This window comes from Quercus robur, chromosome 4 (assembly GCF_932294415.1).
Source record: "Quercus robur chromosome 4, dhQueRobu3.1, whole genome shotgun sequence".
Classification (NCBI taxonomy): domain Eukaryota; kingdom Viridiplantae; phylum Streptophyta; class Magnoliopsida; order Fagales; family Fagaceae; genus Quercus; species Quercus robur.
This window is the reverse complement of record NC_065537.1, coordinates 55,251,717-55,323,805: the sequence shown is the minus strand read 5'-3', so window position 1 is coordinate 55,323,805 and position 72,089 is coordinate 55,251,717. Positions and strand designations below refer to the sequence as shown.

The 72,089-nt window shown below is 35.3% G+C and overlaps 1 protein-coding gene and 1 long non-coding RNA gene across 4 annotated transcripts; one reads left to right on the top strand and one right to left on the bottom strand.

Annotated features, from left to right (window-relative positions):
• The first annotated feature begins 23,966 nt into the window (after positions 1-23,966).
• Positions 23,967-26,569, top strand: LOC126723014 (uncharacterized). 2 transcript variants are annotated; one of them, XR_007654098.1, is made up of 4 exons: positions 23,967-24,232; positions 24,387-24,482; positions 24,856-24,922; positions 26,319-26,569. It is a non-coding gene; the product is annotated as an uncharacterized LOC126723014 (long non-coding RNA). The 2 variants fall into 2 exon arrangements; XR_007654099.1 differs by having other exon boundaries at positions 24,356-24,482.
• Positions 26,570-39,770: 13,201 nt separating this feature from the next.
• On the bottom strand, positions 39,771-51,567 carry LOC126723013 (putative wall-associated receptor kinase-like 11). Of its 2 annotated transcripts, XM_050426193.1 has the most exons (4): positions 50,577-51,567; positions 44,021-44,137; positions 40,404-41,246; positions 40,103-40,276 (listed from the first exon to the last, which is right to left on the bottom strand). In XM_050426193.1, exons 1-4 carry the CDS (start codon positions 51,451-51,453, stop codon positions 40,239-40,241), a joined length of 1,875 nt encoding a protein of 624 aa, XP_050282150.1. In that variant the 5' UTR covers positions 51,454-51,567; the 3' UTR covers positions 40,103-40,238. The 2 variants fall into 2 exon arrangements, with proteins under 2 accessions (XP_050282148.1, XP_050282150.1); XM_050426191.1 differs by having other exon boundaries at positions 39,771-41,246; positions 50,577-51,566.
• Positions 51,568-72,089: the final 20,522 nt, after the last annotated feature.

Genomic DNA, 72,089 nt, shown 5'->3' with positions numbered 1-72,089 from the left:
CCGAAGTCCTCAGCGAAAAACCTCTTCGCCGCCCTCCAAGCGGTAAACAATCCACTAGAAAATACAGTTGGGATACAAGGACAGCAATAGACCCTCCAAGCCTAATCTACCCAGTGCACCTAAGCCCTCCAAGCTTCTTGCTCCAATGAGGTTGCGCCGAACCTTTTTCTTTTCTAGCTTCCCGGATTCCGCTACTAGACCGTAGCATCAACCAATGAAGATTGGTTCCTTCCTAACTGCTTCCCAGAAATCCAAACAACTGTCTCACAGTGATGATGATGGTGAGAACCAGGTTTGGTATAATGCCTCTCAAGGATTTGACAATGGAGAGGAAGAGAGTTGAGGAATTTGAAGAGACTCTAAGGTAGAGATTGTGGGTGAAACAATCTTGTTTTTCTTTAGGGTTTCTCTCTCAAAATTCTCTCTGGAAGCTCTCTTTCAATCGTGAGTAAAAGGGGTATTTATACTGGAGTGGGAGAGGAATGTGAAACGTCAGGTTTTACAAAACAGGGGTGGCTCGCGGCTTGACCTGGCGGCTTGACTAAGACGCGAGATCCAGTCGCGAGTTAACCGTATGGCCAGTTGTCCTGTTTTGTTCTGTAGTGCTCCAGCTAGCATGACTGTTCATCTTCCAGCATGCTTGGCACGTGTGCTGCTTCTGGCGGCTTGCAGCCGCGAGTCACCCGCGAGTCCTAGCCGCGAGTCTCTGTTTTCTTGCACACTCTTGAGCAAACTTCACTCTATCTCACTCACTACCCTTACAACAAACCCACCTAAATACAGGGTTACTAAATGCTGAATTACAAGCAAATTTGGCACGGAATAAAGCCAATTAGATGGTTGAATAAATTCAACCTTACAATCTCCCCCTTTGGCTATTCCGTGACAAAACCCTAAAACAAACTCTAGACTTAACATGTGAGTAGGGAACAGTTGAACAAAACTCACTCACACCTAACTCTAGAAGCTGTGAAGCACTTGAATCATATGAACATAATACTCCTGAAACACAACAATACACCATGATCATTGTAAGCAGAAAATTATAAATGCATATGAAACAGGCAATATGTGATCAAGCAAAGATGGAGTTAATAAACAAACCATGGCTTGATCAACCAAGTGAACACCACAAGGTAATGATCACAGTGCTCATTCACACTTGGAATGAACACAAGGACATACAAGTTAACAAGCACAAGGCAAGACACTTGTATGCTCAACACTCAACCAATGCATAACACACAAGGCATATGCATCTAGGAACAATCCTACAAGGGCACAAGAGTGACAGTACATAAACCAAAATGCAGAACATTTAGATTAAAGTACTGATTTCAACATAGCATAAAGGCTACATTAAGCAAGGTACATACCATAAAGCCTACAAACTATGCATAAAACATTAACCCTAAAAGCTTACAAAAGCACATGGGTACAAACACAAAAACATCCTGAATAACATCATCAAAATATATTAAAGATTAAACCAAGAGTATAGGTTAAGAGTTAGAAACAGCTATACACCAAAACACAGTGTATCAAACCCATAAAAACATTAAATAGTACGCAACAAACATAAACCTAAAACCACAAGTTTAGAGGATAAGACTAAAAACAAAAGTATGACAAAAGTATGTGTGTACTCCCCCTATCACTATGCACACTTCCCTTTGAACTTTTCTCCCCCTTACTGAATGCTCTCCCCCTTTTTGTCACGAATAGCTAAAGGCTCTCGTCCAACTTTCGTTGAATATCATCTAGCTGATTCTCCATAGTCTAGAGACGCATTTGGACATGGTTGTTTGTGGAGTAGAGAAGTGCCACAAGCTCATCAACGCGTTTCTGAATATGTTCAAGTACACTGCCGACTCTATCAGTATGAGGAGCAGTCTGTGCTTGCGGAATACTAGCCGGTGAAGCTTCAGGAACAGCACGTGATGTAGATGTGGTATGTGCAGGTGTCTTTGAGTCAGGGGCAAATGGAGTAACCGGAGAGATGTAAGCACTTCTTGGTGATTTAGAGGAGTGACTTCTGCTAGCTTGAAGAGTGAACAAGGAAATGGGACGTTGACGAGTCAACATTTTTCCATCTGCAAGAGGAGTAATGCCTGCACGAAGAATGAGCTTCATGATGAGACTGCAAAATGGAATAACTCCTCGAGCTGCAGATCGACACGCGGTCTTCCTCAAGGTGTAGTAGATGTGAGCACATATATCAATGGAGGCTCCTGTAATAAGGTCACAAAGAAATAGAGCTCTCCCAAGATTGATGAATGTAGTGTTGGACAGTGGGTAGAGATTGGTGAACATGATCAACTTCAGTGTGGTCAGCTCAGGTGCAAACTTTGCGGTGCTGATGGATGTTCCTGCACTGGATACTTCATGATCGTATCCTAGGATTTGTAAAATTTCTCCAACTTCTGGATTTCGTTCATCATAAGGAGTTATATTCACTTTCTGAGGTCTGGTGATGCCGAGAAGATCTGCGATGGAGTCTGGGGTAACACTAAACTCTGTTCCTCTGACCCAGAAAATGAGTTCAAGTCCAAGATCAGTTGCATTGGAGAAGCATTCTTTGACCAGCTCATCCATTGGATCATCAAAGTTCCCGAACAGGTTTGCCCAATCTCATTTCTCAAAGATTCGAGGGATGAAAGTGGTCCCTAAGGTGTTGAACTCTACCACCCGTTCCACTATAGTGGTTGACTTGTCAAACACATTTGAGTAGGCGTGTGAGTTAAGCGGAAGTCTGAACCTATCCTCATTGGGATCTTGAGATGCCTGAGATGATAGACGAGTCCTTTTAGCAACTGGTGTTGCTGGTTTGTCAGCAACAATGTCTTTACCCCTGGAAGATCGATGAGACATTTGCAAGAGAATAGGCCCACAGCAAAGAACCAAACAACAATACCACACAAGATAATTGTCAACAAGATTCAGTGTAAACAAAATTTCAATATATAAACACAAACTGAAGATAGTGTAGACCCAACCAAACTTCCAACAATACAAAGAAGCACAAAATAACAGGTGCAGCAAAATGGTGATAGTGCACCAAGACATAGATAGACAACACAACTGACAAAACTGTCAATGAGACAGGTTATCATGACCATGATATGCAAACAGATACAGCATTCAAACATTTAGAGCAGATAACATAAATCACTCCACCAGAGATATGAACAAGGGGAAAATATTTCAACATGAAGAAACCAATCATCCACACTAGAGCACATGGTTGAGAGACATACATTATGTTATCATAAAAACTCAGTAACCAATACCGAACACCAACATCAATACTTAAGCAAGTGAAATGAGTAAGTCAAATAGACACCAAATCCATTTAAGAAAATATTTTCAGACTCAATAATAGGCAAAAATCAGAACAATGAAAAACACATTGTGACCGCTCAGCATGAAAACAGGTGAGAACAATATCAAACAAGACACTCCATACCCATTACACAAAGAGAGAAGTATTTCGAACACACTATCAGTCCAAACGGTAACAAAAATATGCAAGAAAAAGGAAAATGAGATTGAGAAAGCAAAACCCATACCTTTTCTTGATGATTTGGATAAGAAATGAAGCACCAATGAGGTTTGAAAATGAATTCACGAAGTGTTTGGAAGGAAGATAGTTTAGAGAGAAGATGAACAGTTACAAAAGTTCGAGGGAAAACTGAAAAGAGGTTTAAAAACTGCTCCTGTTTCTGCAAAACACGCGTTTTTCGTGACTTGATTAAGTCGCCACACAATCGCCAGCTCAAGCCACCAAAGCACTCAAGAACAAAAATTTGAAAAAATTTTCTAAGTGTTTTTCGCAACTGGAAGGTCTACCCGCGAGTGAGTCGCGAGCTGAGCCGCGAAAATCTCTGAGTGAACCTCGCGACTGGACCTTCCACTCGCGAACAAGTCGCCAAAAATGACCAGCGAAGATGCGACTGAGGCTCGCGACTTGACATACCCGCAACTGAGCCGCCAAAACAGGGCAAAACTGGATTTTTGAAATTTTCAGATTTTTTATACAAAATACTTTCCAAAAACACCTAAAACACTCAAAAATCTTTTTGTGCTTGAATTAACAAAGATTGAGCATGTGAAAACACATTTCATCAAGTACAATCACACAAATGAATATGGCATTTATTGAACATAAACTTGTGTGTTGTGTGTGGATATCAACAATGAGATAGTCCTTCGTCTAATGTGAAGCTTCAATGATCGATTCAACCAAGGCATACACCATTAGCACTAGATCATGTGACCTATCTCAATTATAGAAATATGTATATATGACCTCCCACAACACTTGATAACAAGACTTGGAGCTTTACATTTTACTCCACTTTTAGTCATAGCATTTGATCTTTTCGATCTTTTGAGGCAATCACCTCTCATTGTGAGAGTGATATTTGACATTTCACTTTAATGAACAAGCCTTTGGCTTTTTGAATAAACATTCACTTTAATATAAAGTCGCTTACCCTTTTTCCTAGTCGAATACTAGAATGTGCGACAGGCTTTTGCAGCTCAATATCTCTTTTCATTTGGAGATTTACATTTGGTGAGCTCTTTTTAGCAAAACAAAAATAAAGAGTGGGAAGATATATAGACACAAGTCTATGCATGTCTCAAGATCAACATAACCATTCACTAATCATTCATGACAAGTTTGAAGATCTATTTACAACAATCACATAGATTTCAAGATTTTTCCCACAGTGATATAAGTGCATGAAAACAAGCAATGCTCGAAAATGCACAAAGCCATTAGCACAAAGGTACAAGACAAAACAAGTTTTGAGACAAAACTCAACAAAGTCAATCAAGCTTTTTGATTTTCTAATTTTTTATGTGATTTTTGGATTTTTGACACAAGAAACAAAAAGATTGATAAAACAAATTAAAAAAAATTCACAAGTAGACAAGCAAACAACCAACATCAAAAACAGCAAGCAAACCGAACAACCATTGTCACAAAGCATATGAAGTATTAAAGCATGGACATGTTGTAATGCTTATGCATGAGTACCCTTTTTCACCCACACGTCACTTGCGTTTGGGGTGATTTCCTTATAGGATTGGGTACGGGAGTTAGGGCTTTCAAACCTTCGTGAGAAGCTTTCCAAGTAGTTAGTGAATGCACCAATCATCTTCATCACGTTCATCATTCCGGGATCTCCATTTTGATCTCTAGATTGATCACCTGCCCAAATTCTCCTATCATTTCTGGGTCCTCCTGACCTTTGAGGAGTTGCACTGTTCTTTGCTCTCAGCTTTTGGCAATTTGGTCGAGTATGCTCTTGAAGTCCGCAATAATGGCACACATAAGTTCCTCTAGGACCTCTTTGTGGTCGTGGACGTGACTTGGCACGAGATTCAGACCTGCCCACAGACTGATTACAGGGATTCAGTATCCGTTGGTTCACCACATTCTTCTTCTCCTCCACCTCGAGCTTCTCACCAGTAAGGTCAGCTACAACTGGATCTTTGGCCTTTACAAACTTCACTTCTTTAGTGACATTTCCAGATAAACTACTTCCTCCGGTATATCCCAATCCGGATTTGTCTGAAAAGCTCTTTTGAGATGATATAACATCATCTAGCTTCTTGGTGGTGACCCTCTCTATTTTAGCATTCGCTTGCACAATCTCATTCTCAAGAAATCTCACTTTTGTGTAAGCTTCAGACAACTCACCATTCAGTGTTTCTATCTCACATTTGGCCTCCCTATATCGAATTAGGAGACTTTTGTAGTCCTCCTCAGCCTTCTTCATTTTTCTCACAGCAGCCTTGGCCACCCTTATGTATCACCCGACTTCTCCAAGAGTGAGTTATAATTCTCTTGAAGATTTGCTGTGCTTTCATCTTCTTCAGCATCTGATTCTTCAACAATTCCTAGTGATTCATCATTACTATGTTCTCCAAGGTCTCGTACAAGCAGATTTAACTCATCCGAAGACTCAACATGAGCAATAGTCATAAAAGCTGAATAGTTCCCCTCTCCATCACAGCTCTCTTCAGATTCTGAGTCAAACGAATCCGAGTCACTCAAGGTCATGGCATACACTTTACCTTTCGATTTCAAATAATTTGGACATTCCTTATTAAAGTGTCCATGCCCGTTACATTTGAAACAAGTGACACCTTGTGTGGGTTGGGATTCTTTTCCATCTTTCTTTTTGAAATCCCTCTTCTCCCTTCCAAAACTTTGGAATTTTCTTTTATCATCAAATTTGCCATTATTTTTGAATTTCAAGAACTTTCTGAAATTTTTGACAAGGTAGGCTACATCTTTGTCAACCACATCTTCTCCCGATGAGTCTTGATCTTCCACCTTCTCATTAATGGTCTTTAGAGCAAGGGATTTACTCTTCCGTTGATTGGGCAGCGACATCTCATAAGTCTGTAGAGAACCAACCAGCTCCTGTACTTTGATGTCATCAAGATCCTTGCTCTCTTCAATTGCTGTCACTTTAGCACGAAAACTTTCCGGCAATGATCGAAGGATCTTCCTTACAATCTTTGAGTCCTCCGTTTTCTCCCCCAAGTTGAACTTACTGACAACCACCTCATTTAGCTTTCCATAGAAAGAGTCAAAAGACTCATCCTCACTCATTTTGAGCTCCTCAAACCGAGTGGTCAGCATTTGTAACTTGGTGTCTTTCACTTTCTTCGTGCCTTCATAAGTGGTTTCCAGAATCTCCCATGCTTCTTTGGCAATGGTAATGTGAGAAATCCTGTGAAATTCATCTGGAGACACACCACAGAAAATAGCATTGAGTGCTTTACTGTTAGCATTAGATGCAGCAAGTGCTGCCTTATCCCATGTGGATTTGGCTGCCTCAGGTTTGGTCCAACCAATCTCAACAGCATCCCAAACGGATTCATCAATAGAACACAGAAAAGCTCTCATGCGAACCTTCCAAAAAGCATAATTACTACCATCAAAATATGGAGGTGCATTTAGGGATTGAGACCTATCCATCTCAAAAGGGAGTCAAGGATCACACAATGGTAATGAAACCAATAGCAGTGTACCCGCTCTGATACCAATTGAAAGTTCAAAAACGTGTACAAAACACCTTTGAACGTTTAGACCCCCAAATTACAACTTAACCAATACAAGCAATATGTCAAACAACTAGTGTGCGGAAACTTAACACATGCTATAATACGAAATTGGTTAAAGACTATCTAAGCCATAACAAAATAAAACCACAGCAGATAATAAAAAGGCAAAGATAGAGAGGAAGGAAGATGCAAACACAAAGACAACACGCGATGTGTTATCGAAGAGGAAACCGAAGTCCTCGGCGAAAAACCTCTCCGCCGCCCTCCAAGCGGTAAACAATCCACTAGAAAATACAGTTGGGATACAAGGACAGCAATAGACCCTCCAAGCCTAATCTACCTAGTGCACCTAAGCCCTCCAAGCTTCTTGCTCCAACGAGGTTGCGCCGAACCTTTTTCTTTTCTAGCTTCCCGGATTCCGCTACTAGACCGTAGCATCAACCAATGAAGATTGGTTCCTTCCTAACTGCTTCCCAGAAATCCAAACAACTGTCTCACAGTGATGATGATGGTGAGAACCAGGTTTGGTATAATGTCTCTCAAGGATTTGACAATGGAGAGGAAGAGAGTTGAGGAATTTGAAGAGACTCTAAGGTAGAGATTGTGGGTGAAACAATCTTGTTTTTCTTTAGGGTTTCTCTCTCAAAATTCTCTCTGGAAGCTCTCTTTCAATCGTGGGTAAAAGGGGTATTTATACTGGAGTGGGAGAGGAATGTGAAACGTCAGGTTTTACAAAACAGGGGTGGCTCGCGGCTTGACCTTGCGGCTGGACTAAGTCGCGAGATCCAGTCGCGAGTTAACCGTATGGCCAGTTGTCCTGTTTTGTTCTGTAGTGCTCCAGCTAGCATGACTGTTCATCTTCCAGCATGCTTGGCACATGTGCTGCTTCTGGCGGCTTGCAGCCGCGAGTCACCCGCGAGTCCCAGCCGCGAGTCTCTGTTTTCTTGCACACTCTTGAGCAAACTTCACTTTATCTCACTCACTACCCTTACAACAAACCCACCAAAATACAGGGTTACTAAATGCTGAATTACAAGCAAATTTGGCACGGAATAAAGCCAATTAGATGGTTGAATAAATTCAACCTTACAAAGCACAAATTCCAAAAAACTCAAGTTTCTCTTTTCTTTTGATTCTCTTAAGAGCTTGAAACTTAGAGCAATGAGGTCTTAGATGACCAAAGGCACCACAATGGTTACAAGCAATGTATTTAGGTCCATTAGGCTTTTTGGGAAGGGATCTAACAACAAAGGTTTGTTCTCTTTTTAACTTGAGGCATTGGGGTCTTATGTGACCGATCACACTGCAATGGTGGCAAATAGGAACAAACTTAGATCCACTCAAATCCCTAGATTGAGACCTAAACAGAGGCTTAGGCTTAAGAGCCTTTCTCTCCACTTTTTGATTTCTTTTATGTGGAGGAATGTACACCGATTTGTCCTTTGAGGTAGAACATACAGTTGGCACAAAATCGAGTACCACAACATGATTGCAACATATATTATCTTCCATTTTAGCAACATGTTCAGCAATCAAACACTTGGCATGCATCTTAAGAGATTCATTTTCAGATTTAAAATCATCAACAAGTTTGTTAGACAAAACAAGTTTAGCATCCAAGTCCTTATTTAAACATTCAAACTCTTTTAGCTTTTCAAGAGAAATTTTAGCAAGATTCTTATATTTCTTAACCAATTTGTTGGATTCATTGAGTTTAGCAATCAAATCATCCTTTTCACAAACTAACTTGCTCAAATTCTTTTGAAACTTCTTAGCTCCTTTCTTCAAGAGTTTGTCAACAACACCCATAGATTCAAGTAACATGTCATCACAATTATGAGGATTAACACTCATAGAGGCATTTTCACAAACACATGGCATGTTACAATCAACAATATCCATAGAAGCATACAAAGCATTATCTATGGCAAAATACACAAGGGGTCAAGGATCACACTTAGGTAATAAAACCAAAACAAGTGTACCCGCTCTGATACCAATTGAAAGTTCAAATATGTATATAAACACCCTTGAACGTTTAGACCCCCAATATACAAATTACCAATACAAGCTTTAAATCAAACAATTAATGTGCGGAACATGAACAAAAGCTTAATACAGAATTGGTAAACAATCTAAGCCAATTAAAAACACATCCACAGCAGAAAATAAAAGGCAAAGATAAAGGGAAGAGAGATGCAAACACAAGGACAACACACGATGTGTTATCGAAGAGGAAACCGAAGCCCTCGGCGTAAAACCTCTCCGCCGCCCTCCAAGCGGTCAATAATCCACTAGAAAATGTAGTTGGGATACATGAACAGCAATAGACCCTCCAAGCCTAATCTACCTAAGCCCTCCAAGCTTCTTGCTCCAACGAGGTTGCGCCGAACCTTTTTCTTTTCTAGCTTACCGGATTCCGCTACTAGACCGTAGCATCCGCCATCCTTGGCATCTTCCAATGCTTCCCAAAGCTCCAAAAACACTCAACACTCTGAATGGGTGTGGGTAGTGTTTGGATAGAAATCTCCTCTCAATAGGTATGACAATGAGAGAGGGAATGAGAAGAGACTACAAAGATTTCTCTCTAAGAATGAGTAGCTCTCTCTAATTGGGTGGGTGTTTTGAAGAAACCTCTCTTAGGGTTTTTCTTTCTGAATAGCCACACATATTTTGTGGGAATGAGGGGTATTTATACTGGTGTGAGAATGGAATGCAAAGAGTCAGTTTTTCCAAAAATAGGGCTGGTTGGCGACTTCATCTCGCGACTTGATTGAGTCGCGAGTTCAAGTCGCGAGCTAACTTAATGGCCAGTTTGGATTTTTGTCGTGTAGTGCTCCAGGTGGCGTGACTATTCAGCTCCCCTGCATGCTCTGCACGTGAGCAACTTTTGGCGGCTTGCAAGCCGCGAGCCACCCGCGAGTCCTAGCCGCGAGTCTCTGCTTCACTGCACTGTCTTGAGCATTTCTTCACACTCTCTCACAAATCTCAACCCACAGCAGTTAATAAAAGGCAAAGATAAAAGGGAAAGAAGATGCAAACACAAAGACAACACGCGATGTGTTATCGAAGAGGAAATTGAAGCCCTCGGCATAAAACCTCTCCGCCGCCCTCCAAGCGGTAAACAATCCAATAGAAAATATAGTTGGGATATATGGACAGCAATAGACCCTCCAAGCCTAATCTACCCAGTGCACCTAAGCCCTCCAAGCTTCTTGCTCCAACGAGGTTGCGCCGAACCTTTTTCTTTTCTAGCTTCCCGGATTCCACTACTAGACCGTAGCATCAACCAATGAAGATTGGTTCCTTCCTAACTGCTTCCCAGAAATCCAAACAGCTCTCTCACAGTGATGAATATGGTGAGAACAAGGTTTGATAAAATGCCTCTCAAGGATTTGACAATGGAGAGGAAGAGAGTTGAGGAATTTGAAGAGACTCTAATGTATAGATTGTGGGTGAATCAATCTTGTTTTTCTTTAGGGTTTCTCTCTCAAAATTTCTCTAGAAGCTCTCTTACATTTGTGGATAAAAGGAGTATTTATACTGAAGTGAGAGAGGAATGTGAAACGTCAGGATTTACAAAACAGGGGTTGCTCGCGGCTTGACCTCGCGACTTGACTAAGTCGCGAGATCTAGTCGCGAGATAACCGTATGGCCAGTTATCCTATAGTGCTCCAACTAGCATGACTGTTCACCTTCCGGCATGCTTGGCACGTGTGCTGCGTCTGGCGGCTTGCAGCCGCGAGTCACCCGCGAGTCACCCGCGAGTCTCTGTTTTCTTGCACACTCTTGAGCAAACTTCACTCTATCTCACTCACTACCCTTACAACAAACCCACCTAAATACAGGGTTACTAAATGCTGAAATACAAGCAAATTTGGCACGGAATAAAGCCAATTAGATGGTTGAATAAATTCAACCTTACAACTCACAACCTACCACTTTAACTTGTTGGAGACAAAATGTTACTAGACTTATAGTATTTCAAATCAATGCATAATAAGAACACAGATCTCCCTCCATTTGTTGTGCTTAACCTTCAGTTAGTCATTCTTCTGATTTCGTCACTTGTTTCTCTATCACATTGGGAGTAAGCATGAGAGATCCATTGGATGCTTGGGAAGAATTTTGGGAAATTGATAGGGAATTGAATTTCTGTTCGAACCAGTTTGAAACTAATTGGATATTTTCTTGACAAGACTCAAAAATTTGTTGGAATTTCTGTTCGAACCAATTTAAAACTCGTAAGAGATTTTCTCAGCAAGACTCAAAAGTTTGTGGGAATTTCTATTTAAACTAGTTTGAAATTAATTGGAAATTTTCTCGATAGGACTTGAAAATTTGTTTGTACGAGGCATAAATGGGCTCTCGATAACTAGGCCACATCTTCAAACCAAAACTAATTATTTTCTTTTGATGCATATTGCATACGTTACAAATTTATCAATAATCACATAAATATTGTGCATTAGGATTCACTATAAAACATTAACACTTTGTTACATATTACTTTGTTACAAATACAGTTTATATTATAACTTATTTCACAACTTCTTATGACAACAAATTGTGAATTGTAGAAGGTCGCTTTCACATGGACCTAATACTAATACCATATCTTTTTTTCTCATCACTCACAACCTACCACTTCAACATGTTGTAGACAAAATGTTACTAGACTTATTGTATTCCAAATCAATGCATAATAAGAACACAATCTCCCTCCATTTGTTGTGCTTAACCTTCAGTCAAGCATTCTTCTGATTTCATCGCTTGTTTCACTGTCACATTGGGAGTAAGCATGAGAGATCCATTGGATGCTTGGGAAGAAGTTTGGGAAATTGATTGGGAATTGAATTTCTATTCAAACTAGTTTAAAACTGATTGGATATTTTCTCGGCAAAGCTCAAAAATTTGTTGGAATTTTTGTTCGAACCAATTTAAAACTGGTTGAAGATTTTCTTGGCAGGACTCGAAAATTTGTGGGAATTTTTGTTTGAGCCAGTTTGAAATTGATTGAAAATTTTCTTGATAGGACTCGAAGATTTTTTTGTAGGAGCCATAAAGTAAATGTACAAGAGTGGATGCACCTAACGCAAAAATAACCCACCCCAAGATTGGGTTAAGGATGAAGAAGAGTAAGTCACAAGCCAAAGCCCCCAAAATAAGATACGTGCTCTTGAAGAATAAGGGAGAATTTTTGTTGGAAGTGGCTAGTACCCACGCTGCCAATGCTGTAGTAAAAGTAACTACATCTATTATTAGGCCTAGCATGATTGCATTGTGTTCATGGAATAGAGCAGCAGCTGAGCCTTGATACATTAATCCGATGAGGATAAGCAGATTACTAAAGCTAAAGCCAACCACAGCAAGCCATGCGGTGAAGGAATGGATTTCTTGCTTAATTCCAGATAAAGAACATAAAATGTCTCAGATTATTTGCAACATATAGTTGAAGGGTGGAAATATAAGAAATTAAATGAATATCTTTTTTTAATTCTACAAAAAAAATGAATATCTTTTACATTTCAATAAAAATAAAAACAAAAATTCGAATTGTGCATAAGAAAAATCTCTGCATTTCAATAAAAATATAAATAAAAATTCAAAGACCCTTTAATAAAATATCAATATTCAAAAAAAAAAAAAAAAAGAACAATAACATACATATTAAGCAAAAAATAAAAATAAAAATAAAAATAAATTAAGAAATTTAAAGAACTTAATAATGCAAAATGCATGTAGTCCAGCGAATTTTCGATAAATGGTATGAGAATCTTCCTTTTACATTAAACATGGTATGGACCCCTGTCCCTGTGATTTTGTTGTATAATACAACTCAGTCATTCAGCCAAAAAGAAGAAAAAAAGAAAAAGAAAAAAAAGAATAGTACTACAATAGATGTTTTTACAAACTAAAGTTAATGTCTATTTGACAAAAACTTTTTCCTTTGTACAACTTTTTAAACTCTTATTGTTTTTTTTTTTTTTTTCCTAGTAACCATTTTTAACTAATTTTTAAAATAAACAAATAACTTTTTAATCAAAAGTTACATTTAGACCCACTAAAATTTAAAATCGTTTTTCATATATTTTCGTATCTATCAAATATATATATATATATAGAAAAGCACTATTAAAGAAGATGCGCATGAAAATTAAACAAATATATATACTTCTCAGGAAATTATTGTGTACTCCTGGAGTACCATAAATGCGTATTTCCTTATCTCACATGAATGGTGGGACCCACTAATTAAATTTATGGTAGGACCCACCATTCATGTGAGAGGGAGGAGTACTCATTTATGGTACTTCGGGAATACCTAATAATTTTCCATACTTCTCTTGTGTACTAATTTGAAATTAAAAAAAAAAAATTATAAGTTAGTAGGAGCAAATTCTAGGATAAAATCTAATATTTTTCGGATTGAGGATATGAAAAGTTCAGAAAATTAATTACATCTCAATAAAAAAAGGAAAACAAAACCATATCTAATACTCTGGCTTGAATCAGAAAGATTGCTCAATATCTAAAGGTGAGCTCTTTGGATCTTACCCTTATAAGATCCAAATATTTCCAATTTTGCAATTCCAATCTTCAACTTTATTGGCAGCCAATGACAAAATTCCACAGAGAGACAAAATTAATGAGCATGGAGACAATAAAAGCAGGGGAGAATAGAATCAAAAGAACCAAAAAGATAATGATATGAAGGGAAATGTAAATAAGGGCAGTTTATTTACAACAAAATATCATGCATCATGAATTGTAGTAGTTGCCTTAATTCATTCAAGAAAAAAAGAATTGTAGTTGCATTAGGCAGTTTGACACTCTGAAATCTGAATCAAAGCCATGAAATACACACACATACACAATGGAGAAGATTGATTCTAGCTTGTGCACCAGAGAGACTTCATGTACTTGGAATGTGGAAGTCACACTGCCTTTGAACAAAAAAATGAAGAAGCCACCTCTATCAATGAGTAATGTTTAATGAACATTAATTGAACACACATAATCAAATTCTTATTTAGTGAAACATTAAATGAAACTCATGAAAGCAAAACATGGCACAAAAACTGTGGCCTTGAACAGAACTCTACTAGAATCCATGACCAAACTGAAAAATGTAAAACCAAAACTAAATGAAAGAGCTTTGTGGTTTGAGCTAACCTTTCGGGAAGATTACTGGATTGGTTGTCGTCCAAAATCTCGGTGACTGTCTCTGACTCTGAGCAAGGAAATGAACTGGTTTCTATGATATCTCTGTGTTGTTTTTGTGTGTTTTGGTGTTGCTGGTGAGAAAGAAGTAGCAGGGGCATTTGATTTATAGAGACCTTTGATGGGTCACCACAAAGAATAGACAACATTAGAGACATCCGAATAATCCGGGGCGTACCAAACCGTATTGTTTGAATCATTCGGGAAGCAAACTTACCACTAGATCAATCCAAAGTCCCAATAAACTTAGGAGTGTTCATATTAGTACAGCAAGGATGGTCCATTTGTTTATGGCATACTTTATGTTCTGATTCAATTTTCTATTCTTTTGAAACTTTATAAAAGATCTCATATACAATATTACTCTCTCCAATAGTTAAAACTTTGTGCGATTTTTGTTAGTGATAATTTAATAGTTACAATAGAAGAATTCAATTCTAGATGCTTTAGTTAAAAATACGCAAAAATACTAATTGAAGTGTTAAACTATAAAGTTTTTTGTAGTTCACTAATTGTCTGTGTTTAAGTAAATTGTCACGGGTATTTTCTCACAATATGTGATTTTTTTTTTTTTTTTTTAAGACTATAACATAGAAACTTAATTTTGTATATCTATGCTGTGCCTGTAATACAATGATCTTAAATTCTGCTTTTAGAGCAGGTAGGTTAAGAATTTGTATTGGTTGTTAAAAGAAAAGGCAGTAGTCATTTTCAATCTGGTAAGTCAATTTTCAAGCAGGTGCACTTCTTTTTTTAAGTGGGTCTTTCCCTGAGGTTTCATCCATTGTGTTTGCACTTATCAAAATGTCCGTCTTTTTAAAGGAGGCGGATTATTCGGCTTCAAATTTTCGTTTTAGTTTGGAACACATCGTATTATTGAGGATTCTCTACAAAATAAATAATAGTAAACTGTGATTGACTTTTTGAGAAGAAACCCGTGTCATTTTTTTTTTTTTTTTTTTTTTTTTTTTTTTTTTTTTTTTTTTTTTTTTTTTTTTTTTTTTTTTTTTTTTTTTTTTTTTTTTTTTCGGTCCTCACGTATGCCTTACAATCAAGAATTACATTTCCTATAACTTATTATTTTGATCCATTTTGGCATTTTGGAATTATGTAGAAGATTTAGAAGGCTTTTTTATTATTATTTTGTTTATAGTTATTGTGTATGTATTATGTAAAATAATGTATAACTCTGTGTATATACACGGCTATAATTAAAAACAATCACAATTATATGATTTTTCTTTTGAAAGAGATTCAAATTATACATGGTATTAACTTACATTTTTTTTAATTAGTTTTAGACTTTTCGGTTTTTGCACTCAATAATTTATTTGCCACAAAAATTAAAAACTTAAATAGACATGTGACGGAAAATTGGACTCCAATTGAAATCCAATTTAGAATTTAATTGGATTTGGATTCTTCAATTTTTATACTCAATAATTCACTTGGCACAAAATTAAAAATTAAACGGGACACGTGACGCAAAATTGAGAATTCAATTAAAATTTAATTAGATTTTCTCTAAGTTTTGGCTATTACTATATATATATATAAATATTGTGGTTACACTTTTGTTGGGGTATACCAAAAGACTGAAAAATCCAATGGGTCTGGACTAATATTTAGGGACACGGATATTTAGTGAAATTGAAACTTGATGCACTTTGAGCAATTGATGTTTCTACGAAAGTTTTAGGCCAAAATAACTTGTGTTATTTTACGTTAAGCTTTTTCAATCCTATTTATGTTTCAATTGAGTAATTTTAGTCCTAGAGTTTAAAATTTTTTGTTTGTGTACGAGGCAAATGAAGTAATAATGTGGCCAATATCAAAGGACATGAAAGTGATTTTTTATTTAAAAAACTACACAACTTGTATTTAAGCCCTAATTTGCATTCCAAATGAATGTAATATTGGCCTTAATTTTTATTTTTTTAATGACAGTTCAACCATATTTGATGTAGTTCTAAACAGAAAGATACAAAATCACCAACAAAACTCATAACTGCCTGCAATGGGTTACAAGAATGTTAGGTTCTAAATATTTAGAAATATATGTTTAGGTTCTAATTTTATGTAAGTTGGAAAACTAAGAATTGAACCATATCTAGTTTAAGATTTTTAAGTCTTAAAACAATGTTAGACATTGCTCATGTTAGTTCAAGTCAAGATTTAAGAACAGTCAAGTTGCAGAAAGAAGAATTCAGAATCTGCAAGGCTCAACTGAACAAGATTCAAATTTTGCAGAATTTAAATCAAACCTAAAGCCCGTGAAACATTTAGGGTTTGTGTCCAACATGACTAGGTATAAAAGTGTAAAGTTGTGATTTCCAACTATATTGTGTTAGCTTTAATTCCGTATCAAATTTGTTTGTAATTTCTTCAATAATTTTCCCTATATGTATGTGGGTTTAATTGTAAGGGATGAGTGTGAGAGATCGGTGAATATTCAAGCTTCAAAGGATGAATAAGTGGATTTTGTGACTAGCTCGCAACTGTCTCGCGAGATGCAACCCACAAAAAGTGCCACATGTAGAGCATATGATTGGAAGATGAAGAGTCATGCCAGGTTGTCTTTTTCACGACTGTCTCGTGGGTAAGGCCAACCTGCGAAAGTCTCTGTTTGGCAAAAAGTTGTGTTTTGCTTTACCAAGTCTTTACCCACACTATATATACTCTCATTACCCATAAATTGCAAGGAGTGCTTTTCAGAGAGAAAACCTTAGAAATTTTATTTGAGAGTTAGAGATTGTTATACCCACAACCATCTACACATTTCCTTATGGTTTTCCTCAACTCCTACCTCTCCATCTCTATATCTTTGAGAAGTTGCTATCCTAAACATTCAACACACCCATACTTATACTCTCATTACCCATAAATTGCAAGGAGTGCTTTTCAGAGAGAAAACCTTAGAAAATATATTTGAGAGTTAGAGATTGTTATATCCACAATCATCTACACATTTTCTTGTAGTTTTCCTCAACTCCTACCTCTCCATCTCTATATCTTTGAGAAGTTGCTAGCCTAAATATTTAACACACCCATACTGAGTGTAAAGTGATATTTTGATACTGCTGGGAAGCATTGGAAGGTGCCATTCATTGGCAGATGCAATTGGGTTGAATTATGGGATTCGAAAAGCTAGAGAAGACAAGGCTCTAAGAACTTAGTTGGTAGTAGGAGCTTGGAGGGCTCAAGTGCATGGGGTAGACTAGGCTTGGAGGGTCTTTTGTTATTCGTGTACTCCAACTTTATTCTCTAGTGGATCAATTTTGACTTGGAGGGTCGCAGAGAGATTTTTCGCTGAGTTCTTCAGTTTTCACTTTGATAACATGTCTTCGTGTTATCTTGTGTTGGCATCTCTCTTCCCGACTCTTTAAGTTTTCATTTTATTGTTGATGATAGATGAATATGGCTTAGGGTAGAGTTATCGGTTCTTTACACTTTGTTACTCTTGTTCTGCACTAAGTATAAGTTAGAGTAAAAGCTATATAGCTATAACTTTTAATTAGGGGTCAGAACAAGCTCTTGGGTTTTAGCACAAACCCAAGCTTTCAAAAAGGAAAACCCTAAATTATATTTTAGGAGTTCTTGGAAGTTTTGTGAGTTACTCTTGTGAGATTTGTGAGGTTTTGTAACCATCTAACCTAACAAGCATCTACTGGAAAGAAGATCTATATACAAGAACTAATGGAGATAAGTTGCTGCATACAAGATAAACAACTACTGATTATCTAAAGCTTTAAGTGGGATCTCAAAGTTACAAACATGGGTGTTTGTTGCGACAAATTCAGATAAAAGAGTCTATGGATTTGGAGCTGCATGTAGTCACATGAGTAAGTACTACAAGAGGTAGTTTTAGATTTAGGGAAAAATCTAATTGTAAAACTTCCATTCTATATATGAATTTGTTGCCTAGATGATAGTTTATGTTAAATCCACCCAAGTTTTTTACCTTGAAATTAGATGGTTTCTTTAATTTTCCTAGGTCATCATATCACTTGTCTTCTTCACTTTTCTACATTAAATTATGTGATTGTATGTGTTTAACCTAGATATGAATAATAAACTTAAGTATCAACTTGGTTAATTAATTATGTTAAACAATCTGAGTGTAATAGGGGTCTAAATAATCCAACAAAAAGATACTGCCTTTTGATAAGCAATAATTAGCTTATAACTAGGGGTGTTAATTGGTTGGTGTGGCTAGTTTTGAAAGAGTTTTTTAGATTGCATCACTAACATTGCTTTCCTAAAAATGTGAACTCCCATCGCACTATCGGATTGGTTTTCTGGCAACGCGGTATTGGCTTCCAACAATGGCTACCATCATAGGAGAGAGAGAGAGAGAGAGAGAGAGAGAGAGAGAGAGATTTGGAACAAGCAATTTGGAACTTCCAAGGATTAAAACCAATTACCTAAATAACTTATCAATCAAAACCAAAATCAAACCCAAAACTTTATATCTAAATTTCTAAATATCAAAACCCACCTTCCAACCAATACGAGGAGAGATGACTTGAGAGTCACTCACCTTCAAAGTTTGAGGAGCAAATGAGAAGCAAATCTATGTTGATTTGATTGAAGAAGCAGAAAATCTAGGTTGTTAATATGTTGATTCAAATAGATCATTGGGAGTACCTCACCATTAGTGTATTCTTTGACGGAAACTAAAATCTTTTGCTGACAACTATACACTTGTATTGGTCAATATTGGAATTCTAACGACACTATCTACTACTGTCTTGTTTGTCACTAGCATCCCCTTCTAGTAATTTTATCAACTTTGGCTTAGTGACTCGGTCCAAATCGGCTTTTGAACACCCCTACTTATAATCCTACATCCATTTCATAAGCTTAAAATAGTAGGGGATTTCCCAGTGAGTTTAAAAGAAGAATTAACTTCATTGAAAGAAAATGACCATCTTAAAAGACATAAGGATATTCATATATTAGTCCAACAAGGATGGTCTATTTTAAAAGCTCTCAAATAGTACACTATTGCTTGTTCAGAACCCCAATTTTAAAACTACAGCTTAATTACTTTTAATCTACTCAACTAAGTGTGGAACAAGAGTAATCAAGGCGCAATTAATTGGGACTACTTCCTAGTGCATAAGCATACATAATCAACAATTGAATATAAAGCACAAGGAGTAAGGGAAGAGAGATGCAAACAAAAGATAACACGACGATGTGTTATCAAAGAAGAATTTGAAAAACTCGGTGAAGAACCTCTCCGTGACCCTCTATGTTAAAATGATCCATTATTGAATAAGTTGGAGTACAAGGATACTAAAAAGACCCTCCAAGCCTAATCTACCCAAAGTACTTGAGTCCCTCCAAGCTCCAATTACCAACAGACTTCTAGGAGTCTTGTCTTCACTAGTTATCCAAGTCCTGCAATACCATCTGATTGCATCCGCCAAGCCTTATCAGCTTATTTTGGCAAGCACCCAATGCTTCCCAAGCTCCAAAACACTCTCTATACTCTCAATATGTGTGGGTTGTGTTTGGGCACAAATCTCCTCTCAAGGTATAACATTGGGAGAGGGGAGGAGAAAGAACTACAAAGATTTCTCTCTTGAGAATGTGTAGCTCTTTCTAACAAGGTGGGTGTGTTGTAGAAATCTTTCTATGGCTGTTTGTTTTTTTGTTTTTTTGTTTTGTTTTGTTTTTTTTTTTTTTTTTCGATGAATAGCCTCCTTACAATTTTGTGGGTAATTAAGGTATATATAGTACAGGTGAAGGGTATAAAAGTTACACTCAAAATCATCCAAGCAAAGAATTTTGCGGATCACTTGCAGGTTAGCCAAGTTGCGAAGTGACTTGTGAAATATAGCCTGACACTTGACTCTTTAGCTTCTAGCATGGGCTTCTCATGTGACCTTTCATGGGTTGTCCACTCGCGAGTTAGTTGCAAGAAATTTGCGAACTTCATTGTCTTAAGTAATCTTCACCAACATAGTACGAAACCCATTACAATAAATCCCATAAAATACAAGGAAATAAATTAATACAATTACAACATCTTTTTTCATGGAATGAAGCCAACATAAATGTTATGTGAAAAACCATAACTTAACATATTTGTATACAGTATCCTATGATTCTTTATGATGTCAATTCTCAAAGTCTCATTGCCTGATACAGTTTTTTTCTTCTTTTAGCTTGCCATGCTCTCATGTTGAATCTATACAAAATTACACTTTTCAACAGTTAAATGAACCTTAGTAAGTTTTTTTCAATTATATTCTTTTATTTTTTGTCTGATTGGTAAGTAATAAGTTCGTAAATTGACTTTGATTTCCAGCAAAATGTCATGTATATTTTCTCAAGTACATTATCTAGAAAACTATTTTCTTTTTACAATAAAATGGCAGCAATACTCAAATATATCGGAGGCAATAGTCCCTATTTTTTTCTCTAAATTTATCACATAAGAGTATTATAACATAAGTGATTGCATGGAATATGGATTTAATGATGTAAAGTTGTGATTTTCAACTATAATTTCTTAGCTTTAATTTTGTGTTAAATTTGATTGTATTTTGTTCAATCATTTCCCTGTATGTTTGTGGGATTTAATGTGAGGGTTAAGTGTGAGAATTTGTTGAAGAATTGTGAAGTTCGCAACTTGCTCGTGATTGGCTCACAAATGGACAACCTACAAAAGGCCACATGAGAAGCACATGCTGGAATGTGAACAGTCTTTTGTCAAGCTATATTTCACAAGTCACTTCATGACTTGGGCATCCCATGAGTGACCTGTGAAACTCTTTATCTGGATGATTTTAAAATGTGCTTTCCTCATTTCTTTACCTACACTATATAAGCCCATATTACCCACAAAATTTTTAGGAGACTTTCAAAGAGAAAACCCTAGCAATACACTTGAGAGTTAGAGATTGTGAACCCAGAATCATCTACACAATTTCTCTTAATTTTTCCCTACTTCTACCTCTCCAATTACAAATCCTTGAGAGGTTCTTAACCCAAACGCTTACCTTACCCAATCTGAGTGTTGAGAGAAGTTTTGGTGCGTGTGAGAGGCATTGGAAAAGGCCATTAATTGGCAGATGCAATTTGAAGCTAATTGCGGGATTTGGATAACTAGTTAAGACAAGATTTGGTGAAATCTATTTGGAACTGGAACTTGGAGGGTTTAAGTACATTGGGTAGATTATGCTTGGAGGGTCTTTTTGATATTCTTGTACTCCAAATTTATTCACTAGTGGATCATTTTGGCTTGGAGGGTTACAGAGAGGATTTTTGCTAAATACTTCGGTTTCCTCATCTATAACATGTCTCGATGTTAGTGTTTGCATCTCTCTTCCCTTACTCTTTGTGCTTTACATTTATTGTTTAATGCTTATGTTTATGCACTAGAGTAGTTCTGATTTATTGTGTTTCATTTACTCTTGTCTGCACTTAGTTAAGTAGAGTAAAAGAAATTTAGTTGTAAGTTTAAAATTAGGGATCTAAACAAGCAATAATAGTTTTACTATTGAGCTTTTAAATGATTTATCATTGAATGAAAAAAAAAAAAAAAAAACTCACTGCTGTGACAATATATATGTGACATTTAATTTTCATTTTTAAAGATTTTTTCTTTAAAGTAAAATGCAAATTTAATTTTTTATTTCTTTGCTGTAACACAATTCACATTTGTACAATCAGCTTTTAGGATCAATATTGCAGGTAGGTTAAGATTTGTTATTGGTTATTAAATAGTGCACTTTTTAAAGTAAATTCTTAGCCTCAACTCTCAAGTTAGAAAGAAAAAACTTCGTTTGTGGATTCCAGTTTGTTCAATTAGTAAAGTCTTCTGATGGTTGAATAAAAGATATGGGGTTCAATTCCCGCTAACACCAAAAAACCGATTGGTGTCTTGGTCTGATGATAAAGAGCTACCATCAAGAGTGGATGCCATCTGTTGAAATTCTCTTTTTTTTTTTAAAAAACAAAAAAGTTATTCCTTTCTCATTTTCATGCCACTCAATTTTCAAGCTATTCTTTTCTAGGGCGACTTTCCCAAATGTCTCTTAAATCTTGCCTACGTGGCTACATGTATCGAAACCATAGTCTTTTAAAAGTACCAGAATTTTTGTTTAAGTTTGGGACATAGTCGTATTATTGGCATTTCTTTTCTTTTTTGACACAAACTCTTACAATCTTTCTACATCATAATCAAGAAAAGAAAATTATTGAACATTTTTTAAAATAAATTTTAGTTTATATATCCATTTCTTTGAATTGAACAAATAAGAGGTAATTTCCAGAAAATGATTTCCTCCAATTCTCTCCCATTTTTAGTCATATGTGGGACATATAGTATAAATTTGATTTTTAAATGTCAAGTATCTTAGATCCAAATAAAAATTGGAGTGAATTGATGGATTCAATTAGAGAGGATCTTATTCCATAATTACCAATTTATATGATGTCCTCTTATCATTCTTTCACCTTTCCATCTTAATCTTTAGACATCCAAAGAAGGATAAGAGATGACCATTCACTTCTCGTATTCTCATAAACAAAACATGAATAATTTTTTTTTTCTATCAAGAATAAAAATAATATACTGAAAGTCAAAATAAATAAATACATAAAAGATCAAATTGGCCCATTTTCAATATTAGCAATATATAAATCAAAAGACACAAAATTACCTTTTTAAATATATTTCAATTTGCTCATCTATAATATATATATATATATATAAATTGAATTCCAAAAATTATTTATGATTGATTTTGTACTTAACTTCGTAGTAATATTCTTTTTAATTCACTAAGTCAAAGATTTTGTTAAAAATTATTTTCTATTTTGTTGGAAAACCTAGTTTTGACAATATATATGACTGGAAATGCTCGTTCCATAGTTGTAGTATAAATTAAAATAGTAAGAACACCAATAACCACTCTATAAATGAGTTAGCAAGGTGTTGATATTTTGGTCCTTACAAGCTAATGGTGTAATTTATAAATATTTAACAAAATTTTATAATCTAAATGTTAAACTATTTTCTAGATAAAAAAATGTTAAACTATATTATGATTACAATGGTAAAGTTCCATTTTCAATAGTCATTTTTCATAATCTATGATTTCTTACAGATAAATTTGTTTATCAATAAACAAATATAAACCACTATAAAAAATTCTCTCAAGGATCTAGAATTGAGTTAGACACGTGTTTGTATTGTATTATAGACAAAGACTTTTATCCGGTGCTCTAGTGCACTGGACCTAGGCTAAACTTTATTGGTATTTTTTGTTTATTATTATTATTATTATTTTTATATTAGGCCATATTTGAAATACCTTCTTATTGGAATAAGAAATAAGGCCAGATTTGAATCTTTTGGACCGTATCTCAAACTCAATAAGGTTTAAGTTGATCATCTATATATATATATAAAACCGAAGTCTTGCTCTCTCCACAATTTTCCACATCAGCATTTTTTATTTATATTTTTTAATAAAAAAATAATTAATAAACTATTAATCATCTAATAGTGGGCCATAGCTTCAAGTTGATCAGGCCATGATAATGATCTAATAGTGGGCCATAGCTTCTTCAACTTGATATATACCGTAGCTTCAATTTGATATATATTAGATATATTAAAAAACGTATCTTTCTTCCCCAAAAGCAACCCGATAAAATTCCTGAAACAAACCTAATTAAAAAACCTCTCTTTCTTCCCCAAAAGCAAACTCGTTAAAACTCCTCAAAAAAATATTTTGCTAGCAGACTAAAGAATCAACAAAGAAACAACAAATCAAGCAAAACAACGCTGACCCAAGCACGACCATGGGTGTTCCTCTCTCAAACGCAGAACCAAGCTCGACCATGGGTGCCAACGTTTTCAATCTTCGACTTGGCCGCCATATCAGATCATTCTCTCTAGGTATTTCTCAATTAATCTATGACTAATCTCTTTTCCTACTGTCTTCAATTAGGTTTTCTGTCAATTTAGGAATTTCAATTCCTAACCCTTTTTTCCTCTCTATTCTTTTTTTGTTGGAGTCAGGGAAACACTAATAGAAAATCAATTTCTACAGGTTTTGTAAGAAAATATTGTGGATATGAATGGGTTTTGTAGTGGAGATAGTATTGAAGAGCCTCCCAACCCTCAAAATCTGACAACAATCATACAGGTTTTGCCTTATCTTCAAGTTCTGCTTTATTTGCTATTTAGGTTTTTTTACCATATCCGATTTACCTCAACTTAATCATCTGTTTGATTGAATAATTATTTGGCTACCTAAAATGCCAGCCTTCTGCCTCTTCATTATAGAGAAATAGGGAATTAAAAATGTGTTGATGAAATTTTTATTTCTTGCTTTATAATTAATTCTTAATTTGGTTTGTATTCTAGAATTGATTGTATTTTGTAGTTTATAATTTTGAATTTGGTTGGAAATTTTTATTATTATTTGTGAATTTGAAATTTAAAGCAGTTGAGTATGAGGATATTTGTAAACCTGTAGTTTGGCTTTGTGTGTGGTTCTAATATATATCAAATTTCAGGAAGGGGTTACTTAGTATGTGGTTTGACCTATAAAACTTCAATGCTGCTATATCCTCCTCCTCTCAGGTTCTCACATTTTCTTATTTAGTATTTTAATTCCTTTTTCTATTTGATTGGAGATTTGAACTTTTCTTTATTTTTTTATTATTATTAGTAGCCTTGGTTGGAGTTTCTTAATTCCTATAAGATATTGTTTGAAATACAAAGTGTTTGGGTTGAATTATTATGTAAGCATCCAAATAAGAAGTTGTATAACTGACTGGAAACTCAGATTCAGTTTGTTATTTTCTATTTGATTATTGAATTCTCTGTAGATTTTTTGTTTGGGGTAGGGTTGGAGTAGACTATGTGTATCTGTGGGAGTCTTTTTTATATCATTATTGGTTTATTAAGTTTAATCTAAACTGTATATGCAATACTGTGGCTCTATTTGGATTTTGAAGTTTATTTTATATCAGAAGTATTTGCCATATAAAATATTAGTAGTAAATAGTGTTAGGGTATGAAAATATCAGAACACAAGTACCGTTTTACATATAATATACCCGGCTGTCTCTGGTAATTTAGACTTTGCACATTCGTGATATCATTATAACTACGGTGTGTAGCTCTGGACAGGTGCTTCCAATAATTGGGTTATTGGATTTAATTTTGTGAATTCTTATTTGGGTTCATGTATGGCTGCCAATGTCTGAATTCTTATTGTAATTTATGCACGATTGGGTGTTGGTTACCTGAGATTTTAAGTTTATTTTAGGTTTCTAATTGTGATGGAAATGCCCTGTTTCAAACATATTGTCCTTCATTTCTATTTGCTGGGAAATCTAACTAAATATCTAGCACAAACTTTGTGATATTGATGGCTGACAGACCGTTATTATTCTACTGTTATAAGTATGAATATTTGATCTAAATTCAATGTGTTTCAAATCTTGCTGTAGTTGCATGAGCCCTTTGTTGCATGCCATAAATGTCCTACGAAAATCTTAGAATAAAATGAGAGGTAGCTAACCTAACTTCTATCTAGCACTTCAAGCCTTCAAGAGACAATGGATCCTTTGTAAATAAATTGAATCTATAAATATTGAAGCTGTAATGTCATGTGTTCTGTGCATTGTCCATACCCTCCTTGCTTAGGAAGTGTATGGACAAATTTATACAAAATTTAACTATAAAATTATGAATTGATTGATATCAAATTCAATTTCTAGGAAACTATCTTTACCTGTTAGGGAAAGATTACAAACATTAAGATAGATAATTTTGGGTGGTATTTTATCTGTTGCGAAGTATGTCGTAAAAAGGTGAAATCAAGAGATGAATTTTTATGGTGCGACAATTGCAACAAAAAGGCATCCTTCCCAATCCCAAGGGGTACACAAAATAAAATGTTTACTTTTAATATTAAAATACACAATAACTAATATGATATTAACATTATATATGTCATTTCTCTTATCAGGTATAGAATTCAAAAGCAATGTGCAACTCACACTAACATTTGTACTCAAGGAAAACCAAAGGACATATTCAGTGTCTACTACGAAGCAACAAAGGAAGAAAATACAAAAAAACACTTTAAAGTTGTCTTTCGATTTATTTTAAATATTGATTAAGTAGTTCTTTAAATTTGTGTTTCATACATTTTATGGATAATTGAGGATGTTAAAGATTTAATTCTTCATTTTATTTTAAACTTATGTTTGATTTCTATTTTTTATTATGTAAATTAATGTTTCATATCAAGATTAATATTTCATGTCAAGGATAGGAAGCTATAAAACTGGAATCCTAATGTACAAGCAAAGAGGAAGATAAAAAGAATAGCTTACATCTTTATACACTAGCTTTCCCGTGCATCGCACGGGTTAGCGACTAGTTTATTTTTATTTAAGAGCCCAACTAGTTTTTTAATTGAAGCCCAATTTTCTCGTAAAGAACTGCATTAGAGTTAGAGTGCCCCATGAAAGCGATGAAGTGACCATCCTCATGGTTGACTCAGCTGGTTTAACTTATTTGGGCTACCTCCTAATAAAATTTTGCTTAGAATAGACCTAAATTTGAATTCTTTGGACCGCATCATAATAAGCTTTAAGCCCAAGCCTAGCGCTGATCTTATCTTCTTCTTTTATTTTATTTATTTATATTTATTTATTTGTTTATCATTGAGGATGGTATTTGTGAACTCTGTAAAAAGGCTCCGGAGTCTGGGCTCCATGTTTTATGGGAATGTGATGTAGCGCAAGATGTCTGGGCTGGTAGCTCTATCAGGTTACAGAAACGCATTCAAGGCCTAGAAGATGTGATTCAGTTATTTGAGGACTTGCTGAGCAGACTGTCTACAACTGAGTTTGAATTATTTTTAGTTCAAGCATGGTTTATTTGGAAACAGAGGAATATTGTGATACATGGGGGGAAATTAAAGGAACCGGGTTGGCTAAACAAAAGATCAAGGGAATATTTGGAAGAATTTCATCAAGCCCCAGATTAGCTGATAATTCCAGTTATCAATACGAGTGTAAATGTAAATGTATGGCATCCTCCTCCTGCATCAGTTTTCAAGTTGAACTCTGATGCTGCAATTTTTTCGGACTTGAATAGTTCCGGAATTGGTGCAATGATTCGTAATGAGAATGGAGAGGTAGTGGAAGCTATGTTGGCTAAAGGCCCACCGGTGGGAGATAGTGAAGAGGCTGAAATTTTAGCCTGTACAAAAGTGTCGGAGTTTGCAATTGATGCAAGTTTTTCAGAACTGGTTAATGAAGGGGATAACGCCAATGCCATGAAATCCATCTCTTCCACTGGTGTAAACCAGTCTCGGTTAGGCCATATTATTGAGGATATTCGAAGTCTTGCTCATGGACTTCGTTGGGTGAATGTTAGCGCTGTGTAAAACGAGGTGCTAGTTCCGTGGCACACTCTTTGGCTAGGTATGCTAGGAATATAATTGAGGATATGTTCTGGATGAAGGACTCTCCTACACCAGCTTGGTAAGCACCATACGATGATTCCTTACCTTTTCAATGAGTGAAAGTTGAGTTCGTTTAAAAAAAATAAAAAATTGTTTGAGCTTTCATGGACGTTTAAAGCTCAAACTCATCCACTATATTAACGTCAGGTAAATGCAAATTACAAAATCAGGTCACTAGGATGCAAGAGAGTAGATACGAATGGGCTCTCCAATAACTGGGCCATCAAACCAAAACTATTCATTTTCTTTTGATGCATATTGTATACGGTTACAAATTTTATCAACAATCTCATAAATATTACACTCGAGGATTCACTATAAAACATTCACATGCATGCACCATGTCAAATATAACTTTGCTACAACTACAATTTATATCATAACTTATTTCACTATACACTGAGACAACAAATTGTAAATTGCAAAAGGTCGCTTTCACATTGACCTAACACTAATACTATATCTTTTTCTCTATCGCTGACAACCTGTCACTTTAACATGTTTTAGAAAAAAAAGTTCACAACCCTACCACTTTAACGCTAATACCTAGACATATATTGTTACTAAAATATATGTATAAGCTATTACTATTAGTTAAGGTTTCTTATTTGTATACAAACTGATACTATAATACGTATCGTACGTATACCTATAATTGTAATTGTAAGGTTGAATTTGTTCAACCATCTAATTGGCTTTATTCCGTGCCAAATTTGCTTGTAATTCAGCATTTAGTAACCCTGTATTTAGGTGGGTTTGTTGTAAGGGTAGTGAGTGAAATAGAGTGAAGATTGCTCAAGAGTGTGCAAGAAAACAGAGTGTCGCGGCTGGGACTCGCGGGTGGACTCGCAGCTGCAAGCCGCCAGAAGCTGCACACGTGCCAAGCATGCTGGAAGATGAACAGTCATGCTAGCTGGAGCACTACAGGACAAAACAGGACAACTGGCCATACGGTTAACTCGCGACTGGATCTCGCGACTTGGTCAAGCCGCGAGGTCAAGCCGCGAGCCACCCCTGTTTTGTAAAATCCTGACGTTTCACATTCCTCTCCCACTCCAGTATAAATACCCCTTTAACCCACGATTGAAAGAGAGCTTCCAGAGAGAATTTTGAGAGAGAAACCCTAAAGAAAAATCAGATTGTTTCACCCACAATCTATACCTTAGAGTCTCTTCAAATTCCCTTACTCACTTCCTCTCCATTGTCAAATCCTTGAGAGGCATTATACCAAACCTGGTTCTCACCATTATCACCTCTGTGAGACAGTCGTTTGGAGTTCTGGGAAGCAGTTAGGAAGGAGCCAATCTTCATTGGTTGATGCTACGGTGTAGTAGCGGAATCCGGGAAGCTAGAAAAGAAAAAGGTTCGGCGCAACCTCGTTGGAGCAAGAAGCTTGGAGGGCTTAGGTGCACTAGGTAGATTAGGCTTGGAGGGTCTATTGCTGTCCTTGTATCCCAACTGTATTTTCTAGTGGATTGATTACCGCTTGGAGGGCGGCGGAGAGGTTTTTCGCCGAGGTCTTCGGTTTCCTCTTCGATAACACATCGCGTGTTGTCTTTGTGTTTGCATCTTCCTTCCTCTCTATCTTTGCCTTTATATTATCTGCTTGATTTTATTATGTTATGGCTTAGATAGTATTTAACCTATTTCACATTATTGCATATGTTAAGTTTCCGCACACTTGTTGTTTAACATATTGCTTGTGTTGGTTAAGTTAATTTTTGGGGGTCTAAACGTTCAAAAGTGTTTTGTACACGTTTTTGAACTTTCAATTGGTATCAGAGCGGGTATACTGCTGTTGGTTTTATTACCTAAGTGTGATCCTAGACCCCTGAGTTGTGGTTGTTGTTTTCGTTTATACCATGCTGAATTGTAGCTCAAGTGTTTGTGAAAATGTCTCTATGCATATGTCTGAAAGGTGTCTTACTAATGATCTTGTAGAGTTATTAAAAACTAAGAAACATGCTAGAGTTTTTGTTCACATGCTGGAATATCTTGAAAATCAGAATCTTGTCTTACACAGTAGCATAGCTGAATCTAAATCATTGATTAAGAAATATAAAAGAAAGAATAGAATGTTGTGTGAGATGATAGAGAATCTGAAAATGAAAAATCAATCTAAAAGAAGCATGAAACCTGATGATGAGTTTGTGTTTGAAGGTCAAGAATGTCTGTCACATGTGAACCTATTTGTGCATACCTCATTAAAGGTGTTTAATGCATGTTTATGGTATCTTGACAGTGGGTGTTCTCGCCATATGACAGGGGATAAGTCACTGTTTAAGTCACTCAAAGAAAAGGTTGGTGATTATGTGACCTTTGGGGGTGGAAGCCATGCTCAAGTCCTAGGCAAAGAAACCATTGAGATACCCGGTTTGCCTCTGTTGAAAGATGTGCTGTTCATAAAAGGGTTGAAGGCGAATTTGCTGAGCATCACTCAAATTTGTGATGACGATTTCCTGGTACAATTCTCTAAGAAAGGATGTTTAATCATCAATGAAGAGGGGATTCAGGTTTTGGAAGGAAATCGGACTACAGATAATTGTTATGGAATAGTTCCCACGGCACCAATATCGTGTAGAAGTGCTCGGGTGGATATGTTGGAGCTGTGGCATCACAGATTTGGGCATGCCAACTTCAAACAAGTAGCAAAAGTCTCCAAACTTGAAGCAGTCGAGGGACTTCCTAAGTTTGGAAGAGTGAAGAAGACCGTTTGTGGTGCATGTCAAATGGGGAAGCAAACTAAGGCAAGTCATCACAAGGTAAATGTGATAGCCACCTCTCGGTGCTTGGAGTTACTTCATGTTGATTTGATGGGGCCCACCAGAACTGAAAGCCTAGGGGGGAAGAGATACATTATGGTCATTGTGGATGACTACTCAAGATACACTTGGGTTGAATTCCTTAGAGAAAAATCAGAAGCTTGTGAGAGGTTGGAGATTCTGTGCAAGAAACTACAAAACGAAAAGGGGATACCGATAGCCAAAGTTAGAAGTGATCATGGAAGGGAATTTGAGAATGCAAGATTCGAGTCCTTCTATGAGAAGAATGGAATTAAAAGAGAGTTTTCAGCTCCCAAAACTCCACAACAAAATGGAGTGGTAGAGAGAAAAAATCGTGTGATTCAGGAGATGGCGAGAGTCATGTTGCTTAACAAGCAAATACCTCAAAAATTTTGGGGAGAAGCTGTCAACACCTCGTGTCACATTGGAAATAGGATTTTCTTTCGAGTTGGTACAAAGAAGACTGCATATGAGATATGGAATGGGAAGAAGCCTAAAGTGAAGTATTTCCGGGTTTTTGGAAGTAAATGCTATATCTTAAATGATCGAGAAAATCTTGGGAAGTTTGATGCAAGAAGTGATGAGGGTATTTTTCTTGGCTACTCTACTACAAGTCGAGCGTATAGAGTGTTTAACAAGAGAACAAAGGCTGTGATGGAATCCATAAATGTCAAGATTGATGATGCCTTACCTAAGGTGGAAATGATTGATGATGTAGAAGGGCCGAGCACCGAAGAGCCTGATGTCGAAGTAGAAGCTTTGAATATAGAAGGTGAAGAACCTATACCAGAAGTAGAATCGACTCCCATCAACTCAAGAATGGAAACGAGATCGATGTCTAGAACTTCAAGTCCTCTTACTCCTCCAGAAGTTCATCCTCCTATCTCTCGTATTGATGAAGTTTCCACTTCAAAAAGGCCATCTTCAAGAGTTGTCAAGAATTATCCGGAAAGTAATATCATAGGATCACTTGATGACGGTCTTCGCCTCCGGAAAGGAAATATTCTGCTAGCCAATCATGTAACATATCACTGTTATCTTGCACAGTTTGAACCAAAAAGGGTTGAAGAGGCTCTTCAAGATGAGAATTGGGTTGAGTCAATGCATGAAGAGCTGAATCAGTTTGTGAGGAATGATGTGTGGGAACTTGCTCCACGGCCTGAGAACGTTCATGTTATAGGCACAAAGTGGATTTTTAAAAACAAAACTGATGAAGATGGAGAGATAATTCGAAACAAGTCTCGGTTAGTGGCTCAAGGATACACACAAGTAGAAGGAGTGGATTTTGATGAATCATTTGCTCCGGTGGCAAGACTCGAATCCATTCGAATCCTCATGTCCATTGCGTGTACTTTGAATTTCAAGCTTTATCAAATGGATGTTAAGTGCGCTTTTCTGAATGGGTATTTAAATGAAGAAGTATTTGTTGAGCAACCAAAAGGATTTGAGGATCCTCATTTCCCGGAACATGTATTAAGATTGAAGAAAGCACTTTATGGTTTAAAACAAGCGCCTAGAGCCTGGTACGATCATCTTACACATTATCTTCTAGATAGAGGTTTCAAGAGAGGGTACGCCGACCGAACTCTGTTTGTCAAAAATGATGAAGATTATCTCCTTGTGGCACAAGTCTATGTTGATGACATAGTATTTGGGGCAACTATCGAAGATCGTGCTACTGAATTTTCTGAGGAGATGAAAAAGGAGTTTGAGATGAGCATGGTGGGGGAGCTCACATTCTTCTTGGGTCTTCAAGTCAAACAACAGAAGGAGGGTATATTTGTATCTCAAGAGAAGTATGCCAGAAACATAGTCAAGAAGTTTGGCCTAGACTCCAAAAAACATGCCTCCACCCCCATGAGCTCTTCCACTAAACTGAATGTGGATTCATCAGGAGTTGAAGTAAGTCCTACATTGTATAGGAGCATCATAGGAAGTTTGCTCTACCTTACAGCAAGTAGACCGGACATTGCTTTCAGTGTGGGCGTTTGTGCCAGGTACCAAGCTAATCCGAAGGAATCTCATCTGACTGCTGCTAAGCGAATCATTCGATATGTGAATGGTACTGCAAACTATGGTCTGTGGTATTCAAAAGACTCAAATGCCTGTCTTGCTGGGTATTCAGATGCTGACTGGGCTGGCAGTGTAGACGATCGGAAAAGCACTTCAGGCGGCTGTTTTTATCTTGGTAACAATCTTGTTTCGTAGATGAGCAAGAAGCAGAATTCAGTGTCTCTATCTACTGCAGAAGCAGAATACATCGCTGCTGGAAGTTGCTGCACTCAGCTTCTTTGGATGAAGAAATTACTTCATGACTATGGAATTCCTCAAGAAACGATGTGTGTCTTCTGTGACAACACCAGTGCCATCAATCTTTCCAAGAATCCTGTTCAGCATTCAAAATCCAAACACATAGAGATACGTTACCATTTCATTCGGGATTTGGTAGAGGAAAGAGTTGTGTGTCTTGAGTTCATACACCGACAATCAAAAGGCGGATATCTTCACCAAGCCTCTCGATGGTCCACGGTTTGAATCACTCCGTAAGACCATTGGTGTTGGTACAATTCCTTGACTCTCTTGTGTGTTGTGTGCTTCACTTATTTATAATATGATAAATCTGTCTGTGTTGGGGCACACACCTTTCTAATTAGCTTTTTGTGCAACGTGTTTATTGTTGGTTTGTACTTTTGTGTATAATGTTGCTTCTTTTTATGTTTGTTCAATCATTTTTTTCTTGTGTCAAAAATCCAAAAATCACATAAAAAAAAATTAGAAAATCAAAAAGCTTGATTGACTTTGTTGAGTTTGTCTCAAAACTTGTTTTGCCTTGTACCTTTGTGCTTATGGCTTTGTGCATTTTCGAGCATTGCTTGTTTTCATGCACTCATATCACTGTGGGAAAAATCTTGAAATCTATGTGATTGTTGTAAATAGATCTTCAAACTTGTCATGAATGATTAGTGAATGGTTATGTTGATCTTGAGACATGCATAGACTTGTGTCTATATATCTTCCCACTTTTTATTTTTGTTTTGCTAAAAAGAGCTCACCAAATGTAAATCTCCAAATGAAAAGAGATATTGAGCTGCAAAAGCCTGTCGCACATTCTAGTATTTGACTAGGAAAAAGGGTAAGCGACCTTATATTAAAAATGAATGTTCATTCAAAAAGGCCAAAGGCCTGTTCTTCAAAGAGAAATGTTATATATCTCTCTCACAATGAGAGATGATTGCCTTAAAAAGATAAAAAAGATCAAATGTTATGATTGAAAGTGGAGTCAAATGAAAAGCTCCAAGTTATGTTATCAAGTTGTGTGGGAGGTCATATATACATATTTCTATAATTGAGATTGGTCACATGATCTAGTGCTAATTGTGTATGCCTTGGTTGAATTGATCATTGAAGCTTCACATTAGACAAAGGACTATCTCATTGTTGATATCCACACACAACACACAAGTTTATGTTCAATAAATGCCATATTCATTTGTGTGATTGTACTTGATAAAATGTGTTTTCTCATGCTCAATCTTTGTTAATTCAAGCACAAAAAGATTTTTGAGTGTTTTAGGTGTTTTTGGAAAGTATTTTGTTTGAAAAATCTGAAATTTTCAAAAATACTGTTTTGCCCTGTTTTGGCGGCTCAGTCGCGGGTATGCAAGTCGCGAGCCTCAGTCGCATCCTCGCTAGTCATTTTTGGCGACTTGTTCGCGAGTGGAAGGTCCAGTCGCGAGGTTCACTCAGAGATTTTCGCGGCTCAGCTCGCGACTCACTCGCGGGTAGACCCTCCAGTCGCGAAAAACACTTAGAAAAATTTTTCAAATTTTTGTTTTTGAGTATTTTGGCGGCTTGATCTGGCGACTGTGTGGCGACTTGTTTCAGTCGCGAAAATCGCGTGTTTTGGACATACAGGGGCAGTTTTTAAAATTTTTTTGTTTTCCCTCGATCTTTTTGTGACTGTTCATTGTCTTTTTCTTCTGCACTTTCCCATTCACACCGTGCCTCCATTGTCGATCTCCATTGTTTGCTTCTTCTCAGCTAAAAATCGTCGACTAACAAGTATGGTTTTCTGTCTTGCACTCTATTTTTCTTGCTGTCATGGTTTTCCCTCTGGATTATTCACTTTTGAGTGTGGTTTTGTGATGGGTTTTTAGCTCAACTGTTTCTCGTTGTCCTTTCTTAGCTTATGGTAGCTTGTGCTTCTGGTTTTGAGCTAGTTTATTTTGTTGGTTGTGTTCTTCATCATGTGCTTAGCTAGGGTTAGCTAATTTTTGTCTGATCTGCTGTTGATATCATGTTTCACTATGATCCTGTGTGGTAATCCATTGATGTATTGTTGAATGTGGGTCCTTTTCCAGCTGATTATGTGGTTATTTTTGGCCTCCCTCTTCTGTGTAGTTCAATTTGGGCCATGTGTGTCTCTCATTGTTATTGTCTGACCATTTTCATCCAGCTGTTAGGGTTTCTTCATTGTCCCTAAATTTTCACTAACCCACTGCTGATATAGTCTGTTGGATTGTGTTCTGTCATTTCCCTTGTTTATAATGCAGACTGGTCATGTCTCCATTCAAAAAGGCTGCTGTGAAAGGAGGTTCTTCCAAAGGGAAGGAACCCGTAATTGATGTTGATGAAGACACACCTCTCCCGAAAGTGACTCGCTCTTCATCACAGCGATTCGATCCCAATAAGTTCAGATCATATGCAGCCTATCAGTCATATGAGAATTGTTTTCTTCATGCCACACCATTACTAGAGAGAGCTGTGGATCTGTCCTCACTTCATAGCACTGACATTCTGAAATGGTTTGCACACAAGGATTGGAATTACCTTCTCTCTGATCCGGATATCGTGTATGAAGAGTTGGTTAAAGAATTTTATGCTAACGCAATTGTGGAAGGAGATGAACTTAAGTGCTGGGTTCGGCAAAGGAGCTTTTCTGTCTCTCCTACATACCTGGCAGAAATTCTTCACATCAACAGACCCATTTTTCGACATTCACCGGTCTATGATGATCTATGTCCTGATGAGGAGCTTCTCAAACAAAGTCTTGGTCAAGACTTGGAGTTCTCACCCAATGGCAAATCCATCAGTGTTTCCTCCCTTTCTCCGAAACTGAGAGTGCTTACAATTGTGATGTTTCACAATTTGTACCCTTTATCAAGTACTGGGTATATGAACCTTGGACGTGCTTTGTTTCTTCATGATCTAATCTCTGATGAAGAAATCGACATTTGTGCTCATATCTTTCATGTTCTGCGCAAAACGGTTCTTCGAAGTGAGTCTCGGATATGCATTCCTTTCTGCAGTCTCATTTCACGGATCTTGAAGCTCAAGGGAATTTATCCAACGGCTGATGAGTCTGCTATCCCCAAACCGAGTCCAATCAACATGCGTACATACAATGCGAGTGTTGGACATAGTCGGAAGAGAGCCAAACCAGAAACTTCTGCATCTCACAGTGACTCTCAGTTCAGCAATCTCTCCCTCGATGAGAAACTTGATCGCATTGTCTCCTCTGTCCACGAGTTGAATACAAAGATGTCTGGACTCACTGCTTCTCTACACCATCAAAGCAACCGATGGGATATGAAGTTTACTTCTCTTCAAACTCAATTGGATCAAATTCAGAGAAAGCTAGAAGAGGATGACTAGCCTATTCCATGACAAAAAGGGGGAGTGATAGGCATAATCAGAGGGGGAGGATATTACCCTAAGGGGGAGCGTCATTATCTAAGGGGGAGTGTCTTTATTTTTTTTCAGTTTCATTTTTCTCTTTAAGTTGATATATTGTGTTTTGTAAAACTGTTATTCAAGATATTCTGTGTGTTTGTACCCATGTGCTTTTGTAAGCTTTTAGGGTTAATGTTTTATGCATAGTTAGTAGGCTTTATGGTATGTACCTTGCTTTGTGCAGCCTTTATGCTATGTTGAAATCAGTACTTTAATCTAAATGTTATGCATTTTGGTTTATGTACTGTCACTCTTGTGCCCTTGTAGGATTGTTCTTAGATGCATATGCCTTGTGTGCTATGCATTGGTTGAGTGTTGAGCATACAAGTGTCTTGCCTTGTGCTTGTTAACTTGTATGTCCCTGTGTTCATTCCAAGTGTGAATGAGCACTGTGATCACTACCTTGTGGTGTTCACTTGGTTGATCAAGCCATGGTTTGTTTATTAACTCCATCTTTGCTTGATCACATATTGCCTGTTTCATATGCATTTATAATTTTCTGCTTACAATGATCATGGTGTATTGTTGTGTTTCAGGAGTATTATGTTCATATGATTCAAGTGCTTCACAGCTTCTAGAGTTAGGTGTGAGTGAGTTTTGTTCAACTGTTCCCAACTCACATGTTAAGTCTTGAGTCTGTTTTAGGGTTTTGTCACGGAATAGCCAAAGGGGGAGATTGTAAGGTTGAATTTGTTCAACCATCTAATTGGCTTTATTCCGTGCCAAATTTGCTTGTAATTCAGCATTTAGTAACCCTGTATTTAGGTGGGTTTGTTGTAAGGGTAGTGAGTGAAATAGAGTGAAGATTGCTCAAGAGTGTGCAAGAAAACAGAGTGTCGCGGCTGGGACTCGCGGGTGGACTCGTGGCTGCAAGCCGCCAGAAGCTGCACACGTGCCAAGCATGCTGGAAGATGAACAGTCATGCTAGCTGGAGCACTACAGGACAAAACAGGACAACTGGCCATACGGTTAACTCGCGACTGGATCTCGCGACTTGGTCAAGCCGCGAGCCACCCCTGTTTTGTAAAATCCTGACGTTTCACATTCCTCTCCCACTCCAGTATAAATACCCCTTTAACCCACGATTGAAAGAGAGCTTCCAGAGAGAATTTTGTGAGAGAAACCCTAAAGAAAAATCAGATTGTTTCACCCACAATCTATACCTTAGAGTCTCTTCAAATTCCCTTACTCTCTTCCTCTCCATTGTCAAATCCTTGAGAGGCATTATACCAAACCTGGTTCTCACCATTATCACCTCTGTGAGACAGTCGTTTGGAGTTCTGGGAAGCAGTTAGGAAGGAGCCAATCTTCATTGGTTGATGCTACGGTGTAGTAGCGGAATCCGGGAAGCTAGAAAAGAAAAAGGTTCGGCGTAACCTCGTTGGAGCAGGAAGCTTGGAGGGCTTAGGTGCACTGGGTAGATTAGGCTTGGAGGGTCTATTGCTGTCCTTATATCCCAACTGTATTTTCTAGTGGATTGATTACCGCTTGGAGGGCGGCGGAGAGGTTTTTCGTCGAGGTCTTCGGTTTCCTCTTCGATAACACATCGCGTGTTGTCTTTGTGTTTGCATCTTCCTTCCTCTCTATCTTTGCCTTTATATTATCTGCTTGATTTTATTATGTTATGGCTTAGATAGTATTTAACCTATTTCACATTATTGCATATGTTAAGTTTCCGCACACTTGTTGTTTAACATATTGCTTGTGTTGGTTAAGTTAATTTTTGGGGGTCTAAACGTTCAAAAGTGTTTTGTACACGTTTTTGAACTTTCAGTAATAATATAGGACTTTTTTTTTTTTTTGTTGAGAAAACAGTAATACTTATTAGAATACACAAACATGAAAGTAATACATAAAGTTTTTTAAACAGACTCATAATACATTACATAACCAGAGTACCACTACAAAAGGGTCTAACCTTTGTAATAGTAGCCTGGGGTTAAATATAGGACCTGAGGAACAGAATTAGGCATATTAGTCAAGGTTTCCTGACTTTAATTCCTACAATTATGCATGACTATTCTTGATTTAGGTTTTATGATGGAAAACAGGGTGAGTTGTTTAACATGCACGCATGAGGAAGTGAATCAGATCATGACGACATAAGAGGAACTCTTTTTTTGAATCAGAGGCTAATTTGAATTAAGGCAACCTGTACTTCGTTCTTTCTAATAGGTATTCTATGCACCAAATTCTATAAGCACTTAGCTTGAAATAATATATATTTGGCAATATATGATACAAACTAAAATGACAATATAGTTGGTAGTTAATGTGGCATGAAAAATAATTTTTTATTGTTCTATTTGACATTGTTAGCTTTTTCCATCCAATGGATGACAAAAGAGACTAAGTTAACACGATACTAAAAATGTTAGGGACCAAATTGACACATATTAAATGTTAGGGATTAAATTGAAATATGATATAAATTAAAAGATAGAGACAAACTTTGTAATTTACACTAAAAATAATTAATTGACGTAATTGTCCATTCTTTTGGGTTTTTCTTTTAAGATACAAAATGGCCATTTATTTTTAAGAGAGAGAGAGATAATAATAATTGACCATTATTGAATTAATTAGGTACAATACAAATATATAAAAGATTTTTTTTTTCTTATAGTGTGTGTGTTTCTCAAATAAAAAAAGATACTTAGTATTGTTAAATCATCTCACATTGATAAGGTGTGATATTAAGAAGGGGTTTATCATTTGCTCCATGACACTAATTGTTGCATGCAGTTTTGTTGTTAACGTGTGAGTGCATTCCCTTGTCTCATCCCCCTTCCCCTATATGCGTGTGTGTGTGTTTCTAAAATGAAAAAAAAGATACTCAGTATTGTCAAGTCATCCCATATCGGTAAGGTGTGATATTGAAAAAGAGTTTATCACTTACTCCATGACACTAATTGTTGCATGCAATTTTAGTGTTGGTGTGTAAGTGTATTCCCTTGTCTCATCTCCCTTCCCCTATATGTGTGTGTGTGTGTGTGCACGCGCGCGCGTGCATGTTTCTCAAATAAAAAATAAAAAAATATATAGGGGAAGGGGATTTGAACCTTAGATGTCTCTATTGGAAACATCAATAAGTATCAATTGAGCTAAAAAAACCTTAACATTTTTTTTTTTGAACAAACAAATGTTTAGATATTTTCAAGCATCTGACTATTATTTCGGGTGTATGTCATTTTTTGTCATTTCTCACATGTAATTTTTTTTTTTTTAAATCAATTTGGTTTCCATCTATGGATAATAGTTTCAAAACACTTTAGGTCTATTTGAATATCACTTATTTTGCTAAAACTGAAAACTTATTATTGAAAATACTGCAGATAAAAGTAAAAGTTAATTGAAATAGTACAGCGGGGCTCATGAATAGTACTAAAAAGTGCAATGATGCCCATAAATAGTAGCAAAAATAAGCTGAATAGTAAAATAATTTTAATTTTTCATTGGTATCCAAACACACACATTATCACCAAAGTTTGCTAAACACTACAAACACTAAAAATTTTTATCGTCAAAACTCAACAATTATAATTATAATTTCCTATGTCAATACCAAAAGGACCTAAACAAGACCACACAATGATATAATATCATTATTGCTACTGTACTAGGAGGAGTTTAAAAATAGTAACACGATTTGATAATAGTTTACACATGAAACAAAAATGAATAAGTACATAATTTATTAATCAAAGTGATTAAATGGATAAAAATGGTAGGACGTTTGATGTTGAAGTGGTGCCTGATTCTGAACATGAACTTTTTGAAACAGAAACGTCATTCCAAGGTCCCATTTCTTCATTTCCAACATATTCAAGTTCTTCAAAATTTGGTTGAACACGCGAATTTTTTTGAACTCCTTCCAACTCCATCATGATTTCTATCATTGTAGGTCGCTTCTTTCCGTTAAAGTGCAAACATCTTTTTGCAAGATTAGCAATTGTCATGATTTCATCTTTATTGCCAACCTTACTAAATTGAGTATCAAGTATATCAAAAAGACGATTCTCTTTTAATGAATGAATGAAATATGTAGATAGATTATGACCTTCTTGTGATCTCGTCGAAGAAACTGGTTTTTCTCCTGTTAAAAGCTCAACAAGGACCACTCCAAAACTATAAACATCACTTTTTTCTGTAAATTGGTTTGTTTGAAAGTATTCAGGATCCAAGTACCCAAAAGTACCATATATTAGTGTGGTTACATGAGTTTGGTCAATGGCTACTGATCTTGAAGTGCCAAAGTCTGCTACTTTTGCCCTATATTTGTCATCAAGGAGTATGTTTGCAGATTTTATGTCTCGATGGTAAATGGGTAGTGAAGCTGCTGAGTGTAAGTACAATAGAGCTCCCGCAATTTCAGTGGCAATTCTTAAGCGCGCATCCCATGTTAGTAATGGAAAATCTTCATTTTCATCGTGGAGATACTGAAAAAGTGTGCCGTTAGGAATGAATTCATAAACTAGCAAAGGAACTTCTGTCTCTAAACAACACCCAAGTAGTTTAACCACATTTCTATGATTGATTTGTGAAAGAATGATAATCTCATTAATGAATTGTTCAAGATTTCCCTCATCCACTATGTTGCACTTTTTAATTGCCACAATTCTTCCATCAGTTAACATTCCTTTATAAACTGTACCTTGTCCACCCTTACCAAGTATTCTGTTTTCATTAAAACGATCTGTCGCATTTTCCAACTCCTTTGAATTGAATAATTTTGCCTTTTGAACATTGTTTTCCTTTGAAAATAATTGTTGTTGTAATAACAAACCACCATTCCTTTTGAAGAATTTTTGTTTGAGCTGGATTTTGTTTCTTTTCTTTATCACTTTGTCTAACCACCAAGTAACAAGGAGTAGAAACAATACCCCAAAGCTTGTACAAATAACTGCATACATCAAGAAAATAAAATAGAAATATCACATCAACATAATAAATTTTTTTAGGTTAGAAATATCAGGATTATATAAAAATATGCATAAGTGTAAAATAGATTTGAACATAATTACGATAAATTAGAAACTTCTTTCCCACTCTAGGTTACTAACTTTAGTTTTTTTTATTTTATTTTTTTATTTTATTTTTTTATTTTATTTTTTTTATTTTTTTTTACATTAATATGTTCTCACAATATGCACCGCCTAAATAAGTGTTAGCTTCTAATTAATTTCTAAGGAAAAAGGAAATTTACTATTAGGTACTTGAATTTTCAGGTAACATTTTAATGGTGTACTGTGTTTTTATTATATGACAGGGACTTGAGTTTGGGATATTATTTCGCCAACAAAAATGTCTCTCTTATTCAATTTTACAACGTGTCCCTGGGCAGTGGGCAGTTCTGCCTTAAATGAGCTTAAACACCTAATTGAAAAAGTCTTACAAAATTATTTTCTAAAAAACAAAATATTTGTATACTAGTTTGGGTTACCGTCACTAGACATTCAGTTAGTTTCTCCTTGATAGAATGATGTGGTAGTATGTTTTAAGCTCCACCTTTTGTTTATTTAATGAGTGGTGTGGCAATTTCTGATTAAGAAAAAAAAAAAATATCCAGCTAAAAAATTACTTGAGGTAAGCCAAACCATTGAATACTAGTGCTCATCACTAAAATCACCCTTCACTATTTCTTGGGGTTAACCAAAGTCCTTCACTCATTTCTCCTTTACTTTCTTCCAATATTTAATATATAGAAAATACTAGGAACACAACTTTTGCCATAACTTACTCATGTGGAAAATTGTGAGTAGTAGAGTAAAAGTGGTGGGTCCACAACTCTACAACTTACGATTTGTCACATAAATAAGTTGTGGCAAAAGTTATAGTCCTAAGCAAGTTGTGGCAAAAGTTCTAACCTCTTAGGCCCTTACTCGTGAATAATGAAGGAAAAAGATGAGGTTGTCCTCTCTTAATAGTGAAGTGTACCACTTTAGAGAGAATATTTATCTTTTGGGCAAGACTTAAATACAATATTTAGGTGTTATTCCTTAGGTTTCCCTTTTAAGATTCTGCCATATGAATTTTTGCACATAGGATGAAAGTGTATTTTTTAGTTAAGTAGTCACATGACTGAATCTTAAAAAAGAAACCTAAGGAACAGCACCTAAGGTATTGTATCTAAGCTTTGTCCTTATCTTTTCTAGATAGATTTTTAATCTTTGTGGAAAAATAATAAAATATAGAAGAGTACTGAGTAATGCAATTCAGCTAATAATAGTCTAAAACTATCAAGTTATACGAGGTATGATCGTATCTTTTGGTGATAGACTGCCTAGAGCACAAAAATTAAAAGCTAATTGACTTTTTATGCGCTTCATTTAGTAAAGTAAAATGAATGAAATATATATATATATATATATATATATATTTTTTTTTTTAAAAAGTTGTTTCCATGATATAGCTCGGAAAGGAAGGATCAAGTCATTCCCAGCCTGTCATGATCTATTGAGTGAAGAAAAACCAATAAACTAAGGTTGCATTTGGCAATATGTAAAATATTTTCCAAGTGTAAAATATTTTTAGGTGAAAATATTTTTCAAAAAGGAAAAAATTTTCATGTGTTTGGTTGCATTCCAAAAAAATGCTTTGGAAACTATTTTATGGTGTTTGGCTGTGTTCTTGAAAATACTCTAGAAAACACATTTTCATCAGGTTTCTCACATTTTCTCAGGATCCAAACAAATATTATTATAGAAAATCTCAATATATAAACACAAAAAGAAACAAAAATCAAAATCACATGAGAGAGAGAGAGAGAGAGAGAGAGAGAGAGAGAGAGAGATCGGTTCATGGGTGACTTGGTAGTGGTGACGGTAGTGGCAACATGGACACGGTTGGTTGATCTAAAAGTTACGGCTTGATCTTGGTGTGGGTTGCCCACGGTAGTTCGATCTAGGACTGGATTGTTCACACGATGGTCAAATCGACTCAAGGGTGGGTTGCTCACAGTGGTTCCATGGGCTCCGGGGTGGGTTGTTCACTGGGTCGACACAATGGTTCGATCCATTTTCCAATGGCTCCTACTCTCTCCATGCTTCATTGTAAGTGTTCTCCTCTCTTCTCTCTCTCTCTCTCTTGGTTCGGGTAGAAGAGGAAAGTGGATGTAAATGGTTTGAAGGTAAATTAGAAGTGTAATTTATTTTACATCTCAAGGGTTGATATTTTACAGTCAATGGAAAGGATTTTTCATTTGACTGAGTTTTCTGGCCAGCCCAAACACTCATCATAGTGTAAAATATTTTTCGTATTCTTTTTACACCAAAAAAAAACACAGCCTAAAAGTAAAAATTTATTTTCCAAGTAAAAAGGAGAGGTAAGATGGAATGCATTTTCCCTAGGCTAAAACAAAAATACTTCTAAGAGAATTAAATGATAATTAGAATTATAAACACTATATTTGTTAGAATTATGTTGTTAAATGATTAAATTTATGATTTTTTTTATATAGTTTTGGTTTTTGGAATAGTCAGTAATCTATCATTATATTAGAACATAAAGTATTAAATAATTAAATTTATCATTTTCAAATATTTTTGCACAATTGATAGCGGTAGATGTAACAGACCATGTGCTACAGCACGTTTCAGCACCTCTTTGTCACATAACCATGATCTTATTATTTTTTACTTTTTTCATTTTCCAAATTTAATGAGCATACAGACATACCTATAATGGCTATCTTTGTTCGAATCTTTCGCCCGTCGCAATTGTAACTGCCTTCCATATTCACACAAGCTGACTTGTTGAGACATCCATTATTGTCTTTCTCGCATTCATTTATATCTGACAGGAACAGAATAATATGCAAATTTATAAATTCATTAATTTTTGTGTGCATTTGGTACTAATGGAATTTTGATACAACATACATATCTTTGCATTCATCTATATAATATCTAATGGAATTTTGACAGAAAAATTAATAAATTCATTAAAATTTTGGACACTTTGGCGCTTACTCATATAGGCAAAAGAGGTTTCAAAGGTTCTAAGCATCAAACATTCTTCAAGATTGATTTGGGTTAAATCCAAGGTGATTAATAAATCTGAAACAGCCTTATTACTATCATTGTCTTGGTTCTTAAGCATCCTTACTCAGGGTCGGAACCACTCACCCCCGGGGCAGGGTGAAAATCCTTTTATAGGGTCTGTTTAGATATCGCTTATTGTTGAAAACAAAAAACTGAAAATACTATAGTAAAATAATTTTTAAATGTGTGAATAGTACCATGGGATCCTTTTTTTTTTTTTTTTTTTTTTTTAAAGTTGCTGAATGAAGGTACTTGTGAGTCTCATGAACGGTGCACAGGACTCACATAAAAAAAAACGCTTCCGTTGGGAAACACGCAAAATGCACATCCCAAACGGAGCCATAGTATGTAAAATATTGAGCATTTTGAAGATTTAGCTTATAAAAATTGGAGTTGGCTCTCCAAATATTTGAGTTAGTGCAATGGTGCTCTTGAAAAAATATGTTTTGCATCATATAAGTTAAGAGGTGTAACAAATTGGACCATGTAATTTCACAACTAATAAATTTAATGTTGGAATTTTAAAAAGAAAGAAAGTATACCCTATAGTTTCAAAAGTAACAAATTAAATCCCGAGATTTCAAAAAATAACATTTAATTTGCTACTTTTTGGAACCCTCAAGATTATCATGACTAAAATGTTAGTATCACAACTTGGCCATCCAAACAAAAATTCATGGTTTTGCTACTATGCTTACTCCAACAAGGGGAAAACATAAGCAGACAACAAACTTAAGCAGAAACCACCAAGTGAACATTATGGCTCAATCAAAAACTAAAAGGTGGTCTGAGCCAATCATAAGTGAATGGCGATCAACTCATAATTGCTTTAGTTTTCAAGCTTGGTGGCAGAATGAAAATGTTACTTAAGCAAGGGCCTAAGAGGCTAAGACACCTAGAGGTTTAAATAAAGAAATAAAAGAGGGGTAAATTACAACAACTACCCTTGAGATGTGGTAGGTTTGTATAAATGCGATAGTTAATATGGATTGTGAGTTGTTTGTTGATTTAGAAGTTTTTAACTTTCTCAAAAAAAAAAAAAAAATTTTGAATTTTTGTGGATCAAATAATTTGGTTTTGTTTGGTTGGTGAGAAGTTATAGAAAATTTTGGCTAAATTTTTACTTTTGATATTTTTTGGATGAATCCACTTTTATGAATAGTTTTAAAAAAACAATTTGGAATTTATAATTCAAGAAATGAAGTTAATGGAAAAATTCGGACTGAGAAATGAAAGAATGCTTAAATTAAATAAATTTGAAATTTAGAGGACTTAATCGAAAAAAAAAAAAAAAAAAAAAGAAAAAAAAAAAGAAGGTAAAGTTAGAGGATTGAAATGAATTTTGGTCAAATTTAGATTTAGCATTTTTGATTATATAGGAAAATTATTACATATAATTGGAAATTTGCATTTTATCCTATTATATATTAGATTATTACATATAATGGGAAATGTAAAGTTTATGAAATTTTTTACATTAGAAGTAAAGTATAAATATTTAAAGATGCAATTAACATATTTGATATTTTGTTTCTCCAAAAAAAAATAAATAAATAAAATTGATATTTTAAGATTGTGTTGCTAGTAATTAGTGTTGTAAAGTCAAGCTAAGATTTACCGAGTGTTAAAGTTTAGGATTGTTCATTCAATTTGTTGAATATTACCTCATATTCCTAATTAGTTTTAATTTGAGTTTTCTTGATAAAGAAGTAGTTGGGAATTTCTTGTCCATTAAGGAATAAGATTGAAGTCTTATAAATATATGCTTTTGCAAAGGGTTTGATGGCTTTTTCCTAAGGTTCCTTCCATGTGGGGAGATGAGAAAGTCTCCTAGAAAAACATGATTGGGTTTCTTTGGAGAATAGTTTGGTAGAATTTTTTTTTTCATAATAGTTTGGTAGATTATGAGGTTGAAAGATTACTCTCTGTTATGTATTGAGAGTTTGTTTGTTATGTGTGGGAGAGAATTTTGGTTGTATTGGGGATTTCAGATTGCGAGTTTGAGTTTGTAAGAGGTTTTGTTTGTGTATTTGTGAGATTTGTGAGTTTTTGTGTATGTGTGTGTGTGTGTGTTGATTAATGCTGTTGTAATGCATATGGTTGATATTAGATATTGTTGGTTGGTGTTGCCTGTGGATGTAGGCATGTAGTTGGCTAAATCACATTAATATTCCTATCTTGTGTGGATGTTTTATTTTCTTGTTCATGTGCATGTGTTTTTGCTAGCCTCAATTTATAATAATTAATGTTAAAGCTTCTTTTGTTGCACAACAATTGTGTCTCATTGTCAAACTATATTACATAGTCAAGTTTAGTTTATTTTCTTGTTAAACAAACTCAAGCTTGTTCCTGAATAATTGAATTGGTTCATTTTTATTTTTTATATATAGTTAACTTCGCAACTAAAATTTTTCACCTTGTAATAAATTTATGCTAGTAATTTATAACTAAAAAGGGTTGAAGTTATATAATTTCAGTTTATTATAGAGAATGGTTTTTGTTTATGAACTTATAAGAAGTAGATTTACCAACATTGAAATGTTGAAAATTATATAATTTTATTACAAAATGTGATATTTATATCTTATCAATAAATTAGTAATACTTTGAAATTTTATGAATTTATGTATACATATAAAAAAATAATATTATATTACTTAAATCAAGTCAAATATTCATAAGCTTGTTCACATATATATTATTATGCAGGGACGGAGTTGTAGTTGGACGTGGGGGGAACCTTAGGAAAAGGCCATTTTCAAAGTTCAACCTCAGGGTTTAGTAAATTTAATTTTTATTTTTCATATTTATTTAACTTCGCAACTAAAATTTTTCACCCTGTAGTAAACTTATGCTAGTAATTTATAACCAAAAAGGGTTGAAGTTATATAATTTCAGTTTATTATAGAGAATGATTTTTGTTTATGAACTTATAAAAAATAGATTTATCAACCTTATATTGTCAAAAATTATATAATTTTATTACAAATATTTATACCTTATCAATAAATTAGTAATACATTGAAATTTTATGAATTTATTTACTAACTCACACAATCCAATATAAAGTTTATATAAATATATTTTTATAAATGTATACATATAAACAAATAGTATTATATTACCTAAATCAAGTCAAATATTCACAAGTTTGTTCACATATATATTAATATTATTATGTTTGAGATTGACTCATTTAATATATAGTCAAATCTAAAATTGAGTTTGAAATTTGAATCGTTTGCTAAAATAAACATACATAAACAATGACTTTTCTTGAGTCAAGCTTGAGTTGTTAATGAACAACTTGATTCATTTACAGCTTTACCAAACACATGTCATTACAAATGGGCACTAAATTTTATTCTTAAGGACATAGGTGACGAAAATTGATTAAATTCAATTATTTTTGTGGGAGTATAGTAAGGCATATGTTTAAAGTATTGTTTTATTATTTTCATTTTTTTGATGAAAATGTTTAAAGTTTTGTTGTGAAAGATAAAAATACATACCAATTATAGAAAACTGTACTTCTGTTTTTTTTTTAAAGGTTCTGGCATCATACTGTAATAAAGTAATTATTAAATATGCTAACTATTTGATATATATACATCTAGTACACTAAATAAATAAATACAAAATTTTGTCAAATTGATAATTACAAAAATTGAGTACACTACAAATTTGAATGAAAATTTCGGAACTAGGTTATATATGTTAAGTTATTCATTTTATTATATTTCAATATAATAGCCTACTTGCTATATTACTTGTTACATACTTACATACACACACACACACACAAACATATACAAACATATATATATATATATATATATACACACATACACACACACACACACACATATATATATATAAAGAAGGAGACAATGTTTCCTTATTCTTTCCTGCACTTATTTTATCAAAAAGAAATTATTTATTATTTGAACAAGGTTTTCTCCAAACTAGTTTGGAGAGAAGGTTTTTAAACTCTTTAAACTCCTACTATATCTTTTATTGGATGTGAAATTTGAAAATCTAACCGTTGGATTGCATGCTCTTTATGTTCTTAACACACATATTATATTTCGTTCAAATCAGATGTTATTTACTATTCGATCAATAAACTTATTTTTTTACTCATAATTTTAGACTTAAAAACTTGAAATTTAAACATTTGATGATTAATGATATATCTATTGATCTTTGATTTTCTTAAAATTATTAAAGAATAGAGAATATAATAAGAACATATAATCCAAAGGTTAGATATTCAAATTTCACATCTAATAAAAAGATATACGGGAAATTTGAAGAAAAACATTTTCCTTAATTATTATCTCATGTTATTATAATTTTAAATGATTTTATTTTTTATTTATTTTAAATCCATTAAATATATTATACATGGCAATAAGATCTAATAATTCAAATTAGGAAAACATTATTAGATGAAAAAATTTCAAGATTATAATAAAACATGAAAATGCTAACATTTTTTTTTTTTTTTTGGCTTCAAAATGAAGATGCTAACGATTAATATAAATTATGAAACATGGAATTAAAAATATTAATTTTGATAATTTAATTGTTATATATAATGAAACGTCTTAACAAAATAAGAATTTATACTTTGACAAAAAGTATTTAAATTTATTTAAATTAAACTTTTTTTTTTTTGAGGAAATAAGTTAAACTATTTTGTATAAGTATAATACATGAGATGTTTAATACATATTTAATACGTATAGTTATAAACAAAGTGTATTTTTTAAAATAATTTTTTATGGTAAATGAGATTTTATAAATAAATACGTATATACATATATACGTGTAACTTACTTATAATACGCACTGTGACAAAGTCAAGAATTATTATTATTATTATTAAGGTCATGTTAACAGGCGTTCTTAAGACAATTGTTAATAAATCATTTCAAAAAAGTTTTGACTTCACCTTTATGGAAGAAAAAAAAACTGTCAAAACATTAATTACTTTTTTTCTTTTCCTATTAAAACTTTCTTAAAATGGTTTACTAACAAATGTTTTTAGGACATTTTTTAACATTTCCCTCGTTTATTAATATATTACCAAACCTTTTTTTTTTTTTTTTTTGATATGCTAATACCAAACTATTACTATCAAAGATAAGTAAATAACTAATAAAATAAAAAATATAAAAATAAATTTGTTAACAATCTTATTTTATTAGTAGTTAGTACTGCTCCACTACAGAATACACGGACTGACTTTTAATTTCTGATTGAACTACACCCACTATCTCATCACTTCCAAGCTCCAACAATTAATAAAATAATAATATAATTAACAATTTTATCATGAGTTTTATTAATGTATACTTTTAAGGCATGTGTTAGTAAATCATTTTTGAAAAAAATTTTTAGATGAAAGTAAAGAAGTGATTAAATTTTTTAACAATTTTTTCAATTTTTCATAAAAATTTCCTAAAATATATGATTAATGTGTGTCCTAAAAGGTACATTAACTAGACCCTTTTATCAAAAAAGCTACTTTGTCCTTGGTAACTTTAGTACTTTACTAACAAAGAGAAACTTCAATTGAACACATGGTAGATTGAAGTAGGAGTTGCAAAATATGACACGACTCGCAAACTCGACACGATTAACCCTTTTATAAACATGAGTTGAGGCTAAATAAATTCGGATCATATTCAAGTCGACATGACTGATCCATTTAATAAATTGGTCGTATTTATGTTCAACATATGAACCCATTTGACCTGTTTAGTTTATAAAATGATTAGTTTTTGTTATTATTTGGACGATTAAGAGGTATTTGAGTTTTTTTTTTTTTCCTTAATTTTTTTATTGTAATTTTTTGTTGTTGATAAGATTGTGATATTGTGCCTTTAAAAAAAATTAAGAAAGATTGTGATATTGTGAATTTATTAAAACTATCTTGTTGCTTGTAGTAGCCTTGTATTTTGAAAGAGCTATGTTCGCTGGGCCAGATTCTTTTTTTTTTTTTTTTTTTTGTTTGATTCATTTAAATCAAAATTTTGTTTTCGGTTTATTGTGGAACTATGTTAAGATCTAAACACTGATATATACAGAGATGAACGTAGACCTCAAGAGTGATCTATGAGTTAAATTAGGCATGTAACTTAAAAACTATGGGAAAATTAAAGCGGTTGGTAATTGAAGTTTACCTCGACATCCCGTGTTAAGATATGGATTTCCTTCGTATCCATAACCGCAATAATACACGGCCCCGTAATCTGTAGAGCCCCGACGTACTTTCCGTCTATCTGCCTTGGTGAAATTTATGTCAGTAAAGTTAGACACTGTCCAATCTAGCACCACGGGAACACGTTCCAAAAGCAGCATTTCGTAAGAGAGATTTGTTATGTCTGACTCAAACCATTCCTTTTCTGCTAGGAATGCATATTTGCATTTTTCGCTGCCATTATTTTTCTCATCTTTACTTTTGAAAGATACATTAAATACTTGAATCCCAGAAGGGACTGTGGTCTGGCAGCAGTTGAAGCCAGAACAGTTAGCTTCCTTGTCTATCTTGGGTTCACTATTGCAATCCGAATTGCAACCAACCAGCATAGGATCAATACCGGTCATCACAGCCATATTGTTGCAACCAACCGAAATAAATTTATTCCGATAGGATGAGAAGTAAAAAGGACCCCCCGTCATACTCACACCACCATTGCTCGGACCCGTACTTGTGCAATTCGAAGAAATAATAATTGGCATCTTGACTCGAACGATTCCTAGCTCAAGAGAAGAAAAAGAATCATCATCATTATTCGGATCTGGAAATTTGATTTCCAGCACCTCCATGTCTATGCGGGGAAGGAAGGCTCTAACCGAGCTGTCATTTCCAGTACTACAATTGATTTTGAACCAGTCGTTAAAGTAACAATCGGCTGTTATTCCAAACGGGTATGGAATACTAACATTTCCACATAAATATGTACAGCCCGGTTTCGCCATAGGTGGCGCTGCTGCTTCTGATAATCCATAGCTCAGAAGAAGTAAGAAAGTAATACGCATTGCAAATTGCACACCCATTTAATTTCCGTCTCTTGCAATCCAACAAAGCAAACCATATATACCCAGCGTTACAAGAGAAGTACAGCTACACAAGATATTCCAACTTGGACTTAATAAGTGGACAGAAACAATGCCGTAATAATATTCCAACTTGCAAGCCAAAATTGTTGTCCATGGAATTTTCTTCAGAGTTAAATGTTAAGCTGCCATAAAATAGACAACAAGGTGGCTGTGAAAGCAATTGATGCAACGTCTAACGCTACCAAATAAAAGAAGGCCCTACTTGAATATAATTCACACACATGTATATATTAATTAGGACGAAAACACTATTTTGGTCCCTACATTTTGAGGTCACAGTCAATTTAGTCCCTATATTTTGATAGCAGTCAATTTGGTTCTTGTTATTTTCAACTTGTAGTTAATTTGATCTCTACTATTAAGTCACAAATGAAAAATGCTTATATGGCAAATGGCATCTACACATGGCACATTGAAGCTAATGTGGAAAAATAAAATGATATTAAGTTTTTTAAATAGATTTTTAAAATGCCATGTCAGCATTTAAATTTAAAAAATAAAAACAATTTTTTTATTAATCAATTTTAAAGAAAGAAGGAAAAGATTAAAAAAAAAAAAATCTCAGCCCCAAATCCAATCCCTAACATCAAGAACAAGATCCTCAACAAAAAAAAAATTGCAAAACCAATCTCAATACCCATAGTCTGATCCCCAAACCCTAACCCACAAACCATAGTCAACAATCTCTATACCCACATTGACCGAACTTCCTCAACTCCTCCTTAGATGACATCAAGCTTCTAGTTGGGTTCCTCCATCTCGGTCACTGCCGCCGCCCCTTGCCACTGTTGCCTTTGATAATGGTTCCCCTCCTTAAGACCTTTTCGCTCTTGGCTCCATGGCTGAGGCCAAGGCCGACATGACACACTCTCTCTCTTGCTCTTGGTTCTTGCGTTAATGGTGGCTTGGTTGGGTACATAGGGTGGGGCTTCATAGTTTAGCTGAGACTGGGTTTTTTTGGGTTGTTTTGAGGATGGTCCAATTCGTGCAATGATGGTTGTACGTTAGATCTTAATTCCAAAATATTAGGTGATACATTCATGGATTGGTCATGGTTATGGGTAGGGGCTTTGAGTGAGGTTTGGATAGTTTCATGTGTATCTTCTTCAAAACTAATGATTGATGATCTTGTCTTTTGCCTTGGTTCAACAGGGTATATTTTGGTACTTCCATTAAGAATTGATTTCCATGGAGAGCTTTGACTGGGTTCCTTTTCAAGGGAAACGCATCTCATATTTGTAACAAATAAGAATCAAAAATCTTGTTTCAATTTTTGTTTCATTTGTCGAAACAAATAAGAATTAGAATGAAACCAACTTTCTCCATCTGCGTTTTTCTTCCTTCCAAGTTTGGTTACCGAGAGTCATTGCTAGCGAATGAAAATTTACTAGATTTTGTGTGTTTAAAATTTCAATTTCTTATTAGCTTTTTTTGATCCAGATGTTTCTCAATTGTACGGAGGTGAAATGTTGTAGAATGTATTTATGAATTGAAGGTTTTAAGATAGAAAAATCAAGAAAGTGTTTTTGTATTTGATTGTCAATAAAGTACGAGAAAATGTAAGAAAAAATTGTAATGCTGTATTGTTGTTAGTTGCTAATTTTTTTCATGGGAGCTAATTTTTTAAAATCTTTCTTTAAATTGAGAAACCAAACTTTTTTTTTTTAAATTGAGCTTTAAAAAAAATACAATGCTGATGTGGCATTTTAAAAATCTATTTAAAAAAATTAATATTATTTTATTTTGCCATGTCAGCTTCAATGTGCCATGTGTACACACCGTTTACCATGTAAGCATTTTCCGTTAGTGACTTAATGGTAAGGACCAAATTAAATACAAGTTGAAAATAACAAGGATCAAATTGACTGCTATCAAAATGTAGGGACTAAATTGACTATGACCCAAAAATGTAGAGACCAAAATAATGTTTTCACCTATTAATTAAGAAAAAAAATTAGGTGCTTTTATTGTTCAATAAAATGCCATAAAAAGACCTCATTATATCCTTAAATTCATACAACACGATTGCACTACAAACTATCCATAGCATATTATCACTGTAGCACATCACAGTCACATGGCCCACCAATCGTTAAAGTAACAATTGACTGTTATTCCAAACGAGTATGGAATACTAACATTTCCACATATATCTATACTGCCCGATTTTGCCAAAGGCGATGCTGCTGCTACTAATAATCCATATGTTAGAAGAAGTAAGAAACTGATACGCATTGCAAATTGCACACCCATTTAATTTCTGTGTCTCTTGCTGATGATGCCAAAAATCGTCAGTAAGTCGTACAGTCCCCATGTGCTTTAGATAAAACTTGCACAACAAAGAAGAAGAAGAAGACTTCACAGAGAGTACCAGTGTGGTACAGGGCAAATACCTTCCGAAGGTTAAGTTAGAGAACTTTCACAACTCTATAGTGTTAGAGCTGGGGTAAATTATGTGTACCTTGATTTCTGAGGGCTTTGGGTTTCTTATAGTAGTGTGGAACTGACCTTTGTTTCTTGACAAAGAAGGCATTTTGTGGGTTTCTTATGAAGATTCTCATAAATGCACGTATTTTGTGGGATCATTTCCTTATAGAGACTTTGTTGATTAGGGTTAATCGTAGGGCTCAAGACATTTCCATTTGAGGTTTCTTGGAGACCACTTAGGCCACGTGGCTTCATTACCCCTCTCCCTTGTGTCTGTTTAGTTGGAATCTATTCATTATGAAGGGTCCGTCCGTCTTCCTACCCCACTGTCCGAGATACGATCTGTTCTATTGGTCATTTGTCAGTATGCTAGACCATCCCTTTCTTTAGTACCATCTCTTATAATTGGCTTCAGTTGAATGGATCCATCTACCTTAATTTTTATCCCCTTCGTTTACTTGGACTTAATAAGTGGACAAAAACAATGCCATAATAATATTCCAACTTGCAAGCCTAAATTGTTGTCCATGGAATTTTCTTAAGAGTTAAATGTTAAGCTACCATAAAATAGACAACAGGATGGCTGTGAAAGCAATTGATGCAACGTCTAACACTCTGAAATAAAAGAGGGCCCTACTTGTATATAATATACATACATATATATATATATATATATTAATTAGGCAAAAACATTGTTTTGGTCCCTACATTTGGAGGTCACAATCAATTTAGTCCCTACATTTTGATTGCAATTTATTTGGTCCCTGTTATTTTCAACTTGCAGTTAGTTTGGTTTCTACTGTTAAGTCACTAACGGAAAATGCTCACATGGCAAACGATGTCTACACATGGCACAATATTGAAGTTGATGTGGAAAAATAAAATAATATTAAGTTTTAAAAATAGATTTTTAAAATGCCATGTCAGCATTTAAATTTAAAAAATAAAAACAATTTTTTTATTAATCAATTTTAAAGAAAAAAGGGAAAGATTAAAAAAAAATAAAAAAAACCACAATCTTAACCCCAAATCCAATCCCTAACATCAGGAACAAGATCCTCAACAAAAAAAATTGCAAAACCAATCTCAATACCCACAACCTCATCCCCAAACCCTGACCCACAAACCATAGTCAACAATCTCTATACCCACATTGACTGAACTTACTCAGCTCCTCCTTAGATGACATCAAGCTTCTAGTTGGGTTCCTCCATCTCGGTCACTGCCGCCACCCCTCGCCACTGCCGCCTTTGATAATGGTTCCCCTCCTTAAGACCTTTTTGCTCTTGGCTCCATGGCCGAGGCCAAGGCCGACACGACACTCTCTCTCTTGCTCTCAATTCTTGCATTAACGGTGGCTTGGTTGGGTATGTAGGGTGGGGCTTCGCAGCTTAGCTGAAACTAGGTTTTTTTGGGTTGATTTGAGGATGGTCCAATTCGTTCAATGATGTTAGATCTTAATTCCAAAATGTAAGGTGATACTTTCATGGATTGGTCGTGGTTATGTGTAGGGGCTTTGAGTGAGATTTGGATATATCTTCTTCAAAACTAATGATTGATGATCTTGACTTTTGCCTTGGTTCTATGGGGTATATTTTGGTACTTCCATTCAGAATTGATTTCCATGGAGAGTTTTGACTGGTTCCTTTTCAAGAGAAATGCATCTCATATTTGTAAAAAATAAGAATAAAAAATCTTGTGTAAATTTTTGGTTCATTTGTAGAAACAAATAACAATTAGAATGAAACAACCTTTCTCCATCTGCGTTTTTCTTCCTTCCCAGTTTGGTTACCGGGATAGTCATTGCTAGCGAATGAAAATTTACTAGATTTTGTGTGTTTAAAATTTCAATTTCTTATTAACTTTTTTTGATCCGGATGTTTCTCAATTGTACAGAGGTGAAATGTTGTAGAATGTATTTATGAATTGAAGGTTTTAAGATAGAAAAATCAAGAAAGTGTTTTTATATTTGATTGTCAATAAAGTACGAGAAAATGTAAGAAAAAATTGCAATGTTGTATTGTTGTTAGTTGCTAATTTTTTTCATGGGAGCTAATTTTTTTTTAAATCTTTCTTTAAATTGAGAAACCAATTTTTTTTTTTTTTTTTAAATTGAGCTTCAAAAAAAATATAATATTATGTGCTAATGTGGCATTTTAAAAATCTATTTAAAAAACTTAATATTATTTTATTTTTCCATGTCAGCTTCAATGTGCCATGTGTACACACCGTTTACCATGTAAGCATTTTCCGTTAGTGACTTAATGGTAGGGACCAAATTAATTACAAGTTGAAAATAACAAGAATCAAATTGATTGCTATCAAAATGTAGGGACTAAATTCACCTATTAATTAAGAAAAAAAATTAGGTGCTTTTATTGGTCAACAAAATGCCATAAAAATACCTCATTATATCCTAAAATTCATACAACACGACTACACTACAGACTACCCATAGCATATTATCATTGTAGCACATCACAATCACATGGCCTACCAATCATTAAAGTAACAATCGACTGTAATTCCAAACGAGTATGGAATACTAACATTTCCACATATATCTATACCGCCCGATTTCGCCATAGGCGGTGCTGCTGCTACTGATAATCCATATGTCAGAAGAAGTAAGAAACTAATACGCATTGCAAGTTGCACACCCATTTAATTTCTATGTCTCTTGTTGATGATGCCAAAAATCGTCAGTAAGTTGTACAGTCCCCACGTGCTCCAGATAAAACCTGCACAACAAAGAAGAAGAAGACTTCACAGAGAGTACTAGTGTGGTACAGGGCAAATACCCTCCGAGTTTCACAACTCTAGAGTGTTAGAGCTGGGGTAAATTATGTGTACCTTAATTTCTGAGGCCTTTGTTTCTTGGCGAAGAAGGCATTTCCTTGTGGGGAAGTTCTCATAAATGCACGTATTTTGTGGGATCCTTTCCGTATAGAGACTTTGTTGATTAGGGTTAATCGTAGGGCTAAAGACATTTCCATTTGAGGTTTCTTGGAGACCACTTAGGCCACATGGCTTCATTACTTGTCTCCCTTATGTTCGTTTAGTTGGAATCCATCCATTATAGAGGGTCCGTCCATCTTTCTACCCCACTGTCCAAGATACGATCTTTTCTACTGGTCGTTTGTTAGTATGCCAGACCGTCCCTTTCTTTAGTATCGTCTCTTATGATTGGCTTCAGTTGAACGGATCCATCTACCTCAAATTTTATCCCTTTCGTTTACGTGGACTTAATAAGTGAATAGAAACAATGCCATAATAATATTCCAACTTGCAAACTTAAATTGCTATCCATGGAATTTTCTTAGGAGTTAATTGTTAAGCTGCCATAAAATAGACAACAGGGTGGTTGTGAAAGCAATTGATGCAACGTCTAACGCTCCAAAATAAAAGAAGGCCCTACTTGTATATAATATACATACATACATACATACATATATATATATATATATATATATTAATTAGGGAAAAACACTATTTTAGTCCCTACATTTTGATAGTAGTCAATTTAGTCACTGTTATTTTCAACTTGCAGTTAATTTGGTCCCTGCTAGCGAATGAAAATTTACTAGTCTTTGTGTGTTTAAAATTTCAATTTCTTATTAGCTTTTTTTGATCTGGATATTTCTCAATTGTACGGAGGTGAAATGTTGTAGAATGTATTTTTGAATGGAAGGTTTTAAGATAGAAAAATCAAGAAAGTGTTTTTGTATTTGATTGTCAATAAAGTACAAGAAAATGTAAGAAAAAATTGTAATGTTTTATTGTTGTTAGTTGCTAAATTTTTTCATGGGAGCTAATTTTTTTTAATCTTTCTTTAAATTGAGAAACCATTTTTTTTTTAAATTGAGCTTTAAAAAAAATTAATAAATGCTGATGTGGCATTTCAAAAATCTATTTAAAAAACTTAATATTATTTTATTTTGCCATGTCAGCTTCAGTGTGCCATGTATACACACCATTTACCATGTAATCATTTTTCGTTAGTGACTTAATGGTAGGGACCAAATTAATTGCAAGTTGAAAATAACAGTGATCAAATTTACTGCTATAAAAATGTAGGGACTAAATTGACTATAACCCCAAAATGTAGGGACTAAAATAATGTTTTCACCTATTAATTATGAAAAGAAATTAGGTGCTTTTATTGGTCAATAAAATGCCATAAAAAGACCTCATTATATCCTAAAATTCATATAGCACGACTGCACTACACACTGCCCATAGCATATTATCACTGTAGCACATCATAGTCACATGGCCCACACACTATCACTAAAGACACTAACATACATTACCCATCTCCCTTGTGTCTATTTAGTTGGAATCTGTCCATTATGGGGGCTCCGTCCGTCTTCCTTCCCCTCCATCCAGGATATGATCTGTTCTACCGGTCATTTGTCAGTACACCAGACCGTTCCTTTCCTTAGTACCATCTCTTATGATTGCCTTATGATTGCCTTCTGTTGTCAGTACATCTGCGCTATACCTCAAAATGACTAGTCACAATTGAGGCTCCTTGTAGTTGTTAATAAAGCTTAGTTCAACCCAGTAAATACCCGATGTGGGACTCATCACACACCCACACACATCACACAATCAATCAAATTGGGGCATCACAAAATAAATCCTAATTTGATCAAAATTTATTTAGTATTGGTCTTGTTGGATCAATAAATGGTATAATATACTTGCATTTGTTTATAGTGTAATATGAGGCTAGTCATACCACATCAATCACTTTATCAAGATGTTAAAAAAAAAAAATAAAAAAAAAAAAGAAGACCATCAAACTTTTCAATTCAAAATTAACAATAATACTTCATAAAGGAACTCATAATCTCTACCAAAGGATAAATGAAACTTAGAAACTCATATGGTCCAGGCATATTTGATAAATCAAAGGATATACATCCCTAAATTTGCCACGGTCATGTTCAGTTTAGGCCAAATATATAGGTTAAATTTTGTGTGTGGATTTTCTCTAGATTAATTCTTGGAGAAGTATATGCAAGTGAAAAACTCATAAACAACATTTCAAATCACATGAATATGGTCTAAGCATATTTGATAACTCAAAGGATATGCATCCCTAAATTTGCCTTGGTCATGTTATTTTTAGGCTAAGTATATAGATTAAATTTCCTTTCGTTGTGTGGATTTCTAGATTAATTTCCTAGATAAATAAAAGAATTACATGAAAAACTCATAAACAACATTTCAAATCACATGAATATTTTATAGATAAATAAAAGAATCACAATGCAGCATACTATGCCACTTTCCTTTTTCTACATACATTGATTTAATAACCATTCAAAGCACAAACCTCATTGATTCAAGTGAAAACCAAAAAACTGGTGGCATTACGGTAGTATCATTCATGTATTTCATACTCACCCTAAAGCTATATTGTTTAGTTGTTAATTTAATATTCAATCTACCTACCAATCACTCAACTCTTCTAGAAAAGTTCAACTTTCTTATCTAAGTTTTATTTGAATAAATTTTCATTGCTCCAACTAATTGTATACTTTGATATAGATTTTCTATTTACACTCAATGAAGGCCAAAAACGAAAAACATAATATTTCATGACTAAACAAATGATACTACAATTCTATCATCAAATTCCTCCCGTTTTCTAAATTATTAAAGCAAAATTTAACAATTATTCAAGTTGAGATAAATTAAGGAGGGAATCCTAGAAAACAGCATGAATGGACAACTAATATCTATATAAATGGTAACCACAAACCTAATTGAAGAATCAAAGTCATGGGTTTCACTTCCCAGATTTATTGGCAAAAAAATTCATATTATGACCATCCACTATAAGCCCATCATATTCATGGGCAGTAAAAGTAAACAAATAATTTTTTTTTAAAGAACAAAGAAACCATAAAGAGTTAATAGCTTTACCTCGAAGAATGTTCAAAAAAATTTTGCTTAGTTATTTCAGGCCTTGTATGAAGAAGTAGAATGTTGAATAGAGAGAGAGAGGTATAGTGCAGAAGCCAAGTGTAAGGAATAAGCTCCACTGCCACAGATGAAAATAGAGTCTCAAAGAATAATTGCATGATTTGGCAAGGTAAGATTTTATAAGGACACTTTAGTAGGACATATAAACATGACCATGTTCCTATAATTGAACTGAAAGATATATAAAACAATCCCTACAATAACTATATTTTATTTGTTTATTTTTTTTTAAAAAGCCATCAAAACAAATTGCATTGTTCGAACATATTATGGTGCAGACAGTCCTGCATCATATAAGCTACCCTCAAGAGATCAACATGACATATGCGAGATTTTTAATTACCCTTAACAGTTTAAACAGACCCTGAGAAGGCTCTACAAAATACAATATAAACAATTGTTGAGTTTTGATAGAAATATTATATATTCTCACAATGAATTATCTGCATATAAGGCTCCTTAGCAATCGCCTATTCTAGAGAAATGAACCTTGTCATTTATATAACCAAATATACACATCAATAGGGCATTGTATATGCGTTGCAGCAGACAATCACATATAGAAAAATATTAAAACCACATAATAAATATGGCAAAAATACTAAAATAAAATTGTTATTTAATGAAGAAAAAAAATACTGAAAAAATTTCAAAAATTTCATCTGTTTAAACAACACATAAAATGAAGAAATTGTGCCTTGATACTGCATATATTTAGTGGTGGAGCACAATGAAATATTCGGTTCTTGATAAATATTGAAAAATTACTTAAGTAGAACCTTTAAAAAGGTGGCTCTGCAGGATTCACAAATATAGTCAAATTCTACAAAATACTATATATATTTATAAATCATAAACACCAAGTTATTTGCCCTAAGATTAGTTGTTTTATTGTTAACAATAACCTATTCCAGTACATAATCATGCTTTCAATAGTTAATGTGATATTAGAACTAAAATCAAAAGTCATATAAAAGAACTAAAGCTTCATGTCAAAATAATAAATCAAGCTTAATTTGAGTGCAGTCTTCCCATGTCGCTTGAGAACAAAACGGTGCGGGCTTGGCTCCCCAAAGCGGACAAACAAGCTTGCGGGTGGCCAGGAACAAAATCCTCCCCCACAAAAAGGCGCTTTTGAGGGTATGTGCCCGTCAAGAGTATTGTCCGCTTTTGGGTAGGGTGGGATTGGCTTCGCTATGTCCTAGACCTGCGACCCGCATGGCTTTGTTACCCCCAAGGGGCACACCTCTACCACTACTACACATGTGTAGTAGCGGTACACTCATGCTTGTGCCAAGCGCTTATAAGGCATGAGTGGGGCGCTTCTCTTGCCGATGTGGGACTGCACTCAAAGTCTTCCCATGTCACTTGAGAACAAAACCATGTGGGCTTGGCTCCCCAAAGCGGACAAACAAGCTTGTGGGTGGCCAAGAACAAAATCCTCCCCCACAGTAGGGAATTAGCAAAACTGGGAAAAAATAGAGTTATTTTACCAATATGAATTTTAGTCTCATACTATATAGCAGTTGTCCTCAGCCTGATAGAAAATAGAAAGATACCCAAAACCAATTTAATCCAAATACCCAAAAGGGGAAAAATATAGTTATTTTAGCAATATAAATTTAAGTCTCATTTCACTGCATTATTTGAACATGTTAGAAGAGAGTTTACTATTCTAATATGTTTTAACATGGTAGTCTTTTTTTTTTAGTAATAGTACTCAGTGGTTGATCTTTTGTCTCTGAAAGCTCGAATGTGTTAAAACACAAGAGCTGTTTAGACCCCCAAATCAAAATTATGGCTCGGTTGATTTTACTCTTAAACTAAGTGTGAAACAAAGTAAATGCGAGCAGATAAACAATATAACTACTCTAAGCCATATTCATCAAATCACAACAGTAAAATGAAAGTTAAAAGAGTAGGGAAGAAGAATGGAAACACAAGATAACACACCGATGTGTTATCGAAGAGGAAACTGAAGAACTCAACGAAAAATCTCTCTGCCACCCTCTAAGTGGTGAATTGATCCACTAGAGAATGGCTAGTCTACCTCATGTACTTGAGCCCTCCAAGCTCCTACTACCAACTGACTTCACTAAGCCTTGTCTTCTTTAGCTCTCCAGATCACGCAATTCAGCTGGATTGCATCCACCAAACAAATGGCTTCTTCCAATGCTTCCTAGCAGTACCAAAACCTCACTTTACACTTAGGATATGTGTGGTAAGTGTTTGGGCTATCAATCTCTCAAGGATTTGGAAATGGAGATGTAGGAGTTAAGGAAAACCACAATGGATTGTATATAGAATTGTGCGTATGACAATCTCTTACTCTCAAGGGTAATGGCTAGGGTTTTCTCATTAAAAATCACTCTTTAACATATGTGGGTAATGTGGGTAGAGACAAGGTGTATCAGATATGACAAATTGGCAAAATAGATTGTTTCATGGGTATCTCGCGGAAAAGCCTTACCCGTGAGACACTTGTGAAAACTAGATGTCACCATCTGTCATGACTCTCACATTCCAGTCATGTGCTAAGTACATGCTTCACTTCGAGGGAAAACTTCTCGCGAGCTACACGCGAAAACTTCTTTGGTCTGCAATTGCCTTGAGTCTTCACACTCTCTCTCACACACAACCCTTACAAAGAAATCCCACAAATAATATAGGGTACATAAGATTGAGCATAATTACAATCAAATTTGGCACGGAATTAAAGCCAATACAAAATAGTTGTAAATTACAACTTTACAGTCTCAATGAGTCTTATGTAAAGGCCTGAAATTTTGAAATAAGGAATCATACAATTCAGCGTGATTCACAATCTACCAACTAAAATGGGCAATTGATGATATAAACTATAAAATATTTTTTGAGTCAATCAAAAAAATAAACATATAAGTATCAAAATCACAACACAAATAGGAACATAAAAATACAATGCATCCAATAATTTGAATTATCAAAACCCTCTACATCCAACTCATCGATCTATGAATTCCATTTCTAATTCACCCATGATCCAATTCTATGCATCACATATGAAAATAATAATTGTAAGGTTGAATTTATTCAACCATCTAATTGGCTTTATTCCGTGCCAAATTTGCTTGTAATTCAGCATTTAGTAACCCTGTATTTAGGTGGGATTGTTGTAAGAGTAGTGAGTGAGATAGTGTGAAGATTGCTCAAGAGTGTGCAAGAAAACAGAGTGTCGCGGCTGGGACTCGCGGGTGGACTCGCGGCTTCAACCCGCCAGAAGATGCACACGTGCCAAGCATGCTGGAAGATGAACAGTCATGCTAGCTGGAGCACTACAGGACAAAACAGGACAACTGGCCATACGGTTAACTCGCGACTGGATCTCGCGACTTAGTCAAGCCGCGAGGTCAAGCCGCGAGCCACCCCTGTTTTGGAAAAACCTGACGTTTCGCATTTCTCTTCACTCCAGTATAAATACCCTTTTAACCCACGATTGAAAGAGAGCTTCCAGAGAGAATTTTGAGAGAGAAACCCTAAAGAAAAACCAGATTGTTTCACCCACAATCTCTACCTTAGAGTCTCATCAAAATCCCTCACTCTCTTCCTCTCCATTGTCAAATCCTTGAGAGGCATTATACCAAACCTGGTTCTCACCATTATCATCTCTGTGAGACAGACGTTTGGAGTTCTGGGAAGCAGTTAGGAAGGAACCAATCTTTATTGGTTGATGCTACGGTGTAGTAGCGGAATCCGGAAAGCTAGAAAAGAAAAAGGTTCGGCGCAACCTCGTTGGAGCAAGAAGCTTGGAGGGCTTAGGTGCATTGGGTAGATTAGGCTTGGAGGGTCTATTGCTGTCCTTGTATCCCAACTGTATTTTCTAGTGGATTGATTACCGCTTGGAGGGCGGCGGAGAGGTTTTTCGCCGAGGTCTTCGGTTTCCTCTTCGATAACATATCTGGTGTTATCTCTGTGTTTGCATCTTCCTTCCTCTCTATCTCTGCCTTTACATTATCTGCTGTGGTTTATTTTGTTGTGGCTTAGATAGTTGTTTAATCAATTCCATATTATAGCATATGTTAAGTTTCCGCACACTAGTTGTTTGACATATTGCTTGGGTTGGTTAAGTTGGTTTTTGGGGGTCTAAACGTTCAAAAGTGTTTTTGTACACGTTTTTGAACTTTCAATTGGTATCAGAGCGGGTACACAGTTGTTTGGTTTCATTACCATTGTGTGATCCTTGACTCCCTTTTTTTTAGATGGATAGGTCTCAATCCCTTAATGCACCTCTATATTTTGATGGAAGTAATTATGCGTTTTGGAAGGTTCGTATGAGAGCTTTTTTATGCTCTATTGATGAATCCGTGTGGGATGCTGTTGAGATTGGTTGGACCAAACCTAAGGCAGCCAAATCCACATGGGATAAGGCAGCACTTGCTGCATCTAATGCTAACAGTAAAGCACTAAATGCTATTTTCTGTGGTGTGTCTCCAGATGAATTTCACAGGATTTCTCACATTACCATTGCCAAAGTTGCATGGGAGATTCTGGAAACAACTTATGAAGGCACGAAGAAAGTAAAAGATACCAAGTTACAAATGCTGACCACTCGGTTTGAGGAGCTCAAGATGAGTGAGGATGAGTCCTTCGACTCTTTCTATGGGAAGTTAAATGAAGTGGTTGTCAGTAAGTTTAACTTGGGGGAGAAGATGGAGGACTCAAAGATTGTAAGGAAGATCCTTCGATCATTGCCGGAAAGCTTCCGTGCTAAAGTGACAACCATTGAAGAGAGCAAGGATCTTGACGACATCAAGGTACATGAGCTGGTTGGTTCTCTACAGACCTATGAGATGTCGCTGCCAGATCAACGGAAGAGTAAATCCATTGCTCTAAAGACCACTAATGAGAAGGTGGAAGATCAAGGCTCATCGGGAGAAGATATGGTGGACAAAGATGTAGCCTATCTTGTTAAAAATTTCAGAAAGTTTTTGAAATTTAAAAACAATGGAAAATTCGATGATAAGAGAAAATTCCAAAATTCTGGAAGGGAGAAGAGGGATTTCAATAGGAAAGATGGAAAAGAATCCCAATCCACACAAGGTGTCACTTGTTTTGAATGCAACGGGCATGGACACTTCAAGAGGGAATGTCCTAATTATTTGAAATCGAAAGGCAAGGTGTATGCCACGACCCTGAGTGACTCAGACTCGTCTGACTCAGAATCTGAAGAAAGCTGTGATGGAGAGGGAAACTATTCAGCTTTCATGACTATTGCTCATGTCGAGTCTTCGGATGAGTTGAGTTTGCTTGTTCAAGACCTTGGAGAACATAGTGATGATGAATCACTAGGAATTGTTGAAGAATCTGAAGCCGAAGAAGAAGAAAGCACAGCAACTCTTCAAGAAAATTACAACTCACTCTTGGAGAAGTCGGGTGAATACACAAGGGTAGCCAAGACTGCTGTGAGAAAGATGAAGAAGGCTGAGGAGGACTACAAAAGTCTCCTAATCCGGTATAGGGAGGCCAAATGCGAGATTGAAACTTTGAATGGTGAGCTGTTCGAAGCTTACACTAAAGTAAGATTTCTTGAGAATGAGGTGATGCAAGCAAATGCTAAAATAGAGAGGGTCACCACCAAGAAGCTAGATGATGTTATATCATCTCAAAAGAGCTTCTCAGACAAATCCGGACTGGGATATACCGGAGGAGGTAGTTCAACTGGAAATGTCACCAAAGAAGTGAAGTTTGTCAAAGCCAAAGATCCAGTTGTAGCTGACCCTACTGATGTGAAGCTCGAGGTGGAGGAGAAGAAGAATGTGGTGGACCAACGGATGCTGAATCATCGTAATCAGTTGGTGGGCAGGTCTGAATCTCGTGCCAAGTCACGTCCTCGACCACAAAGAGGTCCTAGAGGAATATATGTGTGCCATTATTGCGGACTTCAAGGGCACACTCGACCAAATTGCCAAAAGCTGAGAGCAAAGAACAGTGCTACTCCTCAAAGGTCAGGAGGACCAAGAATTGATAGGAGAACTTGGGCAGGGGATCAACCTAGAGAGCAAAATGGAGATCCCGGAATGATGAACGTGATGAAGATGATTGGTGCATTCACCAACTGCTTGGAAAGCTTCTCACGAAGGTTTGAAAGCCCTAACTCCCGTACCCAATCCTTTAAGGAAATCACCCCAAACGCAAGTGACGTGTGGGTGAAAAGGGGTACTCATGCATAAGCATTACAACATGTCCATGCATTAATACTTCCTATGCTTTGTGACTATGTTTGTGTGGTATGCTTGTTGTTTTTGACTTTGGTTGTTTGATTATTCTTCTTGTGAATATTTCTTTATTGTGTTTTATCAATCTTTTTGTTTCTTGAGTCAAAAATCCAAAAATTACATAAAAAATTTGAAAATCAAAAAGCTTGATTGACTTTGTTGAGTTTTGTCTTAAAACTCGTTTTGGCTTGTACCTTTGTGCTAATGGCTTTGTGCATTTTCGAGCATTACTTGTTTTCATGCACTCATATCACTATGGGAAAAATCTTGAAATCTATGTGATTGTTGTAAATAGATCTTCAAACTTGTCATGAATGATTAGTGAATGGTTATGTTGATCTTGAAACATGCATAGACTTGTGTCTATATCTCTTCCCACTTTTTATTTATTTTTTGCTAAAAAGAGCTCACCAAATGTAAATCTCCAAATGAAAAGAGATATTGAGCTGCAAAAGCCTGTCGCACATTCTAGTATTTGACTAGGAAAAAGGGTAAGCGACCTTATATTAAAAGTGAAATTTCTTTCAAAAAGGCCAAAGGCCTGTTCTTCAAAGAAAAATGTTGTCTATCCCTCTCACAATGAGAGATGTTTGCCTCAAAAGATCAAATGTTATGATTGAAAGTGGAGTCAAATGAAAGGCTCCAAGTTATGTTATCAAGTTGTGTGGGAGGTCATATATTCATATTTCTATAATTGAGATTGGTCACATGATCTAGTGCTAATTGTGTATGCCTTGGTTGAATTGATCATTGAAGCTTCACATTAGACAAAGGACTATCTCATTGTTGATATCCACACACTACACACAAGTTTATGTTCAATAAATGCCATATTCATTTGTGTGATTGTACTTGATAAAATGTGTTTTCACATGCTCAATCTTTGTTCATTCAAGCACAAAAAGATTTTTGAGTGTTTTAGGTGTTTTTGGAAAGTATTTTGTTGGAAAAATCTGAAAATTTCAAAAATACAGTTTTGCCCTGTTTTGGCGGCTCAGTCGCGGGTATGTCAAGTCGCGAGCTTCAGTCGCATCTTCGCTGGTCATGTTTGGCGACTTGTTCGCGAGTGGAAGGTCCAGTCGCGAGGATCACTCAGAGATTTTCGCGGCTCAGCTCGCGACTCACTCGCGGGTAGACCTTCCAGTCGCGAAAAACACTTAGAAAAATTTTTCAAAATTTTGTTCTTAAGTGCTTTGGCGGCTTGAGCTGGCGACTATGTGGCGACTTAATCCAGTCGCGAAAATCGCGTGTTTTGCAGAAACAGGAGCAGTTTTTAAACTTTTTCAGTTTTTCCCTCGAATTTTTGTGACTGTTCATCTTCTTTCTAAACTCTCTTCCTCCCAAACACTCCGTGCTTCCTTTTCCAATCTCTTGTGTTGCACTCTTGTAGCTCAAAATCGTCAAGTTACAGGTATGGGTTTTCTGTTTTTCACTCTTTTCTACTTGATTTTGTGCTTTTACCCTTGATTTTTCGCATATGATTGTGTTTTTGAAATGGGTTTGTGTTTCGGTCTCTGCTCCTTGTTCTTGCTTTGCTTGTGGATGCTATTGCTATAGTATGAGTTAATGATAGTAATACTCTTATTGCTCTTCATCTTATACTTAGATAAGTGTCTCTTTTATTTCTATCTGTACTTTGAGCTGTTGAGTTGTTTCTATTGGTTATTTTTGAGGCTGTGAGTTTTACTGTGCTAGATTTGCATGTTCTAGTGTGTCTATCTGTGGGTAGATTCTATTTGGATCAATATATTGTTTGAGTGTCATATCATTTTTTCATTATCTGCCTCAATGTCATTTATTTGCCTTCAGGATGGTTTCACCATGTTGTTCATGTGTTTCCTATCCTAGGCTTGGTTTATTCATATGTTTGAACTAAATAGCTTGCTGTTTAAGTTTTTGAAGTTCATTTGTTTGGTTGATATCTCTCTCTGTTTACTACATGGTTCTGACTGGTTCTGCACATATATTGCTATATGTTGTTGTGGCCTTTTCTGATTGTTCACAGATGGCTCCCTCACCACAGAAGAAGAAATCTACTGCCAAGAAGGCTGACAAGAGATTAAAGATGGATTCTAGATTGTTTAGGTCTGTTCACCACTTTGAGAGATACAAGGATAACTTCTTGAATGCAGGAATCATTCAAGAGAGATTTGTGGATTTGGAGGACTTAAGGCAAACTTTTATTCCCAGTTGTTTTGAAGGAAGAGGATGGGAAAAGCTTTTGGGTGGTTTCCCTGTTGTGTGTGAACCCTTAATTAGGGAATTTTACTCAAATGCTGTGATAAAGGATAATGAATTGAGTTGCTGGGTGAGGGGTAAAGAATTTGTCTTGGATGCTCATGTCATAGATGATGCATTAGGGCTTGAAGGATTAGATGATGAAGAATTTATCAATTACAAGGATAGGAGTGTGTCTATTGATACAATTCAACAAAGGATAGGTGGGCAGAGAGAAGGGAAATGTTTGAATACCACTGCCTTTCCAGTGGACATGAGGTGCCTTACCATAATTATGATGTTTAACCTCTATCCCATTAGGAAATTGACTACAATCAATTATGCTAGAGCAGTCTTTCTGATGGATCTCAAAGAAAAGAACTTCATAGACATAAGTTCACACATTTATGACACCATTGTGGATGAGACTAGAACAACCTCTAGGCCTAAATTGATCTTTCCAAGTTTGCTAATGAGGATTTTTAGGAGTAAAGGAGTTCCAATCCCTCAAGACATCAGTCCCATGTCTACACCCTCTGCAATCAACAAGCTTACCTGCAAAAGGATAAGTGTTAGGCTTCCAGGAGAAGAAGATGAAGGTGATGAAGGAGAGGCTGCTCCAATGGAGACTGAAGCAGAAGCAGCTGGACTTGCATCAACTTCAACACCTAGGAGAAGTGGCAAAAGACACAGAGCTTCAACCTCTGCAGACACACCTCCAGATGCTTTCCAGATCATTCTGGAAAGGCTTGATGGGATCAGGGCAGTCCAAACTGAGCACTCTGACAGGATGAGAGCCATGCAAGACCAAATTGATGTCTTGGCTGCTACACTTGACAGCTTCACAACTCAGCATGACAAGTGACCCTTTGGCCATTCCATGTCAAAAAGGGGGAGAAAGTTCATTGATGATTGAGAAGCAGAAAAGCAGCTCTTAAGGGGGAGTAATTAGTTGAGGGGGAGTACTGTGGTTTTAATGTGTTTATGATTTGGGTATTTTAGTGTTTTTATGGTTTTAGATACACTGTGTTTTGGTGTATAACTGTTTCTAACTCTTTTCATATACTCTTGGTTTAAACTTTAATATATGTTTGATGATGTTATTCAGGTTTTTGTTGATTTGTACCCATATGCTTTTGTAAGCTTTTAGGGTTATTGCTTTATGCATAATTTGTAGGCTTTATGGTATGTACCATGCTTAAGTGCAGCCTTTATGCTATGTTGAAATCAGTACCTTAATCTAAATGTTCTACATTTTGGTTTATGTACTGTCACTCTTGTGCCCTTGTAGGATTGTTCCTAGATGCATATGCCTTGTGTGCTATGCATTGGTTGAGTGTTGAGCATACAAGTGTCTTGCCTTGTGCTTGTTAACTTGTATGTCCTTGTGTTCATTCCAAGTGTGAATGAGCACTGTGATCACTACCTTGTGGTGTTCACTTGGTTGATCAAGCCATGGTTTGTTTATTAACTCCATCTTATGCTTGATCTCATATTGCCTGTTTCATATGCATTTATAATTTTCTGCTTACAATGATCATGGTGTATTGTTGTGTTTCAGGAGTTTATGTTCATATGATTCAAGTGCTTCACAGCTTCTAGAGTTAGGTGTGAGTGAGTTTTGATCAACTGTTCCCAACTCACATGTTAAGTCTAGAGTCTGTTTTAGGGTTTTGTCACGGAATAGCCAAAGGGGGAGATTGTAAGGTTGAATTTATTCAACCATCTAATTGGCTTTATTCCGTGCCAAATTTGCTTGTAATTCAGCATTTAGTAACCCTGTATTTAGGTGGGATTGTTGTAAGGGTAGTGAGTGAGATAGTGTGAAGATTGCTCAAGAGTGTGCAAGAAAACAGAGTGTCGCGGCTGGGACTCGCGGGTGGACTCGCGGCTTCAACCCGCCAGAAGATGCACACGTGCCAAGCATGCTGGAAGATGAACAGTCATGCTAGCTGGAGCACTACAGGACAAAACAGGACAACTGGCCATACGGTTAACTCGCGACTGGATCTCGCGACTTAGTCAAGCCGCGAGGTCAAGCCGCGAGCCACCCCTGTTTTGGAAAAACCTGACGTTTCGCATTCCTCTTCACTCCAGTATAAATACCCTTTTAACCCACGATTGAAAGAGAGCTTCCAGAGAGAATTTTGAGAGAGAAACCCTAAAGAAAAACCAGATTGTTTCACCCACAATCTCTACCTTAGAGTCTCATCAAAATCCCTCACTCTCTTCCTCTCCATTGTCAAATCCTTGAGAGGCATTATACCAAACCTGGTTCTCACCATTATCATCTCTGTGAGACAGACGTTTGGAGTTCTGGGAAGCAGTTAGGAAGGAACCAATCTTTATTGGTTGATGCTACGGTGTAGTAGCGGAATCCGGAAAGCTAGAAAAGAAAAAGGTTCGGCGCAACCTCGTTGGAACAAGAAGCTTGGAGGGCTTAGGTGCATTGGGTAGATTAGGCTTGGAGGGTCTATTGCTGTCCTTGTATCCCAACTGTATTTTCTAGTGGATTGATTATCGCTTGGAGGGCGGCGGAGAGGTTTTTCGCCGAGGTCTTCGGTTTCCTCTTCGATAACATATCTGGTGTTATCTCTGTGTTTGCATCTTCCTTCCTCTCTATCTCTGCCTTTACATTATCTGCTGTGGTTTATTTTGTTGTGGCTTAGATAGTTGTTTAATCAATTCCATATTATAGCATATGTTAAGTTTCCGCACACTAGTTGTTTGACATATTGCTTGGGTTGGTTAAGTTGGTTTTTAGGGGTCTAAACGTTCAAAAGTGTTTTTGTACACGTTTTTGAACTTTCAATAATATATAACAATAATAACAAATTAATGCAAATCTGAAACTAATAACCAAAACCTAAAGAAAAATATAGAAATATCTTCAACTTGTAGAGGAAGAAGCCCAAGTTTGAAAACCCCATTAAAGTATTCATTTTTTTTTACCACAATAAGACACAGAAACAATAAATATATTAGTAAGTATACGAAAAACAATCAAATTCAAAAATCAAATGGAAGAACATGTCAGTCTCACTATTCATTGGACAGTTTTTGTAAAGAAAAAAGAATGTTTTTACTGTGTAGTTTTATAGAGAGGAACAAAAATAAAACAATTCTTGGCAATATCCCAATCATTAGCCATAAAGTTAATCTTGGAAGATTGCTAGAATGAACATTCATATACTCGAAAAAATCATAGTTGCATTACATGCATTAATTCATTCATTACATATCATAAAAATGATCTTGAGATTCTAACGGTTGCAACAATATGTGAGATTCCCAAATCGAACCATCAGATTGAAAGATATCACGAGATCAAATTTTCACGATCTGCATGCATTATATGGGTTGAAGCTAATCACGTGTGATTAATTGAAATTAATTTTGATTGGCTAAAGATTAAAATTAATTAAATGAATTTTTGTTATTGGTTAAGTATTTTTCTTAAAGTGAGATTTGTTGCATGGGATTAAAACAAATAAACTGATAATATTTAAAAATTGTAAATAATTAGGCTTTTGGGATAATTATATTCAAAATAATTATTTTAAAAATCCTAATTATCACTTTAGAATGAGGTTTATCATGAAAATAACTCTTAAATTTTTCCAAATACAGTTTTAGAGTTGGAAACCACTTCGAAAATGTGCTAATTAAGTAGCTGAT

Coding starts and splice junctions, on each gene's coding strand:
- LOC126723013 (XM_050426191.1), bottom strand. CDS start 51,453: ATGGGTGTGCAATTTGCAATGCGTATTACTTTCTTACTTCTTCTGAGC. Junction 44,138..50,576: donor TCTTAACACGGGATGTCGAG/GTAAACTTCAAT, acceptor TGTTCCTGTCAG/ATATAAATGAATGCGAGAAA. Junction 41,247..44,020: donor AACAAAGATAGCCATTATAG/GTATGTCTGTAT, acceptor TGATGTATGCAG/TTATTTGTACAAGCTTTGGG.